The 60948-nt window shown below is 43.8% G+C and overlaps 1 protein-coding gene across 4 annotated transcripts; it reads left to right on the top strand.

Moving 5' to 3' along the window:
* The first annotated feature begins 1123 nt into the window (after positions 1-1123).
* LOC121269229 (coatomer subunit zeta-1-like) lies at positions 1124-32036 on the top strand. Of its 4 annotated transcripts, none has more exons than XR_005941323.1 (10): positions 1124-1272; positions 5692-5760; positions 5889-5970; positions 8601-8692; positions 10842-10897; positions 12954-13031; positions 13501-13552; positions 27862-27884; positions 28590-28628; positions 31971-32036. XR_005941323.1 is itself a non-coding variant. In XM_041173778.1 (9 exons), exons 1-9 carry the CDS (start codon positions 1186-1188, stop codon positions 32016-32018), a joined length of 603 nt encoding a protein of 200 aa, XP_041029712.1. In that variant the 5' UTR covers positions 1125-1185; the 3' UTR covers positions 32019-32036. The 4 variants fall into 4 exon arrangements, 1 of the variants encoding a protein (XP_041029712.1); XR_005941321.1 differs by lacking the exon at positions 27862-27884 and adding an exon at positions 13674-13781; XR_005941322.1 differs by lacking the exons at positions 1124-1272; positions 27862-27884 and adding exons at positions 1279-1367; positions 13674-13781.
* The last annotated feature ends 28912 nt before the right edge of the window (positions 32037-60948 follow it).

Below are 60948 nucleotides of genomic sequence, written 5' to 3'. Positions count from 1 at the left end.
CTACAACATGTATCCCATAGTAAACAATGCATACTACACCATTTATACTGCACCAGAAAGAAAGACTTGTAATTATATGGTGCTTTTCATGACCTTAGGATGCCCCAAAGCACTTTACAGCCAATGAAGTACTTTTGAAGTATAGTCAATGATATGGTATAGGAAACAGCAGTCAATTTGCGCACAGCAAGATCGCACAAACAGTCATGTGATAATGACTAGATCATTTGTTCCCATGATGTTGATTAAGGGATTGGCCAGGATACTAGGGTGAACTCCTCTGTTCTTCTTCAAGATAGTGGCATGGAATATACTACCATGGATCATTTATAATACATTCTCTACCATCATATTATACCACACTGTGGCTCATTTGTACGCTTATCTCTAAGTTACAAGATTGTGGGTTCAAGTCCCACTCCAGGACTTGAGCACCAAAGCCTACACAGACACTCTAGTACAGTACCAATGAGGGAGTTCTACACTGTCAGAGGTGCTGTCTTTCACGTGAGACATTAAACTTAGGCCCCCATATGCCCTCTCAGGTGAATGTAAAAAAACCCTATTTCAAAGAAGAGTAAGGGTCTCCCAGTGCCCTGGTAAATATTTACCCCTCAGTCAGCATCACTAAAACATATTACCTGATCATTAATGCTGTTTGTGGGAGCTTGCTGTGTGCAAGTTGGCTAGCAGTGTTACCTCTATTACAACAGCTACCTTTTCTTTCATGGGGTGTGTGTGTCACTGGCAAAGCTATGCAATTGCCCATCTCTAATCATTGTCCTTTGGACTACACTTCATAAGTTAATTGGCTAAAACATACCTTGGGATATCCTGTGGTAGTGAAAGGTGCTATATAAATGCAAGCTGTCGCGCATTGGACATGTCAAACAACCATTTCAGAACCTATCGAACCGGAGTGGAAGCAAATCACTCTCAATTCTGAGGGACTAGAAGAAAGGAGCACAAGCCTTCTTCTGTTGTGTATTCTGTCAGTGCACCACGTGTACTGGGATATTGTGAATGTGGTGTTTGTCAGTGCGTTCTAACCCAAAAGCACAATTGGAATGAAGGGGTAAAAAAAGCTAGGAATTTGAGTCAAACCACATGAGAACAAGCAATTACAGGAGCTGGGAGTCATCCAGAATCCCGTCATACACCGTTGCAGCCTAAATAAACCCTCCTATGGCGAGGGAGCCAGTCACAGAAGCTGGGAGTGGATGCAAGATTTGTCCACGTCGGCACTACCGCAACATGGATCCCTCAGCACTGGTACGGTGTGTAACATTTGAAGTATTTTTCTTCCCCTCTTTAGGTCATGTCACTTTCGGTGGATGATGCCTCTGGTGAAACAGACTGTGAGGAAGGTGAAACCAGCATTGCTCTCCAGACTGCCTCTTCTTTCCTCGCTGAATTGGCTAAGATTTATTCCTCTGACATTTTTCACATACCAGTTTGCACAGATATAGACCCCGGACAGTGTGCGACCTAACTAGATTTCTTCTGGCAAGAATCAGTCGCTAACTTGTTTGTAAAATAAAACTAGAAGGCAGTTCAGTAAAATGAAACTAAACGGGTTGCCTGTTCCTTAATGCTTAGTTTGCGTGTGCGATGAGGCGGTGGGGGAGGAGGAAACAAAATTAAAGAAAACTTGTCAAGTTACAACAAAAAAAAAATCACAGAGCCAGCTGGTATCAAATGATAGAATTTTTTATTTGCTTAATGAGTTCGGAAGTTTCTGTAAGTTCAGATCCAGGCTGCTTTGCTGAAACGCATTTATGTCGATATCGTGTTAAGATGCAAAGAGAAAGTTTTATTCGACCTTTAAACGAGAATCTGTCTGATGTGATTCTTCCTGTCTTCCCTTGAGGATCCGCCGTGCAGAGGTCTCCCAAGCCGAAGGTTCTGTCATACACTCCGGCTCTGTAACTGAGAAAAGTCAGTGCATGACAGAACTTTGTTTTGGAAAGACCCCAACTACAAACTAAAACCAGGCGAACTGGCTAAATACTGCAAATTTCCCAGCTGTTAAACAGAAGGCAATTTTTACCATTATAATTTTTTAAAAAGTTAACTTTTGTTGATACAAAGTTTGTTACTTCATTTATTTATGCGTGTGTAGATCAAAAAGTTAACTTTTGTTAAAGTTTTCAGTTACCACATTTATTTTTATGTTTTATATATTCAAAAACATTCGTGGTTACAAAGTGTGTTGCTTTAAGAGCTTAGAAGATGTCTAGAAGATATTTTAAAGTTTGAGTGAAATTTTTAATTTTACCCTGGATGATTTTTTTTTGAGCTGTGTCTGTGTGAAGTTGTGATAATCGTCTGGGTCAATCTGTGATGTGGCGTTAGCGGAGACACGTGTAACGCTTCCGGGCAGCCAGTGTTAGGAGAAATGTTGGTTGGTGTGAATTTCAGGTACATGACTGGATCAGCTATTCAAAGCACCATCACAGAACGCAGCTTAAAACTTGACTTTGAGTGTGGGACCGAGTCGCCTTTAAACAAAACATGCAGAGCTCCCTTCAAATCTGATTTCTCTATTTTAAAAAAGTGTCAAAGGGAACAGACGGACGGAGGGAGGATTAGGGTTGTTACTGTTTTTTTAAGTGCTGCTGATTTAAGTTCACTGCTGAGTTAATAGTAACCAGACTCTTATTTGCATATGTAACCGTCACTGTATTATATGTGACACATTTTGAGAGGCCAGAAGAGTCTAATAATAAACGGAGATGCCAATGAGTTGCAGGCAGGGTTGGAATTTGGGGCAGGATTTGGAGAATGCAATATCTGTTTACAGGGTATATATTTTTAAAGGAGTCTGTAGCAAACACAACTCCAGTAAAATGCAATAAGTGGAGGATAGTTGCATACAAATTATGTACAAAATCAACGTCAGTCACTTGCAGCTGTGGTTGACGGGACAGCTACCCAAACATTCTGGCTGTGAAGTGTGGCGACGTTTATATGCCTCCCATATAAATGTAAGGAGTCCACATCATGAGGCACAAGAGGAGGTGAAAACATTAATTGTCATTTTAAAATAAAATGGATATTTTGGTAGGTTTCTGCATTTTAACAACTAGTATTTATATTGTGCCTTTTAAATTTAGCAAAACGCCCAAACTTCTAAAGTGACATTGGGCAAAATTGATAGTAAGCCACAGAAGGAGACATTAGGGCAAATGACCAAAAGCTTGGTCAAAGGGGGATCTGAAAGGAAGGGAGAGGCGCCAAGAGGTTTAGGGAAGGAATTCCGAAGCTTGAGGCCTAGATAACTGAAGGTACGGCCACCAGTGATGATTAAAACCAGGGATGTATCAGAGGCCAGAATTGCAGGAGCACAGAACTTTTGAGGGTTATGGGGCTGAAGGAGATTATAGAGGTAGGGAGGGGTGAGTCCATGGGGGGGATTTGAAAACAAGATGGGAGTTTTAAAATCATTGTGATTTCAGCACAGTTCTTTCAACAGCCAGCTGGATTGCAGTTCTAGTACACTGGCGCCCTGTCAAATAGAAATGATTGGCAGAGTTGTTGGGTCCTGGGTGGAAGATGGATTGCACCATGCCACTTTGTTTCTCTTGCCCAGGGAATGAGTAGATTCATCTCAGGGACCTTGATTATAAAGCTTTTTGAGCGTTGTGTACAAACTGTCCTTGTGTAAAAGTAAGGAGTCATACAATCATAAAGATTATACACATCAAAAACAGGAAAAATAAATGTCAGATGACCTGTTAGTCTTTACATCTTGGCCTTCTGATTGGCTGCACAACATTTGTTAAGTCAATTTTCAGCCAACTTTAAAACAAAACTTGCTCCAATGTTCAGAAAAACTTGCATTTATTTGGCAATCCCAAAACCTTTTACAGCCAATTAAGTGCTATTTTAAAGTGTTGTACGGTATAGGGAAGTCAGTTCATGCACAGCAAACTCCCACCAACAGCAATGACCAGATAATGTGTTTTAGGTGTTAATTGGAAGGATAAATGTTGGCCAGTGCACTGGAGAGAACTTCCCTTCTCTTTTCAGTTAATGCCATGGAATCTGTTTCACCCATCAGAGGAGGTGGATGGTACCTCAATTCAATGTCTCATTTGAAAGATGCGCCTCTGACAGTGCAGCACTCCCTCAGTACTGGATGTGTCACCCAGATTTTGTGTTCACATCTTCCAGAGTGGGCTTGAAGCTATGACTTTTTTACTCAAGAGATGGGAGGGCTACAACTTTCTACAAGTGGGATCACCACAGGCTGAAATATTTCATGTAAGGTCTGATGGTCACTGGAGTAAAGGTCCACTGGTGAGGTGTACCAGCAAGTGTGTTCCATATATCAGTGAAACTGGGATAAGCCTAGGCAAAGCATGGACAGTCAGAAGCCCTTGTGTTTCTGCCATCCTGTCCCTGTTCCCACTTCCCTTGACTTGACTCTTCCATTAGCGTTGCATTGACCAGATTGTTTTGTCAACCAGGCCTTAAGTTGTGTTTGATACTCATTCTCTCTCCTCCCTCTCTCTCTCTCTCTCTCTCTCTCTCTCTCTCTCTCTCTCTCTCTCTCTCTCTCTCTCTGTTGAATGGGCAGCTCCTCCGGCTTAATGCCAGATGGAGAGGCTCAGTAAATATTGTGTTACAAAACATGTTTGCTTTTCATGGTTTGCAGTTCCTGAAGGACATCACCAGTGGGAACCTCTCTCTCACTGTATAATTACATTCCATTTGAATCACAGAATTTGTGCCATCTTAGGCAGCTATTCTAAGAGACCATTGCAAAACCAAGAGACATGTCTGCACAATTGTTTCTACGCTGTGATTGTGACTTTAAGGCTTCAACTCCACCCTCCTGGAGGGAAGGGGGCCTTTTAAGTGAGTGGGAATTCTTGTCACTTCCCCAACCCCCACCCCTCCCCCATCATCCTGCTGCCTTCCCACAGGTTTCCAATATTATTAACCTTACCTTTTGAACAGGCAAGTGGAACAACTACCCCAAGTTGATGGGGTCCCCTTTAACTATGTAGATTTGGTCCTGATCGACAACTTTTGTTGGAGGCTTGAGTGTGGGGGGTAGCAGTTCATATTCCATCACCAGGCCAGACCTGCCAGGAAGGGGAATGGGTGTCACAGGAAGCCCAGGAAGGTAAGCTTTTAATTTTTATGTTAAGTTTTCCTGTGGGACTAAGGGTGTTCCATCAAACCCACAAAAAAGTTGTGGGCCTCCCTTCCCTCAGGTCACTCAACCCCATCATCATTGTTTCTATTCATCTGAGAGGACAAATAAGGCCTCAGTTTAACATATGATCTAAAAGACAGCACCTCTGACAGTGCAGCACTCCCTCAGTACTACATTGTGAGTGTCAACTTAGATTCCAGACTCGAGTCTGTGTGAAATTTGAACCCATTAACTGCTGACTCTGACAGTGTCACAGAGAAGCAAGAGTGACACTGACACGGTTAGGCTGAGGAGTACTGCTTGTTGCTCACGCTCTCCTCAGCCAATTTCCAGGTCCCCTTCAGGATCCCAGGACAGAGATCAACATGGAACATAAATAGAGCAGCAGACAGATTCCAATGAGTAATGCAACGGGGCATTGACAGCAACTTGAATCATGCTAGGAATAGGAAGTTTAAACCCAATTTAGAAACAAACACTAGCCATTGACCTGGATGAAAATGTCTCTTATCTTGTGGTTTTAGGAGCCCTCTCTCTACACTGTCAAAGCAATCATCATCCTGGACAATGATGGAGAGCGTCTGCATGCCAAGGTAACTCCTAAAAGGTTGCAGTTTGATAAAGCTGTTGTTTCCTTAGTAACCTTCATGGGAATGATTCTCTCTCTCTCTCTCTCTCTCTCTCTCTCTCTCTGGTTCTTTCTTATTCTTCTGTTCCACAGTATTATGATGATGCCTATCCTTCCACAAAGGAACAGAGGAATTTTGAAAAGAATATTTTCAGCAAGACACATAAAAATGACAGTAAGTGTGCCTACCCTCCTTTACCAGTGCCATTGCTAAATTTGGTTTAAGCTCTCCACCTTCACTCTCCTCCCACTCCTTAGGGTGGCTGTGTGATTTGTTCTGTGTGGGACAGAACATCACAGCCAAACCTAATCCTGTTCTCATGCAGATTCCTTTCAGTTCTAGGCACTGTATCTCAGGAAGGATATATTGGTCTTGGAAAGAGTGCAGCACAGAATCACCAGAATGATACCAGGGTTAAATTGTGAGGACAGATTGCCTAAATTAGGCTTGTATTTCTATGAGCATTGAGGATTAAGAGGTGATCTAATTGAAGTGTTTAAGATGATTATAGGGTTGACAGAGAGAAACTCTTATCCTTTGATATGGGAGCCCAGAACAAAATTAGAGCTAGGCTGTTCAGGGGTGATATTAGGAAGCACTTTCTCACATAAAGGGAAGTGGAAATCCGGAATTCTATTCCCCTAAATCTTGGGGTTAATTGAAAATTTCAAAACTAAGATTGATAGACTTTTATTGGTCATGGGTATTAAGGATTATGGAACCAAAGCAAGTAGGTGGGGTCAAGAGACAAATTAGCCATGATCTGATGAAATTGCAGAATCATCTCAAGGGGCTGAATGCCTCCCTCCTTTGTGCCATAATGTCTCTACAACTACTACTGGACTGAAATCAAGAGTGGGCACCATGACTGATTTCTGCCATCCCCTCCTGAGACTGAAAATGAGATGCATTCTAGTGCTCATAATATTGTCTGCCTGACATCAGCTGACTTAGCACTGACCAGAGACACGGCAATGGTTTAAATGATTCTTTGTCTCACTGGCTGGAGAATTGACCCACTATATCACTGGGGTGGGAGTGATTTAGGCAATCTTAAGAAAACTTAATTTTTAAAAATTAATCCTTGGGATGTGAGCATCACTGGCTAGCCAGCTTTTAATATTGCCCATCCCTAATTGCCCTTGAGAAGGTGGTGATGAGCCTCCACCTTGAACTGCTACAGTCTGTGTGGTGAAGGGATTCCCACAGTGCTGTTAGGAAGGGAGTTCCTGCAATGGTGAAGGAACGGTGATATATTTCCAAGTCAGGATGTTGTGTGGTTTGCGGGGGAACTTGCAGGTGGCGGTGTTCCCATATGGCTGCTGCCTTTGTTCTTCTAGGTGGTAGAGGTCATGAGATTTGGCAGGTTCTGCTGAGGTAGCCTCTTTGAGTTGCTACAGTGTATCTTGTAGACAGTTCACATGTGCAGCCAGTGTGCTCTGGTGATGGAGGTGGTGGATGGCAGGCTGATCAACTTGAACTAAAAAACAGTTCAAAGTTACTGATATCAAGAGAAGGTCACAGAGTTTGTGATCTCCACATATCGAGAAAAGGTTGCTGATGTTCTGATATTAAGATGTGTATGTGTACTAAGAGTTGACATGTGACTTTTAACTGAGATTATGAAATCCTCTGTATAACAATAGACTGTGTCAGATGCAATTCACTGAGATGAGTGTTAAGTCATCCATTTTGGATCTAAGAAAGATGGATCAGCCTATTTTCTAAGTGGTGAGAAGTTAGGAACTGTAGGGCAGTAAAGAGAGTTAGGGATCCAGGTACAGAAATCATTTAAAAGTTTTTGGGCCAGCGCAATAATTATTTTAAAAGGTTCATGGAATATCTCAAGGGGGCTGGAAGAAGTAATATAAAAGGGTGCAAGTTGGTTGCCAGCTATAGAAAGCTCCAGTCAAAGCTGATCAGGAGTAACAGCATTCAGTTTTGGGCATCACACCTCAGGAAGGATATATTGGACTTAGAGAGGGTGAAGCACATGTTTACCTGAATGTTACCAGGAATAAAAGGGTTAAATTTATGAGGACTAATAATAGAGTAGAAGAAATGCGAAATATTGTGGATACTTTTAATCTGAAATAAAAACAGAATGCTGGAAATACTCAATAGGTCAGGCAGCATCTGTTATGCACTTCCTAGCATTCTTGGTAATATTTATGTCAGTTGTAACAGAATTGGCGGATAAAAGGGATATTCACTGTTCACAGAATTTTTTGCCTCTAAAGCAACGCTTCGAGATTAAAAAGTAACCTCTAACTTTTAGCAATTCTGATGCAAGGTCATTGAGCTGAAGCGTTAACTCTGCTTCTCTCTCCACAGATGCTAAGTGTTTTCAGTATTTACTGCTTTTATTGCATTGATGAGGCTTGTGTTCACTTGACTATAGAAGATGAAGAGGTGATTAAATTGAGGTATTTAAGATAATTAAAAGTGCTCTGCTAGATAGGGATAAGTTGTTTCCTCTAGCAGGCAGTTCCAGAGCATAACCTTAAAATCCAAGTTAGGAAATTTGGGGTGATGTTAGGAAGCACTTCACACAAAGGGGCATGGAAATCTGGAACTCTCTTTCCCCAAAAAGCTGAGACTGGGGATCATTTGAAAATTTCAAAACTGAGATTGATTTTTGCTAGGTGAGGCTATTGAGGGATACAGAATCAAGGCAGGTAGATGTAACTAAGACATTGATCAGCTCCAAAATGAAGAGCAGATTAGAGAGAGAGGAAACTGGAAGGACAAAATTGTTTAATCCCAGTGAAATTCTGACCCTCTCTGTCCTTTGACTGAAACAGGTGAAATTGCATTCCTGGAGGGATTGACGATCATCTATAAAAGTTCTGTCGATTTGTACTTCTACATCGTAGGGAATTCACAGGAAAATGAGGTAAAAAAACCTCTTTTGCTCAATTTGCAACAGGTGTGTTGGGAAGTGCTAAGTGGAGTCCAAATGCCACCGGAACACGCAAGAAGTTGTTGCCTATACGTTCTGACACAGCCTCCTGTGGAACAGCTCACAGCAACAGTGGCAGGAGCCTTGGGGGAATCTCTTGCCGCTCTTACAACTGGTGCAAGGATTGTCAAGAATTAGGGAGAGAATAAAAATATTTACACTTCACAGAATTCTTGATCTCTATAGTAATGTTCAGTACTGTAGAGTAATGTTGTCACTATTTCTTGTTATATTATTTAGATAGTAACAAAGAGTAGCAAAAAGTAGAATTATAACATAGTGTGGAGCAACATAATTAAAAAGTGATATGGTTTGACAGTAATGTAGCAGTATAGAATTAAGAGTGACAGTATTACAGTGATGGATTGTAAGAGAGATGACTGTGGGGTAGATTGTGTCTTTGCAACAGTGTAAAGCAGCTGTGTGTGTGAGAGAGACAGACAGAAGCTTGCTCAATATCTTCCTGATTGACTTCAGTGAAAATAAAAATAGGTCGGCTGATTTGCTGTTACCCATTTAACACTGTTACACAAAACCTACCCCTGTGTGTGATTATTACTGTATGGGTGCTTAACCCTTTCCAATAACATTGCTTTGTGCTCAATTTTAACCCAGTTATTTTAAGCAGGTTGTCTAAAAATAACAAATGTTAGAGTTCTCTCCACTAATACCTTGATTCTTAACCATGCCAAGTGACACATGAGGCAGATGAAGCACATGCTTATGTCTGTTTCTGTAGCTAGTTTTTCCCTGGAACAGGTCATGAGCCTGTCACCAGAAGCTATAGTTTCACAGTGCCACTCTGCATCAAGCGTGGCTGACCGGGAGACTCTTCCACTCTTGCTGCCTTCCATAGGCATATTGGAAGGATTTACTGGTTGATATCCAACTTATATTAAAATAAAAGCAAAATACTCTGGAAGCTGGAGATCTGAAATAAAAACAGAAAATGCTGGAAAAATGCAGCATCTGCGGAGAGAGAAACAGAGTTAATGCTTTGAGCCCAAGATGCCTCCTTCGGAACATTTTCGGAACTCGGTTCTGATTGTTATTTCTAGCTTAGAGCAGCAGACATATCTCTCCGACAAGACACCATTGTTATATCTAATTTGTTCACCAATTATCTCCTCTCTTTCTTGTATGATAACTCTTGTCCATTTATAAAATGTAACAATTATCAGCTCTTTCAGACATGGCAGCTTGTTCATTATGTCTGTAATGTTTTACATATCCAGCTGTCTGAACTGCACTGGGAGTTTGCTGCATATGTTATTCATAGTTTTATTTTAAAAAGTGGGCTAGGATTTCTAGAGACCCAATCAGCAACCAGATCCTGGGGTTTGGGGCAGTTTCCACCCATCCCATGCCATTGATCTGACTCATTCCCAAATCTTAGGGACAAAGACATTGGAATCATATGAGGGAGAAAGAAATAGGATATTTTAATAGGAAGATGTGAAGTAAATAGAGTGGGAGGAGGGTCAAGTGGAGCATAAAAACCAACAAAGACATTTTGAGTTCGTTCAAAACTCTGTCCTAACTCACACCAACCCCATTCACCCATCACCTCCATGCTTGCTGATTTACATTGGCTTCTAGAGAGCCCTTAATTTTTAAATTTTCATCCTCATTTTCTAACCCCTCCAAGGCCTTGCTCTTCCTTGTTTCTGTAAACTCCTCCAGCCGCACAACTTTCCAAGGTCTCTACACTCCTCCAATTTTACTCTTGTGAACATCCCAAATTTCCTTTATCCCAACGTTGGCGGCTGTACCTTCAGCTGTTTGTGACCTATAATCTGATATCTCCTTTGCTGTTTAAAAACCCTCTTTAAAACCAGCTCTTTGAGCTTTTCACAGACTCTCCTAGTGCCTCAGCCATTCTTTTCTTTCATTTCATTACCCTTTCACTGACACAACTTGTCTGTTTTTCCAATGTTAAAGGTGCTATGTAGATTCAAGATATTGTTGCATCAGCATAATTCTGATTTTCTGTGTAAAATAATTGGTATCATTACATGAAGTTCACTCAGTTATAATATCATGGACATCAGTGTAATGTGTAACTGATTCTGTCTATTTACAGCTCATGTTAATGGCTGTTCTCAATTGCCTGTTCGATTCTTTGAGCCAAATGCTGCGGTAAGTGAGACTATATAAGTTTTTTTTTTATTCATGCACTGGTTGGGCCAGCATTTATTGCCCATCCCTAACTGCCCTTGAGAAGGAAGCGGTGAGCTGCCTCCTTGAACTGCTGCAGTGCCTCTGGTGTAGGTACACCCATAGTGCTGTTAGATAGGGAGTTAAGCCTTTACTCTGTTTAACTATAGCTCAATGAAAACATCCTATCTCTTCTCTGCCCCCCCCCCCCACCCCCCAACTCCCTTCTCACCCATTTGATTTATGGCCTCCCTGCTCCCAGCTCTGGACACTGTCAGGTTGAATCAGATTGTTTCCAACCTTGGCCCTCAGTTGACCCTGAGATGAGCCTCTGAACCCGTAACCACACCATCACCAAAGACCACCTACTTGCACCTGAGTAAAACCTCCTGTTTCCAGCCCTGCCTCAGCTCACCTACTGCTGAAACCTCATCAATGCTTTTGTTACTTCTAGGCTTCACTAATGAACTTGAGCTTATCCAAAATTCTGTTGTCCATATCTTAACTCCCACCTGGTCCCATTCACCAAACAGCCCTATATTGGCTTTTAGTCCAGCATCACCTTGATTTTAAAATTCTGATCCTCGTATTCAAATCCCTACTTGGCCTCACCTATTTCTAACTCTGTAACCTGCTTCATCTTTGTGTTCCTACAATTTTGGTCTCTTGTGTATTCCCTGCTTCCTTCACTCCATTATTAGTGCCCATGCCTTCACTGTTTAGGCCCTAAGCTCTAGAATTCCCTCCCTAAAGCTCTCCTTTCCTGCACCTCTCTTCCTTTGAAGCCCCTCCTTGCAACCTACCTATTGGTAACCAAATCTTTATTCTCCTCCTGTGGTTCTGTGTCATCTTTGTTTGATTTTGCTACTGTGAAGTGTCTTGGGATATTTTGATATATTTAAGATGTTATGTAAATACAAGTTGTTGGTATTATTCTCTGGTACCATTCATAGCCCAATCAAAGAGATCATCAATATATAAAAATTATAAACCTTCTATTGTTACAAAGAGGGGTCAAATGGTTTCCTTCTTTGTCCACTCCTCGTTTGACTGTAACAGGTTTTTTTTGTTTGAAAAAGATTTACTTGCTACTTAATTGTTTGTGTTGTGATCATAATAACCAATAGGACGGGTTTTTTGAAAGCGATCACTTTTTTATTCTTAAACCAGTCTAAGTAAAATAATGCAACTTTCACACACGAGCAAAGTTCTCACACGCAAATACAGATTACAGAGCGGAGAAGGATATGTTGACCAAATTTAGTCCATAAAAAGGTAAAATAGTCTATGCTCTGTAGTTTGGTGCCCTGGCTGGCTTTAGGCTGAACTCGATGGTCTTGATGCTTCTGATTTGTAGATGTAGATGACTGAGTTGGTTGTTCTTTGGGAGACAGTAGTTTCTGCAGAAATCTTTGTCTGCAGCAGGTCATCCCTGGATGATCATAGTCAGCAAACATCAGCTCACCAGATGGGTTGGAGAAAAAAGGAAGCAGAAGGGATGCCACTTAGGTATTCTCCATAAGCTGCTTGTCCTCACTTCTGCTGAGAAAACATGGGCTTAAAGCATATAAAGGATTAGTTTGTCACGGGACCTTCCTTCTCCAACTGCCAGGGGAATTAAAAAAAAAAGATATTGTCCATGTATTCCAAAGGTGACTTGAGTAGCTCATGTCTGGAAGCTAACCTAGCTATGTCCCATTGTCCAATGGTCTGTCTTCGTTGAATAAATCAGGTAATTGCCATAGATGCCTTGTTACTGAAACAGGAGATGAGTGTTTCACAGTCTACTGAAGTACTGAAGTCATTGTCTTTGGACAGACGGATTTCACTTCAATGATTTAGAATATGGAATGGATGGTAATGCAAATTTGGGTTAGCCATCTTGGGCTGTGAGTTCAAGTCACTTTTTGGTTTCTTGTGTTTTTAAGAAGTCTGTTTTTAATTGAGTTGTCCAGCTGGTGGACTAAATATCATTATTTGGCATAAAGCACATCCTCATGGCAGTATTTATTTTGGTAATCTGTTTTATATTTTTCAGGAAAAATGTGGAAAAGAAATCTCTAATGGAGAATATGGATGGTGTTCTGCTTATCATGGATGAGATTGTGGATGGAGGGTGAGATCATTTTTACACCATTTGTACTTTGGAAATTGTAGACCCAAAATCTAAGTTTCTGTCTATTTCAGGGTTGTTATGAGGACGAGGTGCATAAGTTTGGCTTGTATTCTTTTCAGTTTAGAAGATTAAAGGTGATCCATTGAGGTGATTTAAAATGATAAGATTTGATAGGGTACATAGAAAAACTGTTTTCTCCAGTGCCAGAGTCCAGAACAAGGGTGGGTAGCCTTAAAATAAGAAACAGGCTCTTCAGGGGTGATGACAGGAAACATTTCTTCACACAAATGGGAGTGGAAGTCTGAGTGACAGTGTTACTCAAAAATACAGTCAGTGACACAGGGCAGTGGATAGAAGGATTGTTTAGTTAGCGTGAGGGAGCTGGATTAACGCCAGTCAGTTACAAGCTCTAGCCATGTTTTTTATCCTGTGTTTTTACTTTGGTTCTGTCCTTCTACTCCCCTGACAGGGTCATTCTGGAGAGTGATCCCCAGCAGGTCATTCAGAAAGTGAATTTTCGGGTAAGTGTCTGTTCCAGAACATTCCTCGCATTCTACACCCTCTCTTTGTGCTCTCCTGTTTGGGGCGACTATATCTTTATTCTTTTCTTTCTATCCATCTCTCTCCCTCTCCCAATGCCAGGCAGACTCTGAATCAGCCTATGGCTTTGTTCTCTTTGACTATCTGACGAACAGTGGGAACAGTGAAGACCAATGTCATCGGCCTCTGAATTAACAGCGGGTAGCTCAGGTACAGATGTAGAATGTTATCTGGGTCTACCCTGATTGCATGTTATTGCATGGAATTGTCTGTGAACTTGATGAGGAGTTTGCCTCTGATTGAAGTCTTTACCTGGCTATTTACACAATATCATCAGCATTGATGCCATTAGTTGATCTCAGCTGAGGAGGCATTAGGAAGGAAGCTGGAAGTTTATGAAGACAGGGTAATGTGAAGTCATGTTGGGGGGAGGCTTATGCAGAGCATAAGTAGCAGCTCAAATGTGTTGTGCTGTAAAGTAATGCTTGCATTTTTATAGCACCTTTTACCAATCTCAGGACTTCCCAGAATACATTACAGCCAATGAAGTATTTTTCAAGTGTAGTTACTGTTTTAATGTAAGAAACACAGCAGTCAACTTGCACACTGCAAGATCCCATAAGCAGTAATGTGATAAAGACCAGATAATTCCGGGCGGAATTTTCCAGTCCTGCCAGCGACATGTTTCCTGGCAGCAAGTGAGGAAATTCAATGAGAGGCCAAAATTTGGAATCCCTCCGGTGGGAAAACGGGTCGGCAGTTCCCCCTCCCCACTTTCATGGAGAGTTGACTGCGGGTCGGATTTCCCGCTGATCTATGACAGGCACTCCATTCGTATGCATTAGCATGTCATGAATATTCATTAAATATGCAACCCATTGGAATCTCACTCTCCATCCTAATTACATGCCACGCCAGTGGGAAATTTAGACCAGTATGATTCACGATTAGATATTAATGGCGTGCAGCTGTCTATCCTCAGTTTTCTTGTGACTTTGAGGTGAGTGCAACATTCGGAGCCTACCTGCAACAGCGCTTCTCTGGTTCCTCAGCAATGCCAGTGTTAGCGCACACTGGTGGGGGCTTATGCTTAGGCTGCTCCCAGTGGGTGCCACTGGTGTTGAGCTGGGCTGCTCACATTGGGAGCTGCTGGGCTACTCTGGGATGACAGCCTTGGGCAGGGCTCCCCTCAAACAGAGACCAGCATGACGACCTGGGGGAAGGTGGTGTGGGGGAGGAGGGGGGGCATTGTGGAATGGATAACGGAGGCGTGAAGGGGGTATGGTGGTGTTTGAGGTGAGCACGATGGCAGGCATCGGGAAGATTGGGGGTGGGAAGCGAAAGCCCAACATAGAATACTGAAATGCAGACGCAGATTCGAATTGCATGAATGGGAGGGGATGCGTTCAGACTCTGGTGTAGGAAACGGGGTCCTGGAGTGGGTAGTGTGGCATGAGAGGGAAGAGTTGCACATTAGACTCATGAGTGGTGTCGGTGGGGGAGGGGAGGCTTGCACAACAGGGACAGGTTGCACAGAGACTCACGGAGGGGAAATGGTCTTGCCTGCCAGCCCTGAAGTAGCCAGAGAGCTGAGCGAAAGACAGTCGGTGTGAAAGACTGTTGAAAATCAACACTGCAAAAGAATCTGCACAGGAGGGATCTGAGGCTGTGTGGGAGGAGCTCATGGTTGGACTCCGGGGGCCCTGTCTGGGGGCAGCCTCACACTGCTTAGAGTAACAACATGGAAATGAACTCTCTTCCAGACTTCTATCAGCCCAGCGTTTTCAGAAGGTGCAATTGAAACCACTGACATTTGGAGTGCTTTAACTTGAGAGTGCAGGACTTGAGGTCACCAATAAAGTAGTTCAATCAGGGCATTAACAGAGGAATGTGAGAATGGAAGATGCAGCCAACCATTAAGGGAACACACCTGTTGGATATCTGCAAGATGATCAATGAAAGACGCTACATGCTTTCTCCAATTGGCGTGGCTAATGGGCCAAAGGGCATCCAGTCATTCCAAAAGTGCAGGCTAATCATAATCAGTATACCAGATCAGACATAGTAGTGAAGCATTCGGTAAGGCTGATCATACCATGGATGTGCTGAAGCCTCTTCCAACCTCCTGAGATTAAGAGATCAAGTGACTGGGATGGCTTCTTGGTCCCCTTGATCTGAGGTAGTGCCTCAGCTGAAACACTGGATCAGGGAAAGGTGAGAAATGCAGACAGCTCTAGGGCATGACAGTGGCTTTCTGCAGGTGAGTGAGAGGTTGACTATAGTGCACATCATTCCTCAATCTGTTGCACATATCTATCCACCAGGAGGAGGAGGAGGAGTGAATAATGGAGCCTGCACTTAATGCTGCTGCCTTGATGGCTGATGGCAGTGATCTGATTGAGGAGGAGAAGAAAGGCCTGGTGCTGCCTAGCACAACTTCAAGAAGAGGCCAGGCCTGAGGACCATGGTCCAGGGAAGTCCCAACAACACCTATAGGATGAGGAGGTCAGACTGATCCCATAGAGATGACTCTCAAACCAAGGGTCTATCGAAGATGCCCTTCCTATCTGGAGATGAGCGAGACAATGCTGCATTTATCTACCTTTGTCAAGAAATGTGGTCGCTTATAAGGCCAATAAATCCCCGGGGCCTGATAATCTACACCCCAGAGTACTTAAGGAAGTGGCCCTAGAAATAGTGGATGCATTGGTTGTTATCTTCAGAGATTCTATAGACTATGGAACAGTTCCTACAGATTAGAGGGTAGTTAATATAACCCCACTATTTAAAAAGGGAGGCAGAGAGAAAACAGGGAATTATAGACCAGTCAGCCTGATGTCGTTAATGGGGAAAATTCTAGAATCCATTATAAAAGATTTAATAGCTGAGCACCTGGAAAACAGTGGCAGAACTGGACAGAGTCAGCATGGATTTATGAAAGGGAAATCATGCTTGACAAATCTACTGGAATTTTTTGAGGATGTAACTAGTCGAGTTGATGAGGGGGAGCCAGTGAATGTGGTTAATTTGGACTTTCAGAAGGCTTTCGACAAAGTCCCACAAGAGATTGGTGTGTAAAATTAAAGTGCATGGGATTGTGGGTGGTGTACTGAGATGGATAGAAAACTGGTTGGCGGGCAGGAAACAGAGTAGGAATAAGCTGGTCTTTTTCTGAATGGCAGGCAGTGACTAGTGGGATACTGCAGGGATCAGTGTGGGATCCCAGTTATTCACAATATATATTAATGATTTAGATAAGGGTATTAAATGTAATATCTGCATTTTTGCAGATTACAGAAAGTTGGGTGGGAGGGTGAGCTGTGAGGAGGATGCAGAGATGCTTCAGTGTGATTTGGACAAGCTGAGTGAGTGGGCAAGTGCATGACAGATGCAGTATAATGTGGATAAATGTGAGGTTATCCATTTTGGTAGCAAAAACAGGAAGGCAGATTATTATCTGAATGGCTATAGATTGAGAGAGGGGAATGTGCAACGAGACCTGGGTGTCCTTGTATACCAGTTGCTGAAGGTAAACATGCAGGCGGTAAAGAAGGCAAATGATATGTTGGCCTTCATAGCGAGAGGATTCGAGTACAGGAACAGGGATGTGTTGCTGCAATTGTACAGGGCCTTGGTGAGACCACGCCTGGAATATTGTATGCAGTTTTGATCTCCTTATCTGTGGAAGGATGTACTTGCTATAGAGGGAGTGCAGTGAAGGCTTACCAGACTGATTCCTGGTATGGCGGGACTGACATATGAGGAGAGATTGAGTCGATTAGGATTATATTTGCTAGAGTTCAGAAGAATGAGGGGGGATCTCATAGAAACCTATAAATTCTAACAGGACTAGACAGGGTAGATGCAGGAAGGATGTTCCTGATGGAGGGGGAGTCCAGAACCAGGGGTCACAGTCTGAGGATATGGGGTAGACTATTTAGGACTGAGATAAGGAGAAATTTCTTCAGCCAGAGAGTGGTGAGCCTGGAATTTGTTACAATGTTTTGGTCTCAACTACTTTGTGGTATGTTTTCAAGAAAGAGTTAGATATAGTTCTTAGGGTGAAAGGGATCAAAGGGTATGGGGAGAAAGTGAGAGCAGGCTATCAAGTTGGATGATCAGCCATGATCATAATGAATGGCGGAGCAGGCTCAAAGGGCCGAATGGCCTGCTCCTGCTCCTAGTTTCTATGTTTCTATATCTGCCATATTATGTGGGAGGATCTAGCACTGCGTGGGTTGGGAGGACATGCCCTGCCAGTGCCCCTTAAGGTCACCTCCGCACTCAATTTTTATGCCAGTGGATCATACCAGGGATCCATAGAGGACCAATGGAGCATCTCTCAGTCCTCAACACATATGTGTATCAAGGAGGTGACAGATGCCCTGTACAGTAAGGCTCATGATTACGTGAGATTCACACTGGATGCAGGCGGCCAGACTCCTGGGCTTTGTGGCAATCTCTGGCTTCCTTAAGAGTACATGCTGCAATCGATTGCACACATGTGGCTTTGGGAGCTCCATTAACAGGAAAGGGTTCCACTCTGTGAACGTTCAACTGGTGAGCAATCATCAGAAGCACATCATGCACGTTTATGCCAGCTACCCTGGGAGTACCCATGACTCATACATCCTGTGTCACTCCCAAATGCCTCAGATATTTGAAGGGCCGCAGTGCTTACAGGGCTGGCATCTGGGTGATGAGTACCTGCAAAAACAATGGCTCATGACATGTGCTTCCGTCTGTCCTCAGGGTGCCTTGAAGGAGAGATATGATGTGGCACATAACTCGACAAGATCCATCATAGAGCAGATCATTAGGATCCTAAAGATGTGCGTCCGATACATGGATCGCTCCAGTGGGGCTCTGCACTATCTCCACAGGGTATCCCACATAGTAGTGGTGGGTTGCATTCTGCACAACCTGGCACTTCAAAAGGGAGATGACTTGCTGGAGGGAGACATGGAGGAGGCTGAGAACTCCTCTGGTGATGAAGACCTGAAAGGGCGTGAAGCTGAGGAGGAGGGTGATGGTGAGCTTCCACAAGAGGATGCCATTGAAGCAGCTTGATGCGGAAGGCGTGTTCATGTGATACTGATAGCCACACGGTTCCAGGAGGAGTAAGGTGCAGGCAAGGATACCCAAGTGGATTTCTCCTGTCTCTGAGTGACATGCCAGTGATCTGAAAGGTCTTTATCAAGAGCAAGGTCAGCATTGGGCCTTGGCTGTCCAACCCTCGTGTTTCACCAGGCCCTAATCTTTGAGAAGGTCAGCAGCCACTCTGCGAAGTGAAAAGCAGCAAACCTGCTGCACCAGGGTCTCCAAGGTGTCAGGAACTTCAGGTGAACGAATCATTACTTGCCCTGCTATGCAATGGCAGGCGGACGAATCAGTGCCCGCCCCACCATGTGACTCAGGCCACTGGTCCATGCATTATTAATGAGATTGCAAGTGGAAGATTGGGTGTGAGAACTCAACACACCGATCAGTGGGAAACTCACTGCTAACCCCACCTGCCACTGCACCCAGTCTCCGGAGTGGAAAATTCCACTCCTTTTTTTTTCATGGTGTTGATTGAAAGATAAACATTGGCCAGAACACCATGAAGACCTCCCCTGCCCTTCTTCAAAATAGCAGCCATGGGATCTTTTGCATCCACTTGAAGGGACTTATGGCGTTTCAGTTTAATGTCTCAAAAAAAAGGGCACCTTCGACAGTGCAGCATTTCTTCAGTATAGCACTGGAGTTGTCAGTCTGGATTAAGTGCTGGACATTCTGGAGTTGGACTTCAGCCTTTAGCCTTTTGACTCTGAAGTGAGAGTTTTACCCACTCAGTCATAGCTGACACTTTCTAAAGAAGTTTACAATTGACCTCTTAACATGAGAGAGGAAATCCCCTCTGGGGTTCCTTCTCCTGATAACTGTCCAGGGGCCCCCTGCTAGAAATTGTGTGCACGCAATTGTGTTGGGCTTGGGTGTGAAGCCCTTACAGTCGAATAGCTTGTTGGCCACTGTCTAGTCTTGCGCTTGGATAATGGCCCCTGGGATGAGATGTACGAGTAAGTAATTGTTTGCTTTGGAAATGTAGACCAGATCTTCCGATCAGGATCAGAACCCTGTTCCCCACCACTATTAGACGAAAGAACACACTCTTAACTTGCTCCGGCTTTTCTGACCGATCTTCCAATGGAGGATCATCCAAATCTGACCCAGTGCAACAAACCTTAGGAGCAGCACAAGTTGGTTGCATCGTATAAATCTGATTATATTTTATTGACACCTTTTTGAGATTTCTGCACTCCACCAATTCTTGCACATCCCTGATTTTTAATTGCTCTCCAGTGGTAGCTGATCAGCTGCCTGGGCCCTAATTCTTTTTGAATTCTTTCTTTACACCTCTCCATCTCTGAATGGTTTTAAACTGTTTTGACACTTTGGGCTGAATCTTCCGGGTGGGCCCAACACGTCGATGCATAAGTGACGTTGGGCGAGTGTCCCGATGTCGTCATTCGGTGGGCGTCTGCTGGAGGCAGCTGCATGCCCCAGTGAAATGTCAACAGCCTATTAAGGCCATTAAGAAAGTAATTAAACTAAACTAGTTAAGAACACTGTCCGACCAACCTTTAAGGTTGGGGCAGCTGAAAAGCCCAATGGCCTACACGTTTTTCAGGAAACCTCATCCACGGGCGGGATGAGGTTTCCTGAAGCCTTTTATAAAGCCAATAAATTAATTTTCCCACCTTCACAAACATGTCCCAACTCGTGACACCTTCACATGAGGGGACATGTTTAAATCAATTTTTACATCGTTTATTTAAAATTTTTCATTCTCCGTTCAATCTCCCCGAAGCAGCTCTTTGCCTCAGGGAGATTGTTGCATTCTTCAGCACGCGTGCGTGAAAGAGCACAGGCCCTGACTCTCCCTCCTCCTTCCCCCTGCCCCCCCCCCCCCCCCCCAAACACACACACAGGTAGCGCTGAGTGCTACTGGCCGTGTTATGTTGGCTGGGCCTTTAATTGGCCCGCCTGCGTAAAATGGCGGCGCGCAGCCAATCGTGGGCGGTGATCGGCTCCGTGCCTGCCCGCTCTCGCCCAGCCTGCCTGCCACAGGAACAATCCTCCTCTCTAGATATCTTGCACCATCCAGAATGCATAGCTATTTGTTCTTGAACATTTATACCTGCAAGTTTATCTAATCCTCATCTGTATTACCATTTCGGAGTTGGACAAAGATGTAAGTTGGTAAAACAGTGGCAGATGAAATTTAAAACAAGCAGGTGTAAAGTGCGAGAAATATAAAGAATAAATGTCTTGTGCTGAATAATTCAGGAGGAAATTGCGAGATCTTGGGCCCTGGTCCATATAACACTCACCATCTTTAATGAGGTAATTTTGTAGTTAAGCTCTTGGGAAGTGGTGACCCTGGTAAAGCTATATTTAGAACATAAGAAATAGAAACAGGAGTAGATCATTTGGCCCCTCAAACCTACTTCACCTTTAAGATCATGGCTGATCTTCTTGTTTCAAATTCCACATTCCCATCTAACCCTGATAACCTTAGATTCTTGTTAGGCAAGGGAATCAATCTACCTCTGCCTTAAAGATATTCAATGACCCCGCCTCCACCACCTTCTGAGGCAGAGAGTTCCAAAGTCTCAAAACCCTCAGAAAAATTCTCATCTCTGTCCTAAAAGGGTGAACCCTAATTTTAAAACAGTGCCCCCAAGTTCTGGACTCACCCACAAGAGGAAACATCCTTTCGACATCCACCTTGTCAAGGCTGTTCAGGATCTTGTATACTTCAGTCAAATCACCCCTCACTCTTCTAATCTCCAGTGGAAACAAGCCCAGTCTGTGCAACCTTTCCTCATTAGACAACCCGCTCATTCCAAGTATCAATCTAGTAAACCTCCTCTGAACCGCCTCCAATGCATTTACATCCTTCCTTAAATAAGGAGACTAAAACTGCACACAGTATTCTATGTGCAGTCTCAATAATGCCCTGTATAACTGAAGCATAACATCCTTACTTTTATGTTTAACCCTCTCATAATAAAGGATAACATTTCGTTAGCCTTCTTAATTACCTGCTGTATCTGCATACTGACTTTTTGTGACTCATGTACTAGAACACCCAGATCCCTCTGCACCTCCAGAATTATGCAGCTGTTCTCCATTTAAGTAATACTCAGCCTTTTAGTTCTTCCTGCCAAAGTGAACAACTTCACATATTCCCACATTAAACTCCATTTGCCAGATCTTTGCCCAGTCAACCTATTTATATCCATCTGCAATCTCCTGATGTCCTCTTCACAACATATATCTATGTTGCTTTATGAAAGTGGCAGTGGGTCGTCTTGAACTTATTTCATAGCCACTGCCTTGCTGCATTCCCCAGCCTTATCCTGCTTCACAGTGTACCACCCTGACAGTGAGCTTTCCCTGGCAGGCTCCTTGTGGGTCCTCAATGCCTTCACGCTCAGCAGTCCCAGTATCAGCCTAAAGTTTTGCCACAGCAACAGAGACAACCTGGGCTGTCTAGGCTTAGGTAACTTTATCTCTCATTCACACATGCCCCAGCAAGCCTCAGACAGCCTTCCCCCACTCCCAGGCCCCAAGCTCCAACATGCAGGCTCTAGAAAGAAAAGATCAGCTCTGTAATTCTTGAATTAGCACCTGAGGCATACAGAGAAAGTACAACACAGGTTGAAAGTGGGAGAAAACTCAGTGTGAATGGAAGGCAAACTGACAATCGGGTAAAGAATGAAAGTGGCACAGAAACTACAACAAACACAGCCACAGGTTTATTTTTTTATATGTGAGCAATGAGGACATGAAAGACAGCTTCATTTATACAATGAGTGGTTAGGATTTGGAATGCTCTGCCTGATTTTTTTAGTGTATTCATTCATGGGATGTGGGTGCCACTGGCTAGGCCAGCATTTATTGCCATCCAAATGGCCTTTCAGAAGGCCATTAGGGGTTAGAAGCAGACTACTAGTAGCCTTCCAAAGGGAATTTGGATAATACTTGGAGGAGAAAATATTGCAGGGATATATGGAACTGGACCAACTGGGTTGCCCTTTGAAAAAGCCAGGCAGAAGCAATGGGCTGAATGACCTCCTTTTATGCTGTGTGAAGTCGTTATGATTCTATAACCTCTCCATTCTCTCTCTCTCTCTCTCTCTCTCTTTTCCTCTCTGTCATTGTTTGGACTCCTTTGTGTCAGGGGTTCTGGGCATTTCTTACGATATCCCATAATCCTCTGATTTAAATGTTCACTTTCATTAGATATCAGCTGTGTCTCAGATTGGCAAAACACTCATTTGAGTCAGGACATTGTGGGTTCAAGTCCCAATCCAGTAGCTTGAACACAAAAAAAATCTGGACTGACACTTTGGTGTAGTGCAGAGGGAGCGCACTGCTGTACTGAGTGCTTCACTGCTGGAAGTGCTGTCTTTCAGTTGGAAGATTAAACCAAGGCCATATCTGCTCTCTAGAGTAGACTTAAAAGACTTTTAAGAAGAGCAGGACAGTTATCCCAATGTGCTGACCAATATTTATCCTTCACCCAGTACCTCTTTTTACAAAAAATAAACTATTAATCATCTCATTGCTGTGTTTGGGAGCTTTCTGTGTGCAAGTTGTCTGGCATGTTTCCTGTTTTGTCAGGGCTCAGGGTTTGCCTGTTACCCTAAGAATGCTATTGTAGACCATTACTTGTAAAAACCATTCCTGTTTATTTACAGGTGATATACGTACATCTGAGCACTCTACATGAGATAGTACTTCTGCTTCCTACCAAATCTCAGCCTCTTAGTGTGACATTGTAAAATAGTATGTCCAAGGTTCCACTAGTTTCCTTCCCAATGATATTAAGGCTTGTCGGTCCCTTCTGATATTTCCCTGGTCCGTCTCAATTCTATAAGATCTCGGCTGTGGAGCTTTTCTATCACAATGCCTTCTCTCTGTTGATCTCCTATCCACCCTGTCCCCGGACTGTAGAACTTTCAAGTCTTGTGCTCTGTGCCTGAAATTGAAACACGAGCTTGACCGTCTCTTTGGTGCTCTTCACACTTCCTAACTTTCTCATGATCGTCTGAGGTAATGTTAGGTTGTAGTGTTTGTTGGGGAGCTGGGAGTTGTGTTCACAGCCATCTCCCCATCAATAGATCTGAACGCAAGAACCTGATTTTTAGCAGCGCGGTTCTGTAGTTAAGAAAGGCTTAGTTAATATCCTCATTCCTTTTTAATCGATTCCTTGATTGTTCAAACTCATCTTTCTGCTTCTCCGTTCAATTGAGAATATCTAGGCAAAACTAGTCACAAGCGTGAAACCATATTCCTGAGCAAAGTTATGGAACAGTTCATTAGCAAACTGAGGACTGTTGACTGACACCACAATGTCTGGGATGCCATAGCCAGAATTTTCTGCTCACCAGGACCTGAGTGAGCATAAAATGACACGCGATGATGTTGGGTGAGCGTCCTGACATCATCGTGCGCTCATTCAATATTTTGGTCAGGCGTGTGTGGGAGTTGGCAGTGTGCCTGCCCACAGTTAACAGGCTATTAAGGCCATTAAAATCTAATTGAATTAAATTTTTCGCTGCCTGACCAATCTTATGGTTGGCGGACGGACAGGCAAAAATGCCAAACAGCTTTTGCATTTTTTACGAAACCTCATCCATGGTGGGGAGGGGATGAGGTTTCAATCCATCATTTTAAAAAAAAAAAAAAGTTTTCATACTAATTTCTAGCATGTCCCTGCTCAGAGTCACATGCGGGAACATGATTTTTAACATTTTAAAATTCTTTTTTTAATTTTTTATATCTTCATCTACCTGAGGCAGCTCCTTGCCTCAGGAGCTTTTCCTACGCACACTTACACACATGCATGAAGATCCCTGCATGGACTCCTCCCCCACCCCCTACAGCCAGGCAGGGCTAAGCGCTGCAGCACTCATTTCATGCTGTGCAGGTCTTAATTGGCCCGCCAGCATGAAATCGTGGTCGTGGCCCGATTGCTTCCTGACCTTTCCCATTCGCCCCCGCTGAGCCTGCCCGATGAGGGCAAAGTCCTGACCCATGTGTCGCGTTGGTTCTTCTTAGTAATGTAATGCCTGCCTGTGCTGTGGTATTATATAGTCTACTCACTTCGAACCATCTGGAGTACTATTCAATGACTATAGTGAAAACTTTGCCTTTAAATTGAAATAAATCCATTGCCAAACGTTCCCATGGCCTCATAGGAGAGGTGCAAGTGCATCATTCTGCTGCAAGATATGCACTGCACACGTAAGGCAATTTGTGGTTAAATGGAGTGACTGATGCCTGGCCACCAAACTGGCTGTTGGGCTCTTGCTCAGCATTTTGCTATTCCCAAGTGACCTTGATAGATTTTCTGAAGAACATCGAGTCAGGAGTGTTTTAAGGATGACTAGCCTGTGGTTAGAAACTAAGAAATCATCGATGATTGTGAGATGTTTTCTTTGTTTGAAATATTGGTGAAATCTGGATTATTTGGAATTTGCTCTGGCAAAACTCTTTTATTTTGGTGCACTTGTCACTCTGTTGTTGTGCTTGCTTAATTTCTTGTAACCTCTTCTCAGTGGCTGTTGGATTTTTAGTGATGAGCGAAGTATATGCTTCCATTTCCTCTATAATTAAGTCTTCGAGCTTGACTTCTTCCACATCTTGACAATACATCTGCTGTTGTCTGGTACTTCTCTTGAACATACACAGTAAATGAATTGTATCTCATGAGTCTAAAATGTTGAATTCTAGGCGGCATTTTTGCAATTCCCTTTAGGTTAAGAAGAGTAACCAAAGGCTTGTGGTCAGTTTCAATTTTAAACCATAATCCCATGTCATAATCAGAGAGCTCCTCACCTGTGGCTGCTAATGCGTCTTTCTCAATGGTTGCATACCTTTTCGTTTTTTCTTGAGAGATCTTGAGGCATAATAGACTGGTCATCATTCTCCATATTTTTGAATTTGAAACAGCATTGCACCTAAGCTGGTAGATGATGCATCTCCTGCTACCATTGTTGGCAACTCTGGGTCATAGTACACTAGAATGTCTGGTGAAATTAAGAGATTTTTGATTTTTATCAAAAGCATTTTGCTGGTCCACATTCCAGCACCACTGTTGATCTTATCTCAACAGTTATCGTAGCGTCTTGTTGATTCTGCCAAGTTTGGTAGGAACTTGCCTACTTGATTGACCGTCCCAAGGAATCTTTTTGATCATCTCAATTCTGTGGGAACTCTCTAATGACCTTGGTTTTCTGCAGGTCGGTCGTAATTCCCGGAGCTTGCATAATGTGACCTAAGAATTTTATCATAGGCTTTGCAAAGTCACATTTATCAGTTAATGTCAGACCTGTTTTTTCTTTGAGGACTTTTCTTAACGATGGTCATGTTCTTCATTTGAACCATGTACAAGAATGTTGTCCATACAGCAGATTACTCCTTCCAGGATCTGAGACATCGTTCTTTGGAATATCTCTGGTGCAGAAACAATTCCGAATGGTAACCTGTTCAAACAGTAATGACCAAATTGGGTGATAAAACTTGTTAGCAATTTGGATTCTTTGTCCAGAAACAACTGCCAAAATCTACTGTTAGCAAAATGCACCCTCATCACAAAATTGGATGCTAATTTAGTGAAACATTCATCCACTGATGCCAACGGGTGGATCTCGTGCTGTACTGACTTGTTTAAATGAGTCAAGTCCACACAGATTCTAATCGAATCATTAGACTTTGGTACTGTGACTATTTCAGAGCATCGCTTCGTTGATATGGTGACTGGAGAGATGACCCCTTGTTGTAACATGTGTTCAGTTTTGCTCTTGACTTTGTCCAAGAGTGGGTAAGGGACCTTCCTTGCTGTGAATAAACATATAGGGTTAGCATCTGCCCTTAGGGTTGTGTGATATTCTGTTTTTGGCTTTCCTAAGCTTGAAAATAAAGATGGAAAGTCATTGCTGAATATCCTCAACAGCAATTTCATTAACCTTGTAGATGAGCCTCAGCTGCAAACGTGCTTTTGTGGTCAGTAGCAATGACCCTGGTTCTTTATCACATAGAGGGGTTCCACAATTTTTTCATCCTTGTATCTTAATCTTGCCAAGTGTTGGCCTGTTACTTTTAGTGTAGTCCCTCCTAGACCTTGTAACTGGATGTAGGGTGGCTATAATTTGATATTTTTAAGCCATTTCACTTCGTCAGATAATGCTGAAACACGTGCCCCAGTATTTAGCTTGAATTCTGTGGGGTGACCATCAACTTCTAACTTAATGCTCCAATAATTATCTTCTGTTTCAATAACTTCTCCTAAGAAGGCTATTTGTTGTTTTTCCTGTGGCTCTTCCACTTCTTGGATTTTACCTGGCTTTGTTGTTATCTTTTTCTTCCTATGAGCTATAGGAACTTTGGATCTGTAGACTATTTTAAAATGTCCCAACTTCCCACAGTTGTGGCACTCGGTTCCCCCGTTGGGCATTCTTCCCGCTTGTGTCAGGTTTTCACACCACACCAAGAGCATCTCAAGATGGCAGTTGGTGTGCTTTTTCCTGATTTTCATGGGTTTTTGCTTTCTTTATCTGACATATTGAATGGTTTCACTTTTTCAAGTGACATCACTTTACCCATAACAACCATTCAGTTTTTCTTCCTAAGCTCAGTCTGTCGTGCTATTTGTACTGCCTTTGTTAGAGTTAAATCTTCCCTCATTTGCTAATTATCTGATAGGGTTTCATTCAAGACCCCAACCACTATATGATCACTATATGTGCTAATTCATCTCTTAGGATCCCATAGTTGCAATTCTCCAAGTCTGTACAGGTCATTTATAAATTAGTATATCGATTCACTTGATTTTTGCCTCTCATTAAAATTTGATCATTGAGTGAGCAAAATTTTTCAAACACTGAAGTACGAATCGAATGCCTGGAGGACTTCCTCATATGAGCTTGAAGTTTCATTGACACCCTGCCTTGCAATAACATTGTCAGCTATGGCCCCTAATGGGTAAAGGACTGACCTGATCCTTCTGGCCCCTCTTGTGTAAGCCTGAAACTGTTCTGTATCTGGAGAATATTTTCCTCCAATTGGCCCAGTTTTGAGCCTGTCGGGAGCCTTCCCCACAACGGAACGGTTCTGAGAGTGGCAATGGTGACTCCATGCTTACCCTAAACTCTGGGTCTGTGGCTGCTTCAGTAATTTGGCTGTTTGACTGTGAGCTGTACTCACTGTTGGTCTGTGTGTCTGCTTTCATCTGCAGTACCCATGATGCTCAATTCACAGGTGAGTATTCAATCTTTTTTTCCTGTCCTTTTCCAAGGATTCACAGGTCTCTCAGGTCTGCAGTCTTCTCTTGGAGCTTTTCGGGGTCTTTATGCTCTGTCTGCTGCCCACATGTTTTGGAAAGTGCACATGTACAGCTGACAGAAACCATCCAGCTGCTACCATGTTTCATCTGGGGCTTGGGGTCTAGGTGGAGTTTCTTTAGGGCTTGCATGTTACCCTAAGAATATTACCATAGTCTGTTATTTGTAAAAAAAAAAAAACCTTTCTGGTTTATTTATAAATCTATATACATCTCAGTACTGTACACGAGTTTGTACTTCTGTACCCCACCAGATGGCAATCTCTTAGTCATGTGACATTGCATCATAGTTACTTCAGGTGCTCCTGATGTTAACCCTTTACTCTGTTTCCTACATTGCAACAGTGATGACACTCCAAATATATTCAACTGCTGCATTTTGGTGCATTCTGAGTTAATGAAACGTGCTATAGAAATGCAAGTTAGCCATTGCAGTCTCACATATGTGACTGTTTTCCTTTCTCCGATTTCCACTGAACTTTTGCTACTGTCACTCCTCCAATTTTTTTACCCTGTTTTGAAAGGTGAAAAATTAATATCCCTGCGTTGTGTGTGGCATTGAAGCCTTAATGATTTACCAGGCTTGAGCATTTTATTGAACCTTTTGTACTCTATCCCTACAGGTTGATGATACTCCTTTAACAGAGCAGAGTATGGCACAGGTAAGATCCTTCTGTGATGACATTCATTTACACGCCATCATTCAGATTGTATCAACAATGATTCAACACTCCAATCCTCATTGTCTCCTCTTGTTCATCACTAACCCTCAGATAATCAAGCAACTTTAATTAAAAGACACTGAAGTTTGTGACCAGAGAGCCTGATCCTCATGCAGGGATGCTGATATGAGAGGGTGACAAAGATATCTTCTAGGTTAGGCAGCTTGGTGGTGGTTGGGTGGGGGGGGGGGGGGCTTGAATTTGAATTTCCAGAGATGGGGGTTGCACAGAGAACTTCTACTGTTTCTTCCTGGGGAATTACTGCGAATCTGCTGCTGACATTATGGAGGACAGGCAATCAGGAGAAATCACCCCGGAAAGTCAAGCTGTTGGGATTTGAGTGTTGGGAGACACTGGGGAGATTTTTGAGGCACTGACAATCTTGATGAGGGAGTCACTAGGTACTGGGAAGGTGCCAGTAGATTGTCCGTTATTTAAAAAGGGGACAAAGCAGAAACAGGTAGTCACAGGTTCATTAACCTTAATCAATTTCTTTATTTTGCATGGATGGGATGGACCATCAGGACTAAACTTGAGGATTGTCAGTACAACAATAACCTGGTTAACAGCAGCCAGCACAACTTCAGAAACTTTGCAATGATTTTGAGGAAATGACAACCCCACGGGGTAAATTGATAGGAGCATGGGAGGCCATTCAGCCCCTTGTACCTGTTCCATCATTCAAACAGATTTTGGCTGATGCGTACCTCACTCCAATTAACTGTCATGGTTGGCCATCCAGCTCTGTTTTGAAATTTTCAATTGACTTTGAGACTGAACAGTGCTTTTTGGGAGAGAGTTCCAGGCTTCCACTTCCCTTGTGTGAAGTACTGCTTCCTGACATCACGCCTGAATGGCCTGGCTCGAATTTTTTGCCAATGCCCCCTTGTTCTACCTTTCCCTTCAGAGGAAATAGTTTCTCCCTATCTACCCTGAGAACCCTTTTTTTCCATCAGTTGGATTACCTTTAACCTTCTGAGAATATAAATCTAGCCTATGCAGCCTGTACTCAGAATTCTATCATTAAACCCCTGGTATGAATTTGGTGGAGATTTGTGAACCCTGCTGAGTTTGTAGGTTAAGTGGGACACAAGTTCCAGGCTGATATCAGAAATCCCCTCAGAACATAGTAATTAATACATGGAATGAAGTCATGGTTGGGGAATATAGTCCAGTGTAACTTGAAAGACAGAAACTCTGATGGTGAGAACTAGAATCTTCCGTGAAAATTGAGTTAAACGGACCAGATCACTTCTCTCTTCTTGTCTGATATTTATCAAGATTGAGACTCCAGAATGTTACGTTCTTGTGAATGTGTGAAATCTGTTCCATCCCATGGTGCACAATGAGTGCACAATCCCTGTTGTCTTTTCAGTGTCTGTCTCTCTGAATTGGTCTGTATTTTAAAAGTGAGGTGCTTTTCCTCTGTAACCTTTGTTGCTTACGTACTGTCGCTTTGCTTCCTGTTGAAGGGTCTTGATGAGTTTGTGTGAGTGGATGTCAGGTCAGCATTTGGCCAAGTTTGAACTTGATTTCCTTCCCTCAGCTGACACTTAGTGTCTGGACTCGCACATGAAGGTTGCCGTCTCAATCGTGGAACAAGACATTCAGTGTCATGGAGACCCCGTAACCCCTCCCATGAGAAAATCTTCAGTAGAGGAGACATGCAGAAAATGTTTCAGGAACAGATGTTATAGTATTCACATTCTGGGGAATAATAGATAACAGGAAATATTGACTGCGTGCACTGATATTACTTCTGTTTTGTTTCTGAGGGAGAGAGGTTATTGGAACAGGAAGAGGCCATTCAGCCTCATGTCTGTTCTGCCATTCAAGCAGATTATGGTTGATATGTATCACAAGTTCATTACCTGCTTTGCCCCATATCCTTTGAGAATCTTGTCCAATAAACATTTATCAATCTCAGTCTTGAAAGTTCTAATTGACCCCCCCCCCACCCCGTGCACACAGCTTTTCGGGGAGAGAATTCCAGACTTCCACTATCATTGTTGTGTGAGAAAGTGCTTCCTGATTTCACTCCTGAATGGCCTAGCTATAATTTTAAGGTAATGCCTACTTGTTCTGGACTCCCCCACGAGAGGAATTCTCTCTCTCACATTCTCTCTCTCACACATTCTCTCTCTCTCTCTCTCTCTCTCTCTCTCTCACCCCCACTCTCCTCTCTCTTGTCATTTTAAACACATCACCCCTCAATTTTATAAACACGGATTACAAGTGCACTGCTGGGTGAATATGTGTGTAGGATGTGGCTGTGCTGTGTGTTCTAATGGTATGTCTCCGTCTTGCCTGTGTAGCAAATCTCCAGGAGGCTGGGAGTCACTAACAATGTAAGTCTCACTGCCACCCAATGTCTGCAATACATGGAACTTTGGCACAGAAGTGAACCCTTTGGTCTAACAGCTCCATGTATACTTCATCACCAGCCTCTTCCCACCTACTTCATCTCACTCTATCAGCATATCTTTGTTCCTTTCTCCTTCATGTTGTCCAGTTTCCCTGCATCTATACTATTCATCTCCACCACTCCATATGATAGCAAGCTGCACAACCTCACCACTCTCTGGGTAAGGAAATTTCTCCTGAATCCCCCATTGGATTTATTAGTGACTGTCTGTCTAGTATTGATGGCCCATGGTGTTAGATTCCCTAACAAGTAGAAACATTTTCTCTATATCTCTGTATGGAACTCCTCTCCCCATGATCAAGGGATTAAGGTTGAATGAGTGGCACACTACATAGAGAGCCAGCGTATGGAACTCGGGACCAAGTGGGATCTGTTCAGGCCCATGCACTGCCTGTACCCAAGAGGCTGTGTGTTGTAGAGAATGGGCTGGAGCTTTTTACACTGAGGATTCCCCAGCATGAGTGTGTGATCAGATCATGTCTGTCACTGTATAACACTGGTATCGTACTGCTGGGTCTGTTACTAGGAGTGGGTGATATTCAAGGGGAATGATTGAGAGAATCACTTTAGGAACATTTGCTACAATCTGGCATGTGTTTGTATCTCTTGAGTTTTTGGTGTATTCTTAGTATTTGATTTATGGTAAATAAACTCAGGCTGATGGTGTACTTTCATATTCCTATCTCCTGCTCACCTTTAACTCTCAAACCCCTGATTCAGTAGAGTGCTAAAGAGGGAACTCAGAGCACAGAGTAAAGGGAAAAGAGTGAAGTGCAAGGCAGGGAGTGAGGATGAAGAAATTTTTGTTTAAACGAGGATAAATATATTAATAACTACCTGTCTTTTTCCTTTTCTAGGTCCTTCAGTCAGCAAAGGATCAGATCAAATGGTCGCTGTTAAAATAAAGCAAGAATCTTGCCCTTTTTCCTGTCTGCCCTTCCCCTCATATCAAACGCTGTGAGACAAATCCAGATCTCAACCATGACACGAACATTATGCAAATATAGTTGAGGAAGGCAGTCAGGACACTGAGCTTATCTGTCCAGATCTCACCCACCCGCTCATCATGCTGAATACTGCCAGGATTTTGCTGTCTGCTTCCTTACATAGGAGCCCCTTCTAAGAAAAGAAAGAAATTGCATTGCTATAGCACCTTTTGCAACCTCAGGATGTCCCAATGAAGTGCTTTTTTGAAGTGTAGTCACTGTTGTAATGTAGGAAATGCAGCTGCCAATTTGCACACAGTAAGATCCCACAATGTGATAAACAACCAGATCATCTGTTAAGGGCTGATCGTTTCTTTTTGTGTGAAGTTGGGGGATGCAGGAGAGAATTACAGCCTGAATCCTTAGTTTGTTACCCTTTTGGTTTGCTGCTTTGGATTAGTAGTCCCCATCCCCCATCACTTTTGAGATCTCTTAGTCTTTTGCCTATGAGCCTGGTTGGCTCATCTCAATCCTCTGCCAGGCTGTCTCTGTAATCCCAGAGCAGGTGGAACAGTTGACCTCAGCTCAGATTCTGAACCTCAGAAGGTCTTTAAGATAATGAAGGGATTTGATAGGGTAGATGTAGAGAAGATGTTTCCACTTGTAGGGAGACCAGAGCTACTAATATAAATATGAAAGTCACTAATAAATCCAGTAGGGAATTTAGGAGGAACTTCTTTACCCAGCGAGTGAGGGAGACCACTTACACAGGGAGTAGTTGATGTGAATAATGTGAATGCATTTAGGGGCAGGTAGGAAAACACATGAGGGAGAAAGGAACAGGAGCATATCCTGATGGGATGAGATGCACTGGAGTGGTAGGAATTTCACATGGCGCATAAACACTGGCATGGACCAATTGGGCTGAATGGTCATTTTCTGTGCTGTAAATACAATTGTGCAACCTCAAGTAGTGTGTGTGTGTGAACCTATATCACCCACCTCCAAAACTGCCTGTGCTGATAAACAATATGAATTAAAGGCTGATAGTGCCCATCCCTGACCCCTAAACCAGGTAGCAGGAAGTTTTCGAGGTTACCACAGAGTCATGGGTGGGGGGTGGGGGGGGGGGGCGGAGGAGAAGGGAAGTTCTCAACAGGCATGAATTATGAAGAAGTTCCTCCAGGTTCAGTATAATTAAAGCCCAGTGCTTAACATCAACCCATCTTCAGGCCCTCAGAGGCTCTGACATGAATTGTGACCTGAATCTCTCATGGATGAATTGGGTATATATTTGTAAAGGGACAATTTGCAGAGCTATGAGGAAAGGACAGGGGTTATGGGCTTAATTGGATAGGCTCTAGCAAAGAGAGATGATGGGGCTGAATGTTGAAGATGTTAATGACATTTGATTCATGCAAAAGTGCACGATATTGTGTCCTTTCGACTAGGAGTTGTTAAGTTTTCAGCTGTGCCCTTGAATCTCCTGGAATTAAAGATGAATCTCGCAGACACTGCTGAAATGTTATTAAAAAAAAATTCCTATTGAACCACTTTCATTCTAAAAACATCGAAGTGGTGGGGGAGGGGGAAGTGTGTTTGATTGACAGTCAGGAATTGGCCAACCGGCTAACGGAGTGTTCATCCTCCATTCAGTGAGGGAGGGTGGGGTATTGTGAGGATGGACGAGGCGGGGGTCCAATGGGGAGGCGGAGGTGGAGTTGGAGGTCGGAATTGGGCAAGACCCCGACTGCCCACAAGTGTTCAGTCGCATCCAGCAGCTGTTAACATTGGTGGGGACTCCAACGCTGAGAAGAGAGTGGAGAGATTTTTGAGAGAAAGTGGACAATTTGGTAAAAACGCTGCACCCTATTGGGGGAAAATGTACTTTAATCTAGAGTGATACCGCTCAGAAGGAGGCTATGTGGCTCCTTGCTAGATTATCCAATTAGTCCCATTTCCCTGCTCTTACCCCAGAGCTCTGTCATCACCCCCCACCTCCCTCCCCCCAAGTATTTATCCAATTCCCTTTTAAAGTTATTGTTGAATATGCTTCCACCGCCCTTTTCAGGCAGAGCATTCCAGATTATTACAATGTTCAAACCTGACTAGGAAAAGAGCGATCGGGAAAAGGGAATTTCCAACTCCACCATCCCGCTAGAATCATTCAGCCGCGATTTCCAACACTGTGTTCCCAGTTACCGATGTGTACTCTCCTTCAGGGGAAAGTTCCTCATTGGGAGAGTGGAGTTAGAATACTGCCATCCCCCTCACTGTGGTGCTAAGATAGGCATCTCCTGATAGGTGTAAGACTGCCCCCGACAGCTCATGCTGCCTCCAGAGGAGCAGCCCATCCTCTCCACCTTGTTCTGCGTTGAGGTCTCGCCAAGGGGAATGTTGTCTTGTGTCTTGAATGATCCTGAAGTTTTCTCTCTGCATTTGCGTTGGGTAATGTTTTAATATGGAGCCGGTTGATAGAGTTACAAAAAGCAACTTTAATTAAAACAAAATCGTTTTAAAATTCTGTTTCAACCTACTCATCTTTCTGTAAATTCCAGCTTTCATCGTGTCTCAGAAACAGGAGAAAATCAATCAGGTGCTTCGGTCATTCATGGCCGATCGGAATCACCATTTACACAGCTGGGCTTCACATTCACTTTCATTGAACAAACATTTGTCAACCTGTGTCTTGAAACTGACCCTCAGCTTCAATAGTTGGTTTGGGGGATGGGGTAGAGAGTTCCAGATTTCCACGCCCCTTTGTGTGAACAACTGCTTTTCGACGTCATTCCTGAATGGCCTTGCTCTCAATTTAAAATTGCCCCTCCCTCTCTCCCTTTACCTCCCCCCTCCCCCACAACTCCCAACCCCTCCCCCTGCTCCTAAATTGAAAATTTCCTAATTGTGAAAGTTTTCAAAACCAACAGTGACCAAAACAAAAGGGGGGAAATAAACTTTGAGGATAAACTAGCAAATAATATAAAAACGGGCAGTCAGTGCTTCTTTAAATATATAAAAAGGAAGGGAGAGGCCAAAGTGAACATAGGCCCCTTAGGGAATGAGCTGGGGAAATAATAATGGGCAACTAGGAAATGGCAGAGGAGTTGAATAAATACTTTGCTTCAGTTTTCAAAGTAGAACATACTAATAGCAATCCAAAAATACTAAATAAACAAGGGGCAAAAGGAGGGGAGGAAATAAATACAATAACTATCTAACATTTAAAAAAAATACTAGGGAAACTAATAGGGCTAAAGGCTGATAAGTCCCTTGGACCTGATGGGTTGCATTCTACGATACTAAAGGAAGTAGCTACAGAGATAGTGGATGCACTGGTAGTGATCTTCCAAGAGTTCTTAGATTCTGGAAAAGTCCCAGAGGATTAGAGAACGGCCAATGTAACACCCTTATTCAAAAAAGGGAGGGAGACAAAAACCAGGTAACTATAGGCCAGTTAGCTTTACGTCTGTCATTGGGAAAATGTTAGAGTCTATTATAAAGGATGTAACAGCAGAGCATGTACAAATGCATAACATAACCAAGCAGAGTCAGCATGGCTTCATGAAGGGGAAATCATGCCTAACAAATTTATTAGAATTCTTTAAGGAGCTAACAAGCAGGATAGATAAAGGAGAACCAGTAGATGTAATATATTTGGATGCCCAAAAGGCATTCAATAAGGTAATTCACATAAGGCTACTTAATAAGATAAGACCCCATGGTATTGGGGGTAGAATATTAGCATGGATAGAGGATTGGCTAACTAATAGAAGACAGAGAGTCAGGATAAGGGGCTCATTTTCAGGATGACAACCTGTAACTAGAGGAGTGCCACAGGGATCAGTACTGGGCCTCAATTATTTACAATATATATTAATGACTTAGCTGAGGGAAGTGAATGTACTATTGCCAAATTTGCGGATGACACAAAAATAGACGGGAAGGCAAGTGGTGAGGATGACACAAGGAGTCTACAGAGGGATATAGACAGATTAAGTGAGTGAGCAAAAACTTGACAGATGGAATATAATGTGGGAAAATGTGAGGTTATGCACTTTGGCAGGAAGAATAGAGGAGCTGAATATTATTTAAATGGAGAAAGACTGCAGAAAGCTGCAGCACAGAGAGATTTGGGAGTCCTTGTGCATGAATCCCAAAAAGCTAACATACAAGTTCAGAAGGTAATAGGGAAGGCAAATGGATTGTTGGCCTTTATTTCAAAGGGAAAGGAGTATAAAAATAGGGAAGTCTTGCTAAAACTATACAAGGCACTAGTAAGACTGCACCTAGAATACTGTGAACAGTTTTGGTCCCCTTATCTAAGGAAATATATACTGGCATTGGAGGCAGCCCAGAGAATGTTCACTAGGTTGATTTTCTTCTAAGGAGAGGTTGAGTAGGTTGAGCCTGTACTCATTGTAGTTTAGAAGAATGGGTGATGACCTTATTGAAACATATAAGATTCTTAGGGGGTTTGACAGGGTAGATGCTGAGAGGTTGTTTTCCTTGTGGGAGATTCTAGGACCAGAGGGCATAATCTCAGAGTAAGGGAGCGCCCATTTAAAACAGAGATGAGGAATTTCTTCTCTCAGAGTGAAGCTGTGGAACTCTTTACTGCAGAGAGATGTAGAGGCTGGGTCATTATGTATATTCAATCCTGAGATAGACAAATTTTTAATCAGTAACGGAATCAGGGGTTATGGCAAAAGGCAGGAAAGTGGAGTTGAGGATTATCAGATCAGTCATGATCTCATTGAATGGCGGAGTAGACTCGATAGGCCAAATGGCCTACTTCTGCTCCCACACCTTATGGTCTTATGGTAAGCTCCTGAACTTCTTGGATTAGATTTCAGCCTGTAACTTGCTTCTGTGGTTATCTGTTATTCTATATATAACACTCACCCCCCAGCCCACAAACCCTTCCATGAGAGTCCAGCCTGTACCAGGTATCTGTAATTGTATAGATACACATGTGGTTGAGGTGTTCGTGGCTGAAGTAGCTAGTGGAATTCTCTACCTCTGAGAACTGTGGATGTTCAGCTGTTGAGTAAATTGAAGAGTGGGATTGATAGATTTTTGAATATCAAGGAGATTAATGGAAAAGTGCAGGAAAATGGATTTGGAGGTAGAAGATGAGCTATGGTCTTATTGAATGGTGGAACAGGGTCAAAGGATGGATGACTTCCTCCTCCGATTTCTATGAGGTTTTGGACTGTGCCGCTCACTCTGATTTTTAATCGGCAGATGGTAAATTGCTGCAGTTCCTTTAATTTTGCCCTATTCTCCGGAAATTTGCATCTTTCTTTCCTATTGGTCACTTTGTTATCATGCGCAGGCAAATCGAGCCACCAATCATCAGGATGTTGTGACGTCTTCTGATTAGCATATAATGCGCGCCCCTATTATGTAAATACCGGAAGCGCGAGCTCCAATCAACGCGGAGCAGAAATATTTGTGTAAATGAGGGCGGGGTTGAACGGTGGACCAAATGTGATTGGTTATCAGGGCAGTAAAGGGGAGGGTATGCAAATAAATATCCTGCGTATTCATGAGGCAATTGGATACAATGGCTGTATCAGTTTGTTAAAGGCGCTCTTCATTCATCCTCCAGTTGCAGAAAGTCTGTATCCACATTGCCCGAATGAGAAGCAGAATTGCAGCTTTTTCTGCATCAATTCCTGGCTGAGCCGCCTGCAGCCTCTGATACTGATCACTCTGTAATGTGTAAAGCTGTTCATTGCTTAATTTCAGCGTTTCAGGCCGATGGGAGCTTCTCCTAGGGCAGAGACAGGCGGCACTACAGGGAAGTAAATTAGTGATAATAATATTGAGGCTGACGTGAAGGGGGGGAAAAAAATCCAGTCGTTTCCTGACTATACTTGAAATACCTGTGTCTCACACACATCTCTGCTGTTCCACGGCTAGTTTTTGATCGACAGCCCCATCTACAGGCTGTTCCTTGCTTCAACGTCTGAGTTCCGGCAAAGCTTCAGCCAGTCCAGCTGGCTTGTCCCTCTCCTCCTCCTCGTACCATGCCATTAGAGGGTGTTGGAGAGCATGGACTTCCATTGGATTGTCCAGGATTATGTTTGCCAAAGTACTGCGGTGGTTTGCCATTGCATTTCTGCAGCATAGCTGACCAGGAAGCTTTCCCACTCTTACTGACCGGGAACTTGCCCACTCTCGCTGATGGCCATCAGGCATAGTGGAAGGATTTACCAGTTGGCCACGTAATGGTTGCATTTTCCATGTCCATTAAGTCCCAGAGTGAGATTCGAACCCAGAGGCGCCGCTGTGCCACGAAGCTTCCTCAGCTTGTCTCTCGTTAATTTATGAGAGATTGGGAAAAGTATCTTTTTACACTTGTTAAAATACTAGAGGGGTCCAATAGGATTTCGGCAGAATAAATTATTAACAGCACTGTGGGTGTACCTACATCACAGGGACTGCAGCAGTTCAAGAGGGCAGCTCACCACCACCTTCTCAAGGACAATTAGAGATAGGAAAAGAAAAAATGCTGGCCCAGCCAGCAGAGTCCACATCACATGAACGAATAAAAAAAAATACAGTTTTAAAAACTGATTTTTATTTGGACTGAACTGCAAGGTGTGCAAGTAAGGAAACAGGAAGCCTCAGTACTTTGGGGATTGCAGTGCGAACACGATCAGATGCATCAGTCAGCTCAACATAAGAGTTACAACTGGGACACTATGGAGTGGGTGATGGAGCCAACATTGGGCACGGAGCCAGAGGGGGGAGATGTGTTAAAAAGAAAGACTTGCATTTATATAGTGCTTTTCACCACCACCAGTCCTCAAACAATGGCTTCAGTCTTCCCAATATTTAATTGGAGGAAATTTCTGCTCATCCACTACTGGATGTCAGATAAACAGTCTGATAATTTAGCAACAGTGGAGGAGTCAGGAGAAGTGGTGGTGAGGTATTAGCTTTATTAGGCAGGGCAGAGACAAAGGGAGCACTGACTCACTCCCCCTGTGAGGTGACTAGGATTAAATGTGGGTGTTGCTGTGTCTAGAATGATTTTACAACTGTGTAATGTGGCCATTCAGTTAATTAAATAAATGTAATCATTAACCAAATGGATCTATTACACAGAAAAATGATCTTAATTGCTGACATTCACACTAACCTAGTGATGCGTGTCTCTCCTACAGCTTGGAATAAAGTTTTAAAGGGAAAGGCTCATCTGATCTTTTCCCCATGGAATTGAGTAGGGGAAACGAAAGGAATAGAATAAAATGACAGGTGCTGCAGAAAGTTATCCTTTGTGAGAATGTAAATGACGGATTGGTGTAAGGGCTGCCTATTGCAGTATAGATAAAAGGATCAGTTTGCATCCCCACAGTGACAGAACTCCTTGTGACTGATCTCATCCGAAAACATTTCCAGGGTTACCAACTCTGGTTAGAGGTATCCCTGGAGAGTTAATCACATGACCCATCCTCCTCTAACCCCACCAATCAAATAACCTTTTCCAATATGTTTATAGTTTATAAAGGAATGTTCAAAGAAATATAAAAACACTCGTCATTTTTTTTTACAGCCCACATTATTTTGCTTCTGGGTTTTTGCTTGTATCAGAATCTCTGAAGCAGCACTCCCTCAGTACTGACCCTCCAACAGTGCGGCACTCCCTCAGTGCTGACCCTCAGACAGTGCAGCACTCCCTCAGTACTGACCCTCCGACAGTGCAGCACTCCCTCACTACTGACCCTCCGACAGTGCAGCACTCCCTCAGTACTGACCATCTGACAGTGCAGCACTCCCTCAGTACTGACCATCTGACAGTGCAGCGCTCCCTCAGTACTGACCATCCGACAGTGCAGCACTCCCTCAGTACTGACCCTCAGACAGTGCAGCACTCCCTCAGTACTGACCATCTGACAGTGCAGCGCTCCCTCACTACTGACCCTCCGACAGTGCAGCACTCCCTCAGTACTGACCATCTGACAGTGCAGCACTCCCTCAGTACTGACCATCTGACAGTGCAGCACTCCCTCAGTACTGACCATCTGACAGTGCAGCACTCCCTCAGTACTGACCATCTGACAGTGCAGCACTCCCTCAGTACTGTGCTGGGAATGTCAGGCTTGATTTTATTCTCAAGACAGCTAACTACCCATGAGCCAAGGAAACTCTGATGAGCATAAGGCAGTGCAGGGGTAATCATTTAGCATTGGTGAGGGAGGACAGTGGAGTAATGAAGAGTAATTGCTCCCATTCTTCTAAATGCTGAATAGCAGAGCCTTTCCAATAGAGGTTGGGTTATGGAGTGACTTGGGGAGCAAATTGTAGCAATCCCCAGCCTGGAAGGTGAAGAGTTTGAACCCCATTCCAGACAGCCCTGGTAAGCAGAGACTGGAATATTGGATGGGCCTCCAGATGGGAGGGGCCTTGGATGTCTTTGACATGGGCAGTATTCCAGCCTCTGACACTGGACGTGCCCTGGTTGTGTTGTACAACAACAACTTACATAAAAACAGTGCCTCTTACCTTAATAAAATACCTTAGGCTGCTTCACAGAAGTGCTATCAAATAAAATTTGACACTGAGGAAAGAGAGGATCCAACCATCACCCCTTGATGTTTAATGGCATTACCATCACTGAATCCCCCACTATCAACGTCCTGGGGGTTACCATTGACCAGAAGCTGAACTGGACTAGCCACACAAATACTGTGGCTACAAGAGCAGGTCAGAGGCTAGGAATCCTGCGACGAGTAACTCACCTCCTGACTCCCCAAAGCCTGTCCACCATCTACAAGGCACAAGTCAGGAGTGTGATGGAATACTCCCCACTTGCCTGGATGAGTGCAGCTCCCACAACACTCAAGAAGCTTGACACCATCCAGGACAAAGCAGCCCCAGTTGAATGTCACCTCTGCGACAAACATTCACTCCCTCCACCACCAACTCACAGTATCAGCAGTGTGTACCATCTGCAAGATGCACTGCAGCAATTCACCAAGGCTCATTAGACAGCACCTTCCAAACCCACCACCACTACCATCTAGAAGGACAAGGGCAGCAGACACATGGGGACACCACCACCTGGAAGTTCCCTCCAAGTCACTCACCATCCTGATTTGGAAATATATCGCCGTTCCTTCACTGTCACTGGATCAAAATCCTGGAACTCCCTCCCTAACTGCATTGTGGGTGTACCTACACCACATGGACTACAGCGGTTCAAGAAGGCAGCTCACCACCACCTTCTCAAGGGCAATTAGGAATGGGCAATAAATGCTGGGCCCAGCCAGCAATGCCCACATCCTATGAATGAATAAAAAAAACACAAATAAATAATAAAACAAGTCACCAAAGGCTTGGCCAAGGAGAAGGTTTTAAGAAGTGTCTTCATAGAAGGGAGAGCGAGAGATTTGATAACTTTAGGGAAGGAATCCCAAAGCTTGGGGCCCAGACAGCTGAATCCAATGGGTGAGCAATTAGAATCGTGGATGTGCAAAAGGTCACAATTGAAGGAGTACAAAGACCTTGGATTGTGGTAGGGCTGGAGGAGATTACAGAGATAGGGAGGGGAAGAAACCTTAGAGGGATGTGAAAAGCGGGATGCTGGATTGGGGGACTGTATAGATCAACTATATTTGAGTGGGACTTGATGCAAGTTAGGATAAGGGCTACAGAGTTTTGGGTGAGCAGAATGCTGGCTTTGAATTCTGGTTGTTGTCTTCCAGGGCTGAATATGTGCAGGTTCTGCCCCATTGCAAAGGGTGGGCAAGGCTTCTTGACATTGGCCACAGCACACCTAAGAGAAGTTGTTGTGAGGAAGATAATGGGAAGCCACCCTAGCTCTTCTTCCTTGGTGAATGGCTTGAGAATCCTGAGTGAGCCTGCGTCAGAACTGCACAGAGCATTATCTCCCTGTGTCTCATCACCTTTACTGAACTTGGTCCAATAAAATGTACTTTGGGACCCTCCTCTGGTCAGCTGCAGTACTGCAGCACAGACAACCCAATGATTTAATTCACAATTTGAGGGAACTGTAGTCTCATTGTTATGTTACTGATTTAGTAATCCAGAATCTTGAGCTAATGATCTGGGGACAATTTTTTAATCATTGGAGGGAAGTGAGCATCGTTGCCTGGGCCAGCATTTATTGCCCATCCCTAGTTGCCCTTGAGAAGTTGATGGTGAGCTGCCTTCTTGACCTGCTGCTGTCCATGTGGTGTAGGTACACCCACAGTGCCGTTAGGGAAGGAGTTCCAGGATTTTGACCCAGTGACAGTGAAGGAACGGTGATATATTTCCAAGTCAGGATGGTGAGTGGCTTGGAGGGGAACTTCCAGGTGGTGGTGTTTCCATGCGCCTGCTGCCCTTGCCCTTGTAGATGGTAGTGGTCGTGGGTTTGGAAGGTGTTGTCTAAGGAGCCTTGGTGAATTGCTGCAGCGCATCTTGTAGGTGGTACACACTGTAGCCACTGTGCGCTGGTGGTGGGGGGAGTGAATGTTTAAGCTTAAATGATCAAGTGGGACTGCTTTGTCCTGGACAGTGTCAAGCTTCTTGAGTGTTGTGGGAACTGCACTCATCCAGGTAAGTGACAGTATTCTACCACACTCCTGACTTGTGCTTTGTAGATGGTGGACAGGATTTGGGGAGTCAGGAGGTGAGTTACTCGTCGCAGGATTCCTAGCCTCTGACCTGCTCTTGTAGCCACGGTATTTGTGTGGCTAGTCCAGTTCAGCTTCTGGTCAATGGTAACCCCCAGGACGTTGATAGTGGGGGATTCAGTGATGGTAATGCCATTGAATGTCAAGGGGCAATGGTTAGATTCTCTCTTGTTGGAGATGGTTATTGTTTGGCACTTGTGTGGTGCAAATGCTACTTTCCACTTATCAGCCCAAGCCTGGATATTGTCCATGAGGAAGAAAGGAATAGAAGGAAATGATGATGAGGTTTGATGCAGAAGGGTGAGAGGAGCATGAAGGGAGCATGGATCATTTGGGCTGAATGGCCTGATTGTGTTGTACATACTATGGAATCCTTTGTATTTGTGTGTTCCTCTGTCTTTTCATGTAAATCTTTGTCACTCTCTGACACACTCAGCAATTCTGTATGTTCCCAATTATGAAAACATAGATACCAGATTAAAATGTATTGGAATAAATTGGTTAAATAATAAATGGAATTTAATTTTGATCATAAACATTATTCAGTCCTCAAAGGGTTAAGTGCTATTGGTGTGAACTGCTGAATCTGTTCAGCAACAACACAGTTTGCTGCAGCTTCCAATTCTCACCACAAGGTGGTGCAAGAGGTCAAGAATCGTCTCACCGACTGGGATTCAGTGAGTTGTGCGAATTAACTTCAAATGGGGAAAGATGGAGCAAACGACTCCTGCGCAGAGAAAGGGAGAAAGTATCCAGATTTCTCACTGCTCAATTCTTTTATATTCATTGACAGGACGTGGGCATCACTGGCTGGGCCAGCATTTACTGCCCATCCCTAATTGCCCTTGAGAAGGTGGTGGTGAGCTGCCTTCTTGAACCGCTGCAGTCCATGTGGTGTAGGTACACCCACAGTGCTGTTAGGAAGGGAGTTCCAGCATTTTGACCCAGTGACAGTGAAGGAATGGTGATATATTTCCAAGTCAGGATGGTGAGTGACTTGGAGGGGAATTTCCAGGCGGTGGTGTTCCCATCTATCTGCTGCCCTTGTCCTTCTAAATGGTAGTGGTCATGGGTTTGGAAGGTGCTGTCAAAGGAGCCTTGGTGAATTGCTGCAGTGCATCTTGTAGATAGTACATGCGCTGCTACTGTGTGCCGGTGGTGGGGGGAGTGAATGTTTGTCGCTGAGGTAACAATCAAGCGAGCTGCTTTGTCCTGGATGGTGTCCAGCTTCTTGAGTGTACAGTTCTCTGAGTCAGAATCTGTGATTCCAAGCTCCACTCCAAAGTCTTAAGCAAAAAACTCAGGCTGATACACGCCCAGTGCAGTATTGAGGGGCTGTTAGACTGTGAGGGGTGCATCTTTCGGATGAGATGTTCAGTTGAACCCTTATCTGCCCTCCCAGGTGGACATGAAAGATTCTGTGGCACTACTTTGATGAGGAGCAGGGGAGTTCTCCCCAGTGTCCTGGACAATATTTATCCCTCAACCAACATCACTAAAACAAATTATCTGGTCATTTTTCACATTTCTGCTTCTAAGATCTTGCTCTGTGCAAATTGAGAGCTCTGTTATCCATATTACAACAGTGATTACACTTCAAAACTCCTTCATTAGCTGGAAATACTTTCAGATGCCATGAAGTTGTGAAAACTGGAAATTATTTTACTTTTAAAAGCCCCAGTAGACAGCAGAAGGAAGGGAGACTAAGAGAGGGGAATTTCGAGGTACTGGAAAACATAGAGACAGAGATAGTTCAATGAGTCATGATTGCAACACTGTGAGAATATTTGGGAGTGTGTGTAAGATGGGGGATATTTGGAGGAACAGGGGAGGAGATCTGACCCATATAAGTTCAAGGGCAACTGCAAAAAAGAGAGAGAGAGAGATTGACTGGAGAGAGCGGTGGATTGTTACTCATCAGTATTTCCTTGTAATGGTGCTTGTATCTCCCCCTCCTCCTCACTCTCCTGGATTGTGGTATTCCCTGATGGGATCTCTCGGAGTATCATCTCCACAGCGAAGCCTGGATTATGGGATTGCTCAACTCTGCTGGACTTTCTCTGTGTCCAGAAGTGACAAACTTTCTATGTCCATAATAGTAAATATTTAACATTTCCAACCTGATTACAAGCTACGTCACAAATGTTTGTTTCTTGAGTGTGTACATTCTTTAAAGAGGGCGCCAAAATTTTAAACTCGGGCAAGACGAGAAAAATCCTGACCACATTTCCACTGCTCCACCACTGGCTGTACCTTCCTCCTTAAATTTTTCCATCTCCCTACCTCCCTCATCTCCTCGGAGTTTGTCAGCTACCTCCCAAGGGCAGCAAGTCATTCATGGACAGCGTTCTCCATGGCAGCTACAACAAGCTGTATAGAACCTTTAACAAAGTAAAACATCTCAAGGTGCTGGCTCAGCTGGTAGCACTGAGAGAATGCTCCACTGTTGGAGTGCCATCTTTCAGCTAAGATGTTAAACTTGTCTGCCCTTACAGTCAGATGTACAGATCCTGTGGCACTACTTTGAAGAAGAGCAGGGGAGGTCTCCCCGTGCCCGACCAATCAACATCAATAAAACAGAAGATCTGATCATTACCACATTGCTGTTTGTGGGATCTTGCTTTGCACAAATTTGTTGTTGCATTCCCAACCTTACAACCAACTACATTTCAGAAAGGACTTTGATGGCTGTAAAGAGCTTTGAGATAGGCTGAGCTTGTAAAAGCTGCTACATAAATGAAAGTTGGTGTTGTTATTGATGATGCCATATCCCCAATCTTCTTATGGAGTAGATTATCTCTGATTGGTTGGGAGGGTCACAGGGAGAGGAACATGGAAACATAGGACCTCCAATAGATGTCCCAACTGCCCCTAGGATTGCTCTGGAATTTTTACCTCCACTCCCTCTCACAGACTCTGTCCCAGGTACTGACCACTCTGCGACAAGAGTCTTCTTGATATCAATCCTCTGCTTGCCTTTTTCCAGATTATCCTTGTGTAATCTTGCCCTGCTTTACGAGACTGGAATTTTCTATTGCACTGACGATATTATGTGAGTATTTATGCCTGGAGCCGATCCTCTTCAGCCTGTTTTCCTACATCAAGCTCTCTGATGCTTCCTGTGATCCTGCCTCTGGAATCAGAATTCATGTCGACAGGAAGTTGCTCAGTCTGAGACCACTCCAGGCAAAGACCAAAGTCTCCAAGGAGATACTTGATGATATTCTATTTCTGACGACTGGGCATTAGCTGCTGGCTCAGAGCTGGATTTGTTCTCCAATTCATGCGACAGCTTCTGCTTTACCATCAAAACAAAGGAAACTGGGATCATGTCCCAGCCTACTACAGGAAAGCCCCATCTCAAACCCAAGGTGTCAGTCCATGACCAGAAGCTGTCGTCAGTAGCACACTCTCTTGAATTGTCTATGTTAACAACAAGTTACATGCAAGAATTGCCAAAGCAAGTATAGCCTTCGTCAGACATCAGTCTGGGAATGAAGAGGAGCGAGTCTGCCAGCGAACTGAAAGTCTGTAGAGCAATAGTCCTGCGCACCCTGCCCTGCGCATGCCGGATTTGGTCTGAGTACCAGCCTCATGCCAAGAAACTTAATCACTTTCACTCCAGCTGCCTTTGGAAGCTTCCAAAGATCAAACGTTGGACAGAATACCAGACATGGTGTTCACCTGAGCTGGCATGGCAAAGATCCACACCGTCCGGAGACCGTCACCACTGAGCTCAGCTGGTCATGCAGCCAGGCTGCCTGACACTCACTTACCAAAGTGAACCTTCTATGGGGAGCTCAAGTCTGTGGTACACTCTCACAGCAGTGAGTCTGCGGTACACTCTCACAGCAGTGAGTCTGCGGTACACTCTCACAGCGGTGAGTCTGTGGTACACTCTCACAGCGGTGAGTCTGTGGTACACTCTCACAGCGGTGAGTCTGCGGTACACACTCCTGGTGGTGAGTCTGTGGTACATTCTCATGGTAGTGAGTCTGCGGTACACTCTCACAGTGGTGAGTCTGTGGTACACTCTCACGGCAGTGAGTCTGTGGTACTCTCGGTGTACATCCAGTGAAAGGAAGCGTTACAGGGACACTCTGAAAGAGTTTTGATATTGATTTTGTTTCCTGGGAGAAACTCACCCAGGATCACTGCACCCGGCAAAACCCAAATAAAAAACAGTGCAGCCTCCTTCAAAAACAAGAGCGTCTCAGTGACAGCGAGAAAACAGGAGGAAATCCCCAGCCAGCATCTCATTTAAAATTCAATCATCTGTAGTGTCCTGTCCTGTTTGCCGCAGAACCTTCCCGGTGCAGATCCACCTCGCAGCTACCTGAGTGCTGACTGGGACTCCACCAAACACCCCAGATTGTGAACATGGTCATCTTCATCTCAAAGCTCAAACAAGAGAAAAGAGATTTTCTCGTGGATCTCACATTCTCCTCCTTTCAAGGACGGGTGGAAGTATTTCTAACATTTCCTGATAACTGACACCAGAGATCGGTCTGGCAGCCCTTTCACTGCATCAGTCCCAGAGTTTGGGCACAGATTTAGCAGCATGATATCACAAGGTGGCAGACTGACATGATGAGCAATCCTGGAGCAGGATTTCATGGAGAGTTCATCACCGTTCTGTACTTAATGTTTTCTGAAGTATACAGAAGTGGCAAGTATTACTCCTTGGGTGACATTCTGTCCCAGGCTCTCCCTCCCTGTCCTACACTCTGTCTCTCTGTCTGACACCTTCTCTCTGTCCCATTCTCCCTCTCTTTCTGCCTCACACTCTCTCTCCCACTCTCCATCTCTGTCTCCCTCTATCTCACTGTCTGCCATTCTCCCTGTCTCTGTCCCTCTCTCTCACTCTGTCTCACATTCTCATTCTCCCTGTCTCATTCCCCCTTCCACTTTCTCTATCATCAGCACTGGGTAGATTTGTGTGTCTATGTAAAATGATCGATAATCAGCAATCCATTTTGCATCTCTCCCTGTTTTTATTGGCCTGATTTAGCAATTATGCCGTTGAACCAGTAACCCAGAAGCCATGAGTTCAAATCCCACAGAGGCAGTTAAAGAATTGGAATTATAGTTAAAAAAACTGGATATATAAATTTGGGATCAGTAAAAGTGATCATGAAACAGATGAATTGTCGAAAAAAATCTGGTTCACACCATGTCCTTCAGAGAGGAAAAGTTGTTGTTCTTCCCCAGCCCTGGCCTATATGTGACTTCAGTCCCAAAGCAATGTATCTGACCGTGAACTGCTCTCCGAAGTATCGAACCTGTAGTTTAAGAAGATGGCTCGCTGCCAACTTCTCAGGACAGCTAGGGTTGGGCAAGAAGTGCCAGCCTTGCCAGCTGTGTCCACATCCTGAGAATGATTATACACCCCATTCTAAAGTCATACATTCTGCACCTGTTTGTAATACGTGGATTCCATACAGTTAATAAGCAAAACTCACAGCCATTCGTGAAGCAAGGAAGTGGGACTTGGAGCAAAGCTGGCTGAACAGCTAGAACACTGAGGCTGCAGCGCCATCATTGGCAAGAAAGTACTTTTACAATGTGACAAATTCAGATGGGCTGGTTCCATTGTAAATGTTGACATAGAGAGGTTAATGGAAAAAGTTGTCGCAAAACTATACAACTGGAAATGATTTTTTTAGACAGAAAATGCACACAGACATAATGTGTTTAATTATATGTAATACAGGAGTACAGTTAATAGAAGGGAAATGCTTGCTTTGCATTGCAATATTTCTAAGGTCAGGCACTGGAACATTTTCTGGTATTCTCAGTTCCTCCAACGCTTTATGTGCTTTAAATTTTGAAACTGTGGTTCACATGCCCTCTAGGAGAGTTCCCATCTGTATTTCTATTCATGGGTCACTGACACCAGTACTGGGAATGGGAGATGTACCGCTGGGCTGATCTTTACCTGAATCGTGCTTGGACCAGTGTTCTGGTGAGTTGTATAACTAGGGCAGTAAAGAGGGCTTTAAACTAAATAGTAGGGGGGAGGGATCATGCGAGAGGAGATGTGGTAAATCAAAAGAAACAAGGAGGTAGTAGAACAGGGTAGCAATTTGGGCAATGATAATCAGAGTGTCGCAGAAGGGACAGAGAGTACAAACTTAAGAGTGCAGCTGCAAATAAAGCCAGGGATTGTAAAAATGGTAAAAAGATAGAGTTAAGGGCCCTGTATCTGAATGCCGGCAGCATTCAAAACAAAATGGATGAGCTGTTAGCACAGATAAAAAATAAATAAGCATGGCCTGATAGCCGACACAGAGACATGGTTGTAATGTGACCAAGGCTGGGACCTGAATATTGAAGGGTATTTGACATTTTGAAAAAATAAGAATCTAGGAAATGATGGTGGGGTAGCTCTGTTAATTAAGGATGTCATTAGTACAGTAGTGAGTGATGACCTTAGCTTGAAAGAGCAAGATGTAGAATCAGATTGGGTAGAGATAAGAGATAAGAAATAGGAAAGGTAAGAGGTCACTTGTGGGAGTAGTTTATAAGCCCCCTAATAGTAGTTACATGGTAATACAGGGTAGGATGAAATAAATGGAGTGTGTGAGAAATGTGTTGCAATAATCATGGGTGATTTTAATCTACATATAGGTTGGGCAAATCAGATTGGCAAAGATAGCCTGGAGAATGAGTTCAAGAGTGTATACAGGACAATTTCTTAGAGCAGGACATTCTACAGCCAGCCATGGAGCAGGCTATTCTGGTCCTGGTAATGTGCAATGTAACAAAACTGATCAATAACCACATGGTAAAGAAGCCTCTAGGTGACAGTGATTATGACACTATAGAATTTCACAATCGGTTTGAAAGGTAGAAGTATGGGTCCAAGACTAGTATTTTATACCTCAGTAAAGGTAACTGTTAGGGTATGAGAGCAGAGCTCGCTAATGCAAACCAGGAAACAAGGTTTAAATGTTGGACAGCAGAGTTGGAGTGGCAGACTTTTAAGGAGATATTTAATAAATCTCAGCAAAAATTTATCCCAATGAGAAAGAAAGACTCTTTGAGAAGAAAGCAACATCCATGACTGAATAGGAATGTTAAGGATTGTGTCAAATTGAAAGGAACACTGTACAAATCTGCAAAGATTAGTGGTAGGGCAGGAAATTGGGACAGATTTTAAAAACCAGCAAAGAATGACCAAAAATAATAAAGACAGAGAAAGTAGAGTATGACAGAAAGCCAACTAGCAATATAAAACAAAAGTGGGAGTCTCTACAAGAATTTAAATAGGAAAAGAGTAATTGATGCTAGTGTTAGTTCTCTGGAGAGTGAGCCTGGTGAATTGATAATGGAAAACAAGGAAATGGCAGGGGCATTGAACAGGTATTTTGTTTCTGTCTTCACTGGGGAAGACTTAGAAAACTTCCCAAAGACAATTGAAAATCAAAAGGTGAAAGGGATGGAGGAACTTAAAACAATCACCAACACCAGAGAAAAGGTGCTGGGAAAAATATTTGACCTATAGGTTGACAAGTCCCCAGGACCTGATGGCCTGCTTCTTAGGGTCTTAAAAGGAGTGGCTGCAGAGATAGCAGAGGCATCGATTGTAATCTTCCAAAATTCCTTAGATTCTGGAAAGGTCCCAGTGGATTGGAAAAGAGCAAATGTAACACCTTTATTCAAGAAAGGATGGAAACAGAAAGCAGGAAACTACAGGCCAGTTCGCCTAACTTCTGTCATAGAGAAATTGCCAGAATCTATTATTAAGGAGGTTATAGCAGGACACTTAGAAAATCATCATTGGATCAGGTGGAGCCAACATGGCTTTGTGAAAGGGAAATCATGTTTAACTTTTTGAAGTAGCAACAAGCAAGGTGGATAAAGGGGAACCTGTAGATGTGGTGTACTTGGATTTCCAAAAGGCATTTGATAAGGTGCCACATAAAAGATTACTACACAAAATAAGAGCACATTGTGCAGGGGGTAACATATTAGCATGGATGAAGGATTGGTTGGCTAACAGGAAGCAAAGAGTAGGGATAAATGGGTATTTTTTGGGTTAGCAAACTGTAACTAGAGGAGTGCCACAGGGATCAGTGCTGGAACCTCAATTATTTACAATCTATTATCAATGTCTTGGGTAAAGGGATCGAATGCATGGTAGCTACATTTGCTGATGACATCAATATAGGTAGGAAGGTAATTGTTAAGAGGAGGTAGAGAGATTGAAAGGGATATAGACAGGTGAAGTGAATGGGTAAACATTTGGCAGATGGAGTAAAATGTGAAAAAATGTGAACTTGTCCACTTTGGCAGGAAGAATAGTAAAGCAGCATATTATTTAAATGGAGAGAGGTTACAGAACTCTGATACACAGAGGGATCTGGGTGTCCTGGTACATAAATCACAAAAAGACAGTCTACAGGTACAGCAAGTGATTTGGAAGGCAAATGGAATGTTGGTGTTTATTGCAATGGGAATGGAATATTAAAGTAGGGAAGTTTTATTGCAGCTGTACAGGCCTTGGTGAGACCACATCTGGACTGTGTGTACAGTTTTGGTCTCCTTATTTGAAAAACTATATAATTGCATTAGAATCAGTTCAGAGAAGGTTTGCTGGACTAATTCCTGGGGTGAAGGGGTTATCTTATGAAGACAGATTAAACAGGTTGGGCCTATACCCACTGGAGTTTAGAAGAATGAGAGGTGATCTTATTGAAACATATGAGATCCTGGGGGGATTTGATAGGGCCTATACCTGGAGGATGTTTCCACTTGTGAGGGAGACTAGAACCAGGGGACACAATTTAAGAATAAGAGATCTAACGTTTAAGAAGGAGATGAGGAGAAATTTTTTCTCGCAGAGGGTCATTAGTCTGTGGAATTCTCTTCCCCAGGAAGCAGTGGAGGCTGGGTCATTGAATTTATTCAGGGCTGAGTTAGAGAGATTTTTGACAGACGAGGGAGTCAAGGGTTGTTGGGGGGTAGACAGGAAAGTGGAGCTGAGACCACAACCAGATCAGCCATGAGTTTATCGAAAGGTGAAGCAGACTCAAAGGACTGAATGAGCGACTCCTGCTCTTTGGTCCTATGTTCCTATGCTCTAATTCCCCTCAGCAGAAATTTATCTCCTGGTTGTGATGCTGTGCATTATTATTGTAGGAATGTTTTGCAGGTTTATGTAAAATTCCTCTGTCACTGGTTCAGTGGAGGCAGTAATCCCTCTGTATCTGAATCCCATAATGCATTCCTAATGAACATGACTTCATCAAAACAAAAACAAAAACAGAATTACCTGGAAAAACTCAGCAGGTCTGGCAGCATCGGTGGAGAAGAAAAGAGTTGACGTTTTGAGTCCTCATGACCCTTCGACAGAACTTGAGTTCGAGTCCAAGAAAGAGTTGAAATATAAGCTGGTTTAAGGTGTGTGTGTGGGGGGGCGGAGAGAGAGAGAGAGAGAGGTGGAGTGGGGGTGTGGTTGTAGGGACAAACAAGCAGTGATAGAAGCAGATCATCAAAAGATGTCAACAACAATAATACAAGAGAACACATAGGTGTTAAAGTTAAAGTTGGTGATATTATCTAAACGAATGTGCTAATTAAGAATGGATGGTAGGGCACAAGGTATAGCTCTTGTGGGGGTGGGGAGAGCATAAAAGATGTAAAAATAAATAAATAAATAAATAATTTTTTTTTCTTTTTCTCTTATAATCTTCATGGGGTATGTGGAATATTCCTTGTTCCAGTCCTACTCCGGCCCCCTTCCACAACTCTTTCTCCGGTACATCGAAGATTACTTCGGTGCCGCTTCATGCTCTCGTCGGGACTTGGAAAAATTTATTAATTTTGCTTCCAATCTCCACCCCTCCATCATTTTCACGTGGTCCATCTCTGACACTTCCCTTCCCTTCCTTGACCTCTCTGTCTCAATCTCTGGTGATAGACTGTCCACCAATATCCATTACAAACCCACCGACTCCCACAGCTATCTCGACTACAGCTCCTCACACCCCGCTTCCTGTAAGGACTCCATCCCATTCTCTCAGTTCCTTTGCCTCCGTCGCATCTGTCCCGATGATGCTACCTTCAAAAACAGTTCCTCTAACATGTCCTCCTTCTTCCTTAACCGAGGTTTTCCACCCATGGTCGTTGACAGGGCCCTCAACTGTGTCCGGCCCATCTCCCGCGCATCCGCCCTCACGCCTTCTCCTCCCTCCCAGAAACATGATAGGGTCCTCCTTGTCCTCACTTATCACCCCACCAGCCTCCGCATTCATAGGATCATCCTCCGCCATTTCCGCCAACTCCAGCATGATGCCACCACCAAACACATCTTCCCTTCACCCCCCCCTATCGGCATTCCGTAGGGATCGCTCCCTCCGGGACACCCTGGTCCACTCCTCCATCACCCCCTACTCCTCAACCCCCTCCTATGGCACCCCACGCAAAAGATGCAATACCTGCCCCTTCACTTCCTCTCTCCTCACCGTCCAAGTACCCAAACACTCCTTTCAAGTGAAGCAGCATTTTACTTGCATTTCCCCCAACTTAGTCTACGGCATTCGTTGCTCCCAATGTGGTCTCCTCTACATTGGAGAGACCAAACGTAAACTGGGCGACCGCTTTGCAGAACACCTGCGGTCTGTCCGCAAGAATGACCCAAACCTCCCTGTCGCTTGCCATTTTAACACTCCACCCTGCTCTCTTGCCCACATGTCTGTCCTTGGCTTGCTGCATTGTTCCAGTGAAGCCCAACGCAAACTGGAGGAACAGCACCTCATCTTCCGACTAGGCACTTTACAGCCATCCGGACTGAATATTGAATTCAACAACTTTAGGTCGTGAGCTCCCTCCCCCATCCCCACCCCCTTTCTGTTTCCCCCTTCCTTTTCTCTTTTTTTTCCAATAAATTATATAGATTTTCCTTTTCCCACCTATTTCCATTATAAAAAGAGAAAAAGAAAAAAATATATATTTATTTATTTATTTTTTTTTTTACATCTTTTATGCTCTCCCCACTAGAGCTATACCTTGTGCCCTACCATCCATTCTTAATTAGCACATTCGTTTAGATAATATCACCAACTTTAACTTTAACACCTATGTGTTCTTTTGTATTATTGTTGTTGACATCTTTTGATGATCTGCTTCTATCACTGCTTGTTTGTCCCTACAACCACACCCCCACTCCACCTCTCTCTCTCTCTCTCTCTCTCTCTCTCCGCCCCCCCCCACACACACACCTTAAACCAGCTTATATTTCAACTCTTTCTTGGACTCGAACTCAAGTTCTGTCGAAGGGTCATGAGGACTCAAAACGTCAACTCTTTTCTTCTCCGCCGATGCTGCCAGACCTGCTGAGTTTTTCCAGGTAATTCTGTTTTTGTTTTTGTTTTGGATTTCCAGCATCCGCAGTTTTTTTGTTTTTATGACTTGATCAAAATTGCAGACCATGATTCTTCTGCAGTCAGTTAGGAACCTGTCACTCATTACAGGACACTGTGCAAAAATTAAAGGGATCAGGAGAGGGGAATCATACAGATACAGACACACAGAGATGCACGCACGTATACAGAGACACAAATCCTCTTCTTATTCTTAGGCAGTCCCTCAGGGTCAAGGATGATTTGCTTCCACTCCAGTTTGATGGGTTCTGAGATGGCTGATAAATCCTGTGCACCACCTGCAGACTTTGCCACACGTGGGTCAGGTTGTGCTTGAATGGGTTGGGTGGATGGGCTGTTTTAAAGTCTGTGCGCTCCCTCCGACACCTCGACTTTGCTTCTGTACTTTCCCGATGAAGTGTCTCAAAGTGTTCAGTGCCTTCCCAAATGAATCTTCCCCATTTTTGTCAGTCACAAGCCAGAGCCTTTCATGAGCCGGTGGGATATTTGACCTCTTCAGGGATGCTTTGAGGACATCCCTAAAACCTTTCCACTGCCCTCCTGGGAGTCTCCTGGTGTGATTGAGCTCCGAGTAGAATGGTTGCTTCGTGAGTCTGGTGTCAGGCATGTGAACGACATGTTCCACCCGGCGGAGCTGGTTTTGAGTGATTGGTGCCTCGATGCTGGGCAAGTTGGCTTCGGAGAGGACACTGCTGTGGGAACACATTTCTTGTGAAGGCACTGCCTGTGGTATAATATCTCCGGTGATTTGAGGTGCCTACTGCAGGTTAGCCAAGTCTCCAAAGCAAATAGGAGTGCAGGGATCACTGCTGCTCTGTAAACCATGACCTTAATCTAGGGTTTGAGATCCTGGTCCTCAAATACTCTTTTCCTCAGTTAGTTGAAGGCTGAGCTGGCACACTGGAGGCAATGATGAATTTTATTGTCTATGTCTGCCTTCATGAGAGGAGGCTCCCAAGATACGGAAAGTGAGCCACATTTTCCTGGATCTCACTGTTGATCTTAATTGACAGAAGAGGTATTGTGCTGTGGCAGCTGCTTGGAAGGGACCCTTGTTTTCTGGGTGTTTAGTAAAAGTCCCATTTTCTCATATACTTCGGAGGAGGTGCGACAGTGACCTGGAGCTCAGTTTCTGAGTGACCGCACACACAAGTGTCATTTGCATATTGAAGCTCAATAACTGAGGTTGGAGTTGTTTTGGTTTTGGATTGATGCCAGGGTAAGTTGAACAATTTCCTGTCTAGCCTGTAGATTATCTCAACACCTGTGGGTAGTTTGCTTTAGGTAAGAGGCAGTATTGCAGTGAGGAAAATGGGGAAGAGGGTTGATGCAATAACACAACTTTGTTTGATCCCAGTTTTGACTGAGATAGGGTTTGTGGTGGTTCTGTGGTGAGGATCACAGCATCATTATGGAATAGGCACAATCAGTGTGTCTCTTTTAGCCTAACATCAGTGGTAGGGAAAATGCTAGAGTCTATTGTAAAAGATGTGATAACAGGACACTTAGAAAATATCAATGGGGTTAGACAAATTCAGCATGGATTTATGAAAGGGAAATCAGGTTTGACAAACCTACTGGAGTTTTTTTGAGGATGTAACTAGCAGGATAGATAAGGGAGAACCAGTGGATGTGGTGCATTTGGATTTTCAGAAAGCTTTTGATAAAGTCTCACCTAAGAGGTTAGTGTGCAAAATTAAAGCGCATGGGATCGGGGGTAATATATTGGCATGGATTGAGAATTGGTTAGCAGGCAGGAAACAGAGAATAGGAATAAATGGGTCCTTTTTGGAGTGGCAGGTGGTGACTAGTGGGGTTCTGCAGGGAGCAGTGCTTGGGCCCCAGCTATTCACAATATATATCAATGACTTGGATGAGGGAGCCAAATGTAATATTTCCAAGTTTGCTGATGACACAAAACTAAGTGGGAATGTGAGTGGTGAGGAGGATGTTAAGAGGCTTCAAGGCAATTTAGAGAGGTTGAGTGAGTGGGTAAATGCATGGCTGTAAATGTGGATAAGTCTGAAGTTATCCAAAACAAAAATAATGCGACGAGAACAACAGCTATCCACTTTGGTAGAAAAACAAAGTGGCAGAGTATTATTTAAATGGTGATAGATTGGGAAATGTTGATGTACAAAGGGACCTGGGTGTCCTTGTACACCAATCACTGAAAGCAAGCATGTAGGTACAGCAAGCAGTTAAGAAGGCAAATGGTATGTTGGCCTTCATTGCGAGAGGACTTGAGTACAGGAGCAAGGATGTCTTACTGAAACTATAGAGGGCCTTGGTGAGACCATACCTGGAGTGGTGTGTGCAGTTTTGGTCTCCTTGCCTAAGAAAGGATATACGTGCCATAGAGGGAGTGCAGCAAACGTTCACCAAACAGATTCCTAGGATGGCAGGATTGTCGTATGAGGAGAGATTGGGCTGACTAGGCCTGTATTCACCGGAGTTTAGAAGAATGAGAGGGGATCTCATTAAAACAAGTAAAATTTTTACAGAGATGGACAGACTGGATGCAGGGATGATGTTTCCTTTGGCTGGGGAGGTCTAGAACAAGGGGTCACAGTCTCAGGATATGGGGCAGGCCATTTAGGACTGAGATGAGGAGAAACTTCTTCACTGAGAAGGTGGTGAACCTGTGGAATTCTCTGTCACAGAGGCTGTGGAGGCCAAGTCACTGAATATATTTAAGAAGGAGACAGATGGATTTCTAGACTCTAAAGGTATCAAGGGGTGTGGGGAGAGAGTGGGAGTGTGGCATAGAGATAGAGGATCAGCCATGATCATATTGAATGGTGGAGCAGACTCGGAGGGCTGAATGACCTACTCCTGCTCCTATTTTCTATGTTTCTACGAGATCTCTTGGCATGTGTTCCTCTTCTCCGATGGGGAATATGAGGTTGTCCAGCTGTGCCAGGAGTGCGTCACCACCATGTTTCAGAATCTCAGCAAGGATTCCACCTGTTCCAGGGGCTTTGTTGTTTCTCAGCTGTGTATTTCGTCAGGATGAGGACTCCATTGGATTTTACTTTCCTTGCTTATCACACCCTTCCAGGGACTCACGTCCTTCCTAACTCTGTTGTTGAAATCTCCGAGGAGGATTAGTTTGACAATTGCTGGAACGCGGGGATTGCTCAAGGTTTATGTAGATTTCCCTCTTTGGCCTCATTTTTTGCCTCAAGTATAGGAACATTTGCACTGATGACAGTGGCTTGCTATTTCCTCGTTAGGGTGAGCTGGGCAGTCATGAGCCACTTGTTTACCCCATGGGAGAGTCGCTGAGGTGCCAGACAAGCTAATTTTTAATGGCAAAGACCACCCCTTGGAGGCACTGGTCAAAGGTGCACCCACCTCCTTGTTCCTTCAGTTGTCTTCTCCTGCACATCGTGTCTCACTCAGGGCTGCAATGTCAATGTTGAGGTGCTTTAGCTCCTGAGCTATGATGGCAGTGTGGAACTCAGATCTGTCACTGTTGGAGTTGTCCATCAGGATCCTGATGTTCCAGATCCCGAACTTCACGTTGACAAGTGGAAGATGTCTGTGGTGATTTTTTTTTAACGTGGGATGGTCATTGCAAGCTGTCTACCACAAGGCCTCAGAGAGTGGGGCCTTGGTCCAATAGCAAGGAGCTTTCAAGTCGGTCACTGCTGTAAGACATCAGCACATTCTGTGCACAATCATACGCAGATGTGTATGTAAACTGTGGCAAGGACAGAAGATATACAAATATACACACAGACACACATGCAAACAGATATACAATTATATACGTTCTCACACACGTGCACACACACGTACACACACAGACACATGCGCAAATACACAGGTGCTATAGTCAGAAACATATGATATACATGTTTCTGACTATATATATATATATATATATATACATACATATAATTTCCCAACAATTAATAACCTGTCCCTCACATGCGCACACACTGACACTGAGCATCAGCAAATCAGAACCCTTTCCTGTGGCAGATTGACATTAATATTAAACAAAGGACAATGAATTGGAATATGCTTTATGGTGCTGGGCAAGCAGGGGTTAAGTCCCTCAGACTGACACTGATGATGAAGTGTCCAGAAGAATCACGAGCAGACGGTGGATGCGCTACATTGACTCCTGTCAATCACAGGCTGCAGCAGAGGAGTGACAGGACTGTGTGCATTGAGTGACGGGACAGGACAGGACACAAAACACAAAGGCTATCAGCACTTTAATTGCCCTGATCACATTAGTGGCCTTTGACATTTGATCCCATGTCACTGTCCTTTGTATATTTGTTAGAGTTGACAATTTTATTTTTGAATCACTCACAGATGAAGACCATTTTAAATGTTGCCAATTTGGAATTATAACCTAACTCTTTGAGCAGATTTTTGGTCACCAGTTTGATTATCTTTCTATGGCTCAGTGTCAATGTTAAATATGCTGTATAAATACAAAGAGTTATCCTAAAGGAAACCTTCAGATTAATAAAATATCTCTGGGTTAAAAACTTTTACCCACAAATCATTCCCAGCAGCTGAAGTCACTGACCCTCACTGGGGTACAGTTCCACCCACACTGACTCTCACTGGGGTACAGTTCCACACACACTGACTCTCACTGGGGTACAGTTCCACACACACTGACTCTCACTGGGATACAGTTCCACACACACACTGACTCTCACTGGGGTACAGTTCCACACACACTGACTCTCACTGGGGTACAGTTCCACACACACTGACTCTCACTGGGGTACAGTTCCGCACACACTGACTCTCACTGGGGTACAGTTCCACACACACTGACCCTCACTGGGGTACAGTTCCACACACACTGACTCTCACTGGGGTACAGTCCCACACACACTGACTCTCACTGGGGTACAGTCCCACACACACTGACTCTCATGGGGGTACAGGTACAATATGGGTTAGATATAGAGTAAATCTTTGTCTATATGGTCCTGTACCCAGATTGCAGTCAGCTCTGGCTCAGTTCTAATAAGCTCATCAATATTTATCCCTCAAACAACATCACTAAAACACAGATTATCTGGTTATTACCACATTACTGTTTGTGGGATCTTGCTGTGTGCATATTGGCTGCCACGTTTCCTACCTTACAACAGTTTAAAAGTATTTCATTGGCTGTGAAGCTCTTTGGGACATCCTGAGGTAACGAAAGGAAAGTTCTAGAATTCTAACATTTGCCGTTTCTCTTTTTCAAACTAGTGGAGGGAAAAGCTTGGAATTTCTTTCAGAATCAGTGGATATAGTGATTGGAGGAGTGATTATGTCTGTCTCAGGGTGAATGACATTATTTAGTTCGATTGGCCTTCTTGTTGCTCTGTATCGTGTGATCTTGCTGTCAGAGTGAAGTGAGACGCTTGCCCCACCACAATGACATTTCCAAAAGTCTTGCGCGGTGGCTGTTCCCAGCAGTGAATGCTAGCCGTAACCATGGTAACCCTCTCCATGGTGACTTCCCCGAAACGATCTGTGGGAATCCACAATCTGCCTGCCCCTCTCAGCAAAACATTCTCACTAGCAACGTGCAACTGAATAACAAAAGTAATCTGCTCCTGTTTTCTCGCCTTCTATCCTACCACTGGCTACTCTCTTATTCCCCACTCGAGCAGTGAGTTCGGAGACAGATGTGAGCAGGTATTCAACTGTGACGGGCATCACGCGTCAAGTCCAGTCCTCATTGAAGAATGACACCTGGCATCTCCAACTTCTCTCGTCGAGGGACTGTGAGAATAAAGAGAGGGTTCACATATACTGGGCATCTCCACAGATTAGTTGACCTGAATACAGGAGTTCCTAATCAGATTGGATTGTAGTTCGAAGCCCCAATCCAGAGAATTGAGCACAATGTGCATGACAGTTTAATATCAAGCAAGAAGCTGTATGGTTTAGACAATCTTCCCAAATTACTTTTCTATTGTACGGGTATACATTGATAGGGTGCATGTTATGTGGGTTTATATGACTGGAATTATATTGCATGGGTGTATTGGGTGGGTGTATATTGGACAGATGCTTATTGGGTGGGGTATATTGAATGGGTATATATTGGATCTTGTGTATGTTGGGCAGGTACGTTGGGCATATATTGAGGGGTGTATATTGGGCAAATGTATATTGGGGTGGGTGGGCATTGGGCAGGAGTATATTGGGTAGACGTATATTGGGTAGGTGTATATTAGGTGGGTATATTGGGTGGGTGTATTTTGGGCGAGTGTATATTGGTGGATGTATATTGGGAATGTGTTGATTGGGTGGGTGTATATTGGAGTGTATATCTTGGACGGGTATATATTGGGTTGTTGTATATTGGAGTGTATATATTCAGAGGGTGTATTTTTTTTGTTCATGGAATGTGGGCATCACTGGCAAAGTGGGATTTCATTGCCCATCCCTAATTGCCCTTGAGAAGGTGGTGGTGAACTGCTTTCTTGAACCGTTGCAGTCCATGTGGTGTAGGTACACCCACAGTGCTATATAGGAAGGGAATTCCAGGATTTGACCCAGGTGATATGGTTCCAAGTCAGAATGGTGAGTGGCTTGGAGGGGAACTTTCAGGTGGTAGTGTTCCCATGCATCTGCTGCCCTTGTCGTTCTAGATGGTGGAGGCTGAGGGTTTGGAAGGTGCTATCAAAGGATATTGGATGGTATATATTGGGTGGGTGTACATTGGGTGGTGTATCTTGTGAGGATGTATATTAAACTCAATTCAAATTTTCACCCTGTCCAAATGGGATTTGAACTCAGTTTTTACTGATTACTAATTCATGTCTTTACCCACCCAAAATACACCCACCCAATATACCCATCTAATATACACCTACTAGCTATGGTAACATAATC

Source organism: Carcharodon carcharias, chromosome 23, assembly GCF_017639515.1.
Source record: "Carcharodon carcharias isolate sCarCar2 chromosome 23, sCarCar2.pri, whole genome shotgun sequence".
Taxonomy (NCBI): domain Eukaryota; kingdom Metazoa; phylum Chordata; class Chondrichthyes; order Lamniformes; family Lamnidae; genus Carcharodon; species Carcharodon carcharias.
Note: the sequence above shows the minus strand (reverse complement) of the source record. Positions and strands in the feature narration are given on the sequence as shown.

What these genes read in the sequence shown, in the direction of transcription:
- LOC121269229 (XM_041173778.1), top strand. Translation starts at nt 1,186, where the DNA reads ATGGCGAGGGAGCCAGTCACAGAAGCTGGGAGTGGATGCAAGATTTGT. An exon ending in ACATGGATCCCTCAGCACTG is followed by an intron (nt 1,273 to 5,691) that starts GTACGGTGTGTA and finishes TTGTGGTTTTAG; the next exon opens with GAGCCCTCTCTCTACACTGT. An exon ending in GGAATTCACAGGAAAATGAG is followed by an intron (nt 8,693 to 10,841) that starts GTAAAAAAACCT and finishes GTCTATTTACAG; the next exon opens with CTCATGTTAATGGCTGTTCT.